Source organism: Onychostoma macrolepis, chromosome 05 (genome assembly GCF_012432095.1).
Source record: "Onychostoma macrolepis isolate SWU-2019 chromosome 05, ASM1243209v1, whole genome shotgun sequence".
Taxonomy (NCBI): Eukaryota; Metazoa; Chordata; class Actinopteri; order Cypriniformes; family Cyprinidae; genus Onychostoma; species Onychostoma macrolepis.
This window is the reverse complement of record NC_081159.1, coordinates 10,343,749-10,415,837: the sequence shown is the minus strand read 5'-3', so window position 1 is coordinate 10,415,837 and position 72,089 is coordinate 10,343,749. Positions and strand designations below refer to the sequence as shown.

Genomic DNA, 72,089 nt, shown 5'->3' with positions numbered 1-72,089 from the left:
GAGTGATGTTGCCTCCTCTCAATTTCCTCTTAACCTCTGTTGGCTGCCACTATGCCAGTCATCATAAGTATCCTTAGTATCATCAGTCGCCCTGCTCTCTCTTCTTCTATCTTAAAGCAGGTGAGCTCTGGCCCCAATTTTTACTCTTCTGTCCCCAGCCTCCTTCATGCACTTCTGTACTCGAGAGGTTGTGTTAACAGATTGACAATAAGCTGTGTGTCAAGCTCCTGCGACACATGTCCCCTGGCCAGAGTAATGGTTACCCCCATGGGAGAGGAGCTCTTACTCATCACAGAGACCTCCCTGTTTCATTGTCGGCTCCCTCTTAGCCCATTCAGAGTGATGAGATGTCACAAGTTAAGTGGCCCATCATGGGATGGAGATCTTGAAGTAGGAAGGTTTTGACTAGTTAAGTGCAGTTAATAGTACCAAAAAACAGGAAAAATTGCTATTGGTGAGTAAATAAAACAGTTACTTGCCACTGGCGGATAACTTTATTTGGAACTGCAATACACTACAATATGGCATCACAGTTAGTTTTATATTTATAAACATATTTATCTTAAAGTCGTGCCACTTAATATTGTTTATACTTTTTAAAATGATTTTTATTTGTATCCAGTGGAAAACCTCAAAAATGTATCTAAAAAACTATACCGTATTTACTTACAGACATGCACTGAAATTAAGTGCACTATACTGCATTTACAATGTGGAACACTTATGCTCACACACACACCCCACCCATAGTTATTTAAGTTTTCACATGAAATTAACTACAGTGCAGAATACACACAAAAATGAAGGGGTGACATCATGATGGAGTAAACAGATAGACATATTACCCATGACCCCCACCACATGTATGCAAATTTGTAAAAATTACGGCAAATCAATTTTCAAAATATCTAAATCCCCCAAAACTGCACAACTGTAGAGTTCAAATATTCATAAAATGCACCACATAATATGGGTTTAAAAAAAAAAAAAAAAAATCATGATCATGTTACAAAATCAAATTTGAATGTCTAAGGTCCAAAATGACCCCAAACATCCCCAGTGTACATCCTAAATGAACATTGCAAAAGGTACTATCCCTTCTCCAAAATAAAAACATGAAGAACAAAATCATGGGTCCACAGCCAAAACTTCACTTACGGGGTCAAATGTATTCGTGGGGTGAATAACACATCCATATGTTTGCATAAAATAATGTCACGCTCTGCATTTTTACATCAAACCCAGCAGTTCTGATGCAATTTAAAGGCAGAGGTCAGAGCATGCAATCTGCTTCATAAGTAAATACCACAAGATCGCAATCTCTTCAGTTGAATTTTAAGCCTCTGTCTGTTTTGCTGGGTACATGGTGCTCTTTGAGTGACAGTTTCATGTTTGAGATTAATCTGTTTCCTGTTACGGTCTAGCTCATTCCAAAACCGCAACATAAAGAGGGAGACAGACCACAAAATAGAGTTTAAATAATTTATAATTTATTGAAAAAGAAAATAAATGGGAAGAAAAAAAACAATGTTTCTTGTCTAGGGGAAAAGAATGACAAAAGAAATATGTTAAATACAATAAAGAAGATCAAAATTAATGGGGGGGAAACCCCAAGGTGTGAGAGAGACTACAGCGTGTGACCTCCCCAAACCAACAACCCAGACCTCTATATAAGAGAAACCACTAGTATAAAAACACTCATAATTCAGGTGTTCCCAGTTATGTAATTGTCTCTCAGGCCAATCCCTGCCCGTGCACTGACAAAGAACAACCTAAGAAAGGTATAGGGGGTCGTAACATTCCTCATATTGCTTCATGTGGCTGTATTCTTTACCTCCTTTTCCTTTTCCTCCTTTTCTTCTTTCTCTGAAGAAATGGCTGAAGCCCCTCTCATCATTCTCATAGAAATTGATTTTCCTCTGACAAGCTCATAACACTCAGTTTCATCTGATGTAAGGACATTTAACAGGTAAACTCCACTCCACTCTATTCTGCAGTCCTGAGGCTAGAATGCCAATTCAATTTAAAAAAAAAAAAAAGTCATTTTTTCTTGTAGTATTGTAGTATTATATGTTTATCTCTTATAAAGGTGATAGAGAAAAAAAAAATAAAAACAAGTATCAGCAGCCATTGCTGAGAATAAAAGCTATTATTCGACAGATGAAATTGATGGCCTCGTGCTGCTGTCAGATCCAAACCAAATAAACATCCACAGCGTGTTTCACTCTATTGCATCAATGTTACAGCTTTGTGTTCCAAGTGGTTACAGCATAATCAAAGTCGAGCTGAGAGTGGGCATCATGGGGCACTGCGTACCGTTCTTCTTGAAACAGCAGAATTGGGGGACAACAGGAACTATTGAGTTGCACTTTGAGGTGCACAAAGGAAATAAAGCCAGCTGAGTAAAGCGCATATTGTCAAACAAAGTAAACCGTTGTCTTGACAGGCAAGGCACAGGGACCATCACTACCGACTGTTATTCAAACCGTCACACAACTTCCTGTCCTCCCACTTCTTCTGCTCCATGTAATTAGCTGAGTGCAGCGATGTACTAGATGTCAGTTCTTTTAGTTAGAACGTGGTACTTTTCCCCCCAGGTGCAGTTCTGTTGCTCTGCGGGGCTGGTGCGGATCCAGAGTCTCAGCGTCTTGTAGGATGTCAGAACAAGTTTAGAACAAGTACCTCAAACAGCCTTTCAAATGTAATACTTTAGACAAAGCAAAGGGCCACACTGAATAGAGTACTCTACTGTATGTTTTACATATGTTTGAGGTTAGTAAGATGCCCTTTCAGTCCTATCAAGGTGCCCTTCTGGATGGTCCATTACAAGCTAAGCAATTGTCATTGAGATGAATGGAAATAGACCTGTGTGTTTGATATAAATGTATTTAGAATACATTGCAATGTAGGGCAACCACAGACATGGAATGCAGCACTACATCTTTGTGATATATCAAATGACTGTGGCATACTTGGTATGTGCATGTATTACTTCTAGTACACTAAGAAATGTGCATACTTCACCAGAATTGCTGCCAAAATTGTGTCTCTATAGATAATTGCTTTTGCTGTTGGCTGTGTCATAAGGTTGCATCATAGTTTGTTTTGTTTTGTTTTTTGTTTTTTTTTAAATATTTTTTATATTGTGTTTCACATTAGTCAAACAATGATTTACATTCCTGTAATTATCACTGGCCAAGCTCCCAGGCTTACATTTGGTTGGCCCTTCACTTTGGCCCTGCATTCTGGGTGACAAATCTCTGTGCTGCTGGGGACGGGCATCTCAAGGTGAAGTTAACAGTGGGAAGGGAGAGCAAGACAGACGTTCAAGTGCACCCCAAAGCCCCAGTGAAGGTGAGAGTGCAAGATCAGCCAAGCTTAGGGACCTTGCTCTGTGCTTTAACACCAGCTTTATTCATGGTTCACACATATGGGGTGCCATATTGGGAGGTGCCATATTCCACACCCCGGGAAAATCCCAGAAATAACAGCAGAGATATTTCATATGGCTACAGAGTAACAGAATGTCTTTAAAATGGTGCTCTGTGGAAAATACTCCCATGGGACAAACTTACAATTCTAGAACTATTAGCATGTTTAAGGTTCTTTATTTATTTATTTTATCAAGTTTTCACATTTTCTGTCAACAGCATGCAAATTATTCAGTGACTCATGGGGGTCAATTTATTTTTATTTATTTATTTTTTTTAAATGTCTTGCCAGTAGTTTTCGGGGCAAAATCTGTTTGAAGTTTCTCTCATGCAGTGCAAATCATCGTCTCCATCCTGCCTATCACATCAGATAAAAACAGTGATTTACAGGTGCACATATATGTAAGGATACAAATGTGTTCATTGAGCCTCAGTTGGTTTAAATTGAATAAGGTGAAGATCACACTCTGCACCATATGGTGTATTTTAATTGGATATTTCCCTAAGCAACAACATAGAGAACTTTACCCACTTATACAAAACAATGTAGGTAAGCTTGTTGAAACAATTCTGTAAGAGCTCATCTACCAGATTTGTGGTGATTTAGTAGCATGCAGATTAGAGAAGAAAAAATAAAATAAAATTAAAAAAAACTACATATAATTATCACATTTTGGTGGCATGAATATTGTTACACGTTTTCTGAAAATCCTCAAATATTTCTGCATTATGTATTCTACATATATGAAAAAAACTGTCAATCCTTCTTGCTCTCACTGGCTGATCCTGTAGTTCTCCTGTCATATAAAGGCAGAGTTCTGCTGGTCTTTCATGGTGAGGCAGTGTGTTTGACATTCATTGTGGAGGTAAAGTACATGATGGAAATGCTGACATGAGTACTTGTATATATCATATCTGTCAGTCAGGCAAGACTTCAAGGATCATATCCATCTTCAAAAATCATAGCTGCAAATGCAAATCCAATGCTTTATTCATCCATGAATATGGATGTGACATATGCATTTTTTTTTTCTTTGGTGCATTTATTGTACATGAAATTGGAGGGAAAGGGATAGGAGCATGACAAAGGCCAGAACTGAACATGTGTGTGTATAATTTTATATATAAGGAAGGTCATCATTTTGCCACAAATTTAGCAAATAAAATCTGCATTCTATACTTCACATAAACTTGAGATTTAATTTTAAAGTGCTTGTTTTCTTGCTATAGTTTTGTCTGTTCCCTAGTCCTGTCCTGATGCTTCCCAGGCGTGTCTTTTTCAGTTATTAACCACAGTGTGAATTTAAACCCTCATGTTTGCTTTAAGTTATGATAGATTACTTTGGCTTTTGTTACGAAAGTGGAAAGCAATGGTTTTGCAATGTTTTGCTTTAAAGCTTCTCTCTTTAATAATTAGATAGTTCACAATGTTAAAATGTGTTAGTTTCTTTAATGCAAACCATGGAGCTTTGAAATTTAAAGTGTTGGTTTGTACAGAAGATTGGTGGTTTATGTCAGCAAATGGCATTTTGCATAAAGTCAGTGACACACTTGGAGGCTCAGGGAAACCATTTAAGTGGGCTTTGTGCTGAAGATAAGATGTTAATTTGCATAATGCCCTTTTTCTTAAAATGTTAATGAGCCTAAACATCAACATTATGATATACGTCTCAAAAACATTGAAGACTGTGAGGCAAATATGAGCTCATAGATTCAGCCAATTTGACATTTTATTCCAATGTTTATTCCTGGTCAGAGGCTTCCGTAAAGAGTTTATTTGTAGATGGGGTTATGTTTAAACAAAAATATAAATAAAGAAAAAAGATAGTTGTACTGTAACTTAGTGCTCGATTTCTATCTTCCTTTCTTGGTACACGGTTATGATTTCGCTATGGTATAGTATATAAGAATATGAATATGTGTTTATGAAATTTTTCATAAAATAAATCTTGTAGCTATGGAAGCCTGTTTCTGCTTTGGGGAAAAAAATAGATGTAATTGAATTTGATTTGCTTTCTTTTAAATGACTTTTCCTTTCAATTCTGCGTTTAATTCTCATAATTCAGAGCTTTTTGTTTTGTTTTGTTTTGTTTCTCGGAATTGTGTGATAAAAAGTCTCAATTATCTTTATTATTTGTTATTCTGTTGTGGAAACGGTCTTCCATAGGTAAATATATATAGTAATGAAGATGAAGGTATATATAAAATTGTCATTTAAGATGCCACAGGTTTCAGGAATCTCTCTGGATCAGTGCTATGTCTATGCTATGATTTTGTACTTGTAGTCCATGAAAAATGCATACAAAGTGAGGTTCTTCTCAGAGTTATTCTCTTTTTCTGTTCTTTTCTGGCGGCGTGTGATGTGGAGAGACACTAGTAAGAGATTTGAAGAACAATGTGTATGTTTTGTAAAAGATCTCAGTGTGATTTGAATATTCTGGCTTCTTTTTCTCAGAAGACACTTACATCGGCCAAAATATCCTCAACAGCTCAGATGGTCAGTGTAAGTGTTGTGATTTGTGTCCAAAGCTCTGGATTTATTGTGGAATTAAAGAATAATCACATCAGTTGCAGAACAGAGCGTCCTGCCAATTGAAAATAGATTTCTAATTAGTGAACTGCATTTGAAAAATATTTCTTTTATGTTTTGCAAGTGTTCTTTGACAGACCACAATAAGCAGTCCTGATGAATACAGTAAAAAAGTGTCTGCATATTAGTGTAATTGCTTGTTCCATATCATATGCACCTTATTTAATTATTTACTTTGAAGGTCAGATTTCTATTTGGGTTTAATGGTTAGAATGCTGCTGTGAAGAATAGCTAGACTGCTGGTGAAATAGCTCTCAGAAGGACGTGGTCGTACATTTAAATATAATTAATTTCTTCTTGTGAAAACAAACAAACAGCTGCACACTTTTCAATGCACTCAAGCTGATTAGATGAAGTAGTGGTTTGACTGAATGGTTCTTCATCAAGTGCTGATCATTTTCATTAACACTTCAATAGGACTAATCCCAATAGTAGCACTACTGAATTACCTAAAATGCTTTTATTTTTTGGCAATTTGTTATTTCTCCTTTGTGTTGGCATTGAAATTTGATACCTAGAATTCCAGATCCAGTCTACTGAGGAAACTATCTTATAGTTCATTCTATCTAATCTGTGCTGGCCTAGAAAACATGCAAGTACAACAGTGAACTGTTGATGTGGGTGATGGGATTCTCTCTCTTTTGGGCACCTGGGAGTCTGGGGGCTCCGGAGCATTTGCCCAACACGTAATGCTCATTTACCAACTACACTGGTGTTTGTTTGTCATGAGCTTCACTTCATTGTGTGTATAATGTGTATTCGTTATCACATTCACATTCGGTTACAGGAAGAACAAGACCTGGGGGAGCAGATGCAATTGCTCTCCTGATACGCATGAAAACAAGCTGCTGCCATTTGGATTTTCCCACCACAAAACACTTTTGTGTTTTCCTGACATATTTGTATAAATAGAAATATATTGAACTCAATGGAGGCTTCTGAGCATCCTAAAACATAATTTAAGCATATACAAATGAACTTCTTTACAGTAAAAAATCCAAGTAATTGCTATGCTTTGAAGTTAGTTCCACGCCATATCATGCAATTAGATTTACTGAACTGTTAGTTCAGCCAGCAAGTTTGCTCATCTATTTGTTTATTATAGCATCAACAAAATTAGCCTTTGTGTGTTGAGACCATTTGAAATCAATTGACAAAAAGATGGCCCAACTACCCTCACAGAAAGTTGAAAGCTGGACAAAGCTTGAATACATTATATGGCTATTGTTATAGGATAATTGTGTTGTTGCTGGATTTATTTTATGCTGTTGTTGTTATCATTAGTTTCTCGTTATGCGGTGATGCTCGTCTTTACGTGTTTGTTTAGGGCTGGACAATAATTCAATATCAATATGTATCGCGATATAATTTTTTTCAATAACGGTGATATGATTGTTAAACACATTTCCGATATTTCGATATACATTACCAGTGTTTCCCATACACTGATTTATTTGTGGCGTTTGACTTTGTTGAATAAACATGAGCACTGCACGTTTCAAAAAGCGGGTGATTTATGTGAATGTATCTCTGAAGGGAACATACTGTCTTCAGAATAGTTTTGATGTTATTTTCATTTTATCTGATAAAGTAGAGTTCACGAGCGGAGCTGCTTAGATTACAGCCGTTACCGGGGAAACCGCTGGTTCTACCGCTCTCACAGCGCCTCCTACTGGCAGAGAATCAGATTCTACTCCGCTGTTTTCAACATAATAATAAATGTTTTCTGAGCAGCAAATCAGAATATTAGAATGATTTCTGAAGGATCATGTGACTGGAGAAATGATGCTAAAAATTCAGTTTTGAAATCACAGGAATAACTTGCATTTTAAAATATTTTCAAATAGAAAACAGTTATTTTAAATGGTAAATATTTCAAAATGTTACTGTTTTTGCTGTATTTTGGATCAAATAAATGCAGGCTTGGTGAGCAGAAGAGAATTCTTTAAAAAACTAAAAGCGTACTGTTCAAAAGCCTTTGACTGGTAGTGTATGTTAGCCTATAGTTTGAAGTTAAAGATATTAATAAGGTGAGTCTGAGATGTTTATTTGACAGTGATTTCACAATTCATGTTTGTATGAAGGCTAAATATAAATAAAAGGTGAACATTAATTTATTTGTGCAGTCCCCCCTCTCCCCTAAAATATTATATAGTTTTATAGGAGGAGTTCATAGACTTGGCAAATTAATTTTTCATTAGTTCGTTGGTACAGACATCTGTTGTGGGCATTCTTGGCAGTTTTAATGAGGCTTTTTTTAATAGTGTTCATATTGATATCGGAATTATATCGTATCGACCGAAATTAAAAATATATCGTGATATCAATTTTGGCCATATCGTCCAGCCCTATGTTTGTTGAATGTATGAGGAGGAATCTGTTTGTTTTAAATGTTTTCTGGGTCTTGTAAGAATCATTCTTAAGAGGCAATCGGTCACTTAAAACGGCAAGATAAAGAAAGTTTCCTTTGTTGGTAACTGAAAATGTATTGAGCAAGAGATCTGTAGCTGCAGTGACAAGTTTATTGACTGAAAGATACAGAATTTAATCAACAAACAAATTCAAGTTGGCTGAATTACTGAGGACAATTACACAAAACTCTTGCTGCGTTGATGTTTTAAACTTTTTTTTCCTTTCTTTCTTTTACACAGTCAAAGCCGACCGTTTTAGCCGTATGAGGTACTTTGGTGAAAAGTTGAGAAAAAAAAAAATTGTCACATTGACATTATATTTTGAGATTTATTTATTCTTTTGTTTATTATTATTATTATTATTATTTTATTTAAAACAATTTTTACAGTGTTTTCCCGTATGTGAATGATCTCCAAGATGCTTTTCGGGTTATTTTTAAGTGCAGTGTTCTTTCTGTTTTCACTGCAGCATTTGATTTTACAATAGTGAACCTTTTTTTTTTTTTTGCTCATGGAGAATTTTGTGTCAGGGAGAACCTATTAAGTTCAACAAAGTTCCAAAAAAAAAATCCCCCCCTTTATTTAGAGCAGTGGTCTCCAACTTGAATCAGGCATGTTTGATTAAGGGGACATCCAAAATGTCACCAGGCCTGGGATTGCTTTAAAGAACCCCCAAAAAAGTACAATGATCTTGAAAAACTATAATGTGATTTGTTGAGTCCTATTTATCAACAATTCATTATCAATATGTCTAGAGTCTTTTAATGGCCGAAAGTAATGGCAAATCAAATGTACAGTCATCTTACCCTAGAGTGAACTGCTCACCGTACTCAAAGGTTACAAAGGCAACCACAGTTTAAAATCACAAAATAAACAAAATATATATTACTGCATGGTCTTGTGACATAATAAAATAATATGTATTACATTTAATTTCAAATTATAGGCATCAGTTCCTCCCTTTGCTGCTATAACATATACTGGTGATGAGGCCCACAGTCTGTGTTCCAGTTCATCCCAAAGGTGTTCAGTGGAGTTCATGTCTGGGCTTTGGCAAGATCTTCTACACAAGACCCAGTAAACCATTTATATATGGATCTCACTTTGTTCATTGTCAAGTTGCCTAGCGCGTAATAGGACTCTATTCTACTGGTTAAAGGAACACTCCACTTTTTTTGGAAATAGGCTCATTCTCCAACTCCCCCAGAGTTAATAAGTTGAGTTTTACCGTTTTGGAATCTATTCAGCCGATCTCCGGGTCTGGCGATAGCACTTTTAGCATAGCTTAGCATAGATCATTGAATCCGATTAGACCAGTAGCATCGCGTTCAAAAATGACCAAAGAGTTTCGATATTTGTCCTATTTAAAACTTGACTCTTCTGTAGTTATATCGTGTACTAAGACTGGAAAATGAAAAGTTGCGATTTTCTAGGCCGATTTGGCTAGGAACTATACTCTCATTCCGGCGTAATAATCAAGGAACTTTGCTGCCGTACCATGGCGCAGTGATATTACGTAGCGCCTGAAAGTAGTCCCCAGCTATATTATAGGTACCTAGCTGGGGACTACTTTCAGGCGCTGTGTAATATCACTGCACCTGCTGCACCATGGTACGGCAGCAAAGTTCCTTGATTATTACGCCGGAATGAGAGTATAGTTCTTAATCATATCAACCTAGCTGAAACAGTCAAGCCCATTTATTAAAAGGGTTATCCCATACTTGTGATCAATATGTGTGGTACTGTTGTTGCTTATTAAACCTCAGATGTCTTGTAATTAAATTATTCCATAAGGTTTTCTAAATATGTATTCATTTGGTTATATCTGTGCTTGATCATTAATATATTTAATGTAGAATGTAGACCTGGCTGATCCTATTTGCCAAAGGGTGTCTGTAATATCATACTATTTTGGTCTCATCAATGGGATCTTCCATTGGATATGATAAAAAATTGTCTGACCCAATCCTTTGACCAAGTGGGTACTTCAGTCAATGTCAGTGTGACATTCAGGGCTGTAGCTCCATCTGTAAAGTGCCAAAGGGCCCCCTCAATAAAGTAGTGGCTGCTATCCAGTTCACATACTTGGACTAAAAGTGCTTCACAGATGATGAGAAGGTACATCAAACTACTCTCAGAAAAGTGCATTTGAGTGTGTTGTAACACAGTGTCTATACAACCATTTCAATACCACAGACCTTGCCATATACTGCTTTTAGAAATCGTGTATGTTCTGCACAATTAAAAACTTAACCCTTGTGTTGTGCTGGGGGGAAAAAAAAAAAATTGGTTAAAAGTTATGGACCTTTTAGAAATTGATTGCTAATCTCTAATTATGTTATATTATCACCAAATCTTGGTTTCATTTTATTTATTTTTCTTGTTTACTTTCAATTAGCAAAGGTTTTGTAATTATTTGTATTTGTATTTATTTTTGGAACTGACTGACCTGTGCAAATTGACAGAAAACAAGCTGATAAAAAGATTGAATCCAATATTTGGTGAAAATATAGCATAGAATATACAAGAAATGTATAAGCGTTTTTGTAGGCCTGTCATTTTTTGTGGGGGGAATCCAAAGAAGTACAACAACATTTGTGAGCTGAGTGAATAAAAAGCAGTAAGGTTTAGTCCAATGCGATAACGTTAACTAGCATTTTCAGGGAAAAGAAAATCCTCTCCAGGTCAAAAAGAGCAGAACACAATATGAAGGTTAAGTAAAAGTAAAAGTAAAAGTAAAATTGCTCCTCTTACTCTGCATTTATATATATATATATATATATATACAATATATACACACACACACACATTATAAACAAAAATATCCTCTTCCACTGAACAAGCAAATATTGGTATTATTATCTATTAAATTATTACTATTAAAATATAATTTTATCTAATAATATATTACATCCTACAAATTACCACCTTACTATTTCTTAGTTTTTCTACATTTCCCCCCTGTTTACTACATCAGGTTATAATGACATGTTGTCATGTTTGTTAATTACTTTGAGTTATGTGTCCTGAGGTAATAACTTACAGTGCATGTTTTCCCTTAATGATATACAGTACAATAGTGTCGCTGTGGTTTGTTTATGGAATGCTAAGTACTGTTGAAATCAAGTATTTATATGAAAGTAAAAAGCAACAAATAAAGGATAAACTGTGTAGAACAAGCAATGCAAAGCTGACCTGTTTATGGTTTATGAGAAACAGTGTTTGGCTTCCCATTGAGCTCATGACTGAATGGGCTGTGTGACTGTGAGGAAGGATTTGGCAGATTTCTAGTTTGGCATGCAGAAGTGAGAGAGTAAATAAAATAAATACTGATTCCTCTCTGGATATTGCTCATTTGCCAATGATTACCCCTACATGTGCACCCTGGTGTAAATCATTACTCTCATTTGCCTTGTTTACCATGACCCTACTTTATCTTGTTATATTTTTGTTTCTTGAATGGATATTTGAATTGGTTAGCTAGCAGAATGCAGTCACTTTTGACCTGTTCTCTTGCCTTTTGCCTTTGGATTGTTTGCTGGATTGATTGAGCAAGGAACTGGGCCAATTGCATAAACTTAGCCTCTGTATCAAAACAGTATTTTAGTCTAACTAACTAGCACTTAGCAAAGGAGTAATACGTCTTATTTTATTTTTGTGTCAAATTACATCAATCTATGTTTTGAGAAATGTCAAATGATGATGAAAAACAAGTGAATTGGAGCGAATACGAGACTTCTTTATTGTTACCTTTAGAGACCCCCGAAAATCCATTATAGGAAAATCTTGACAGTGCAGTATGCAATAATGCGCAGTGCTAGGTTGTATGCTGCGTTCGTTCAGTCAATGACACTGACACCGCATTTCGGTTAATGTACTTATTTGTATATTAAAAACACTGTAAAAATGTCTTTATTGTTAACCAGAACACTTGTCTTTTTCTTCTTTCTTTATTTATCTATATAAATTACTTTATTGTTAACTTATGTTTACCTAAAAGTTCATCAGTGAGAAAATAATTCAACATTTTGGTTTCCTAGTTTGGTGTCCTACTTTTGACTGGCTCGTCTTCCTTCACCCCAATAAATCATACTGTATGTTAAAGGAGGAAAACAAAAAAAATGTGTCTGCAAGCTGTTTCATCATTTAATTAGAAATAGTTTACACATGAGATAACCAGTTTACAATGAAACCAGTTTCCATCACATTTCTGCTTTTAAACCCTCTGGAACACTGGCCCGGTTTACTGTGAATTCTGAGTTAAAATTAATTTTATTGAATCATTTTTAGTTATCAAGAGTATCCTGTAAATGACAAATATTCTTGTATTGAGCTTGTATTGAACTCTGAATATTTCTTTGAGAGGGGTAAAACAAGGTGTGCCTATTTATTTATTTTGTTAAGCAAAGTGTCTCCTGTCAACAATTACAATTAATATGACAACAAGAATACTTTCTGTTTAATGAATGTCTCAGTTGGAGGTTGTTCCAATAGCCACGTATAACAATCACATTGTTTTTGCGTTTCAATCATTGACACAACAGGGTGATATAATAACAACAGTGAACATCTCACCCGCTGACTGAGCTGACTCGAATCCCATCTACTGCCACATGGGCTAATGGGTTAATGGCAGGACTCTTAATTGACTTAACTGTGGTATCTGTGAATTTTTTCTGTGTTTTGAGCGCAGCGTGACAACTGACAGGTCCATTAAAGAGTGCATGATGCTCGCTTTGTGAAAGAGCACTCCACTGCAGACATGCCACAGCAAACCACTACAAGCTATTAGTTCTGACCTTTAGCTCCACTGCTGTAACTAATACAGACTCCTGCAGTGCTGTGTTAGACCCTCTAATGCTGCTGATACTCAGAAAAATATGAAACCTCGTTCATTTCTGGAGATGGAGGCCGTGTGTGCAGTCTATTTTTTGCAATATTTTAAATTGGTGTTTATTTTTCATTAGCAATCAACAACAGTAATATTAGCCTTACACCAGACATTGTGATGAAATGTAGAAATCATGGTAGTGTTTTTCAAGTATTGTGAAAAGCAGTACATTGTTATTCTTATACTACATCTGAATCTCATGTAACTTGTTATTGTAGTATTATTTACATACTGTTATAGTTTTTCACTTACCATTTATATTTTATTTCAGTCTTATCTCGATTAATAATTTTAATAGTTTTAGTTTTAGTTAACAATAACAACACTGGTAATGCAACCTTTAATTCCCATTTACTTAGTCAAACTTTGTATCACCGATTGACAAATTTTAATTCAATTAGTTTTTAAAATAGCAACACTTCTACTTTGATGATCACTAAATTTTACCACAAATGTACCATTTAATTTGATTATCTACTTATTTACAGACAGTTATAGCTATTTTCTTTAACCAGTACTACATAAATGTGAAATATATGAGGATTAGTTGAATAAGAAATTGTGCTTATACTTTTTTATATATATCTATATACTTTTTTTTTCACCACCATGCTCTATCAACGCAATAACACAAATTGTCAAGAAATTTATAAAAGAAAAAAAAAAAAAGTGTAACCTTTGAATGGCGTTCCTCATTTTAAGTAGGTCCTATAGCTGGCAACATCAGAAAAAAAAAAAAACATTTGCTTCCACGGTATATTTAATGTAAAACAGTGTGTGATGTGCAAAATTACAATTACAGATCATGCTGAGTCATTTTGAGTGATAGGCGAGAAACAACACACATTTTGTGAGAAATTGGAAGAAATAGGAGGCGAAGCATACGCATTCATCCAAAATAATTATTTGATGCATTCTATTCCCAGTTTTGTCCCAGTACTAGACAATAAGTGCTGTGTCAGAAGTAATTTTGAAACATTTGTTTCCCATCTCTTACTTGAACACGTAGGAGAACAAACAGAAGTCATCAGCACTTTATGATACACATAATGTGTTGCTTTTCATTAAGTTGTTAATGATGCTGTTCATTGCAGGGTTCCGGTAATAGAGAGGTGGACAAACTAGCCACAGACTGCATGTGAGTCACTGGAGAAGTAAGCATTCGGTAGCCAATTTTGCTGTGTAGCATCAAGGGTGCTTTTGGGTACAGCAAAGCAATTACCAGTCCAGCTGTGCCAACCTTTCTGCCGTCACAGGCATTCTTTTTCTGCTAAGGTTGCTCTGCTTCTCTCGCTGAAAGGTCAGTGGCCTGCTAGGTGAGCGCAAGCAAAAGTGTTTCAAAGTTGTCTCACTGCAAGCGGACAAAACCCGCCCTTATTTTCCGATAACATATGGTTTGCTTCTATTCAGAGCTTCAGTGACATGAAAAATCGAAGCTAAGTCTAACAAAAAACAGGCACATTTTTAGATGTTCACAGACGGGCAAAAGCAGAAAAGAGTTGGTGTTTTTGAGAATATTGTATGTTGTTCCCCCTGTACGGATTGTGCTGTCTCCAAATATTCAACACTGACAAATCTAACTAGAGACAGTGTGCAACACTTTTCGTTTGTTCAGCATGGTCGTTCAAAAGCTCTGTTTTCGTGTGACATAACAACAGTCCGAACCTAATTAAGCCTAATCAAGGCTCTTTAATCACAGAAGAATTTAGATACCATCCAGGAACAATTGCTTCTAATTGCAGAAATGAGGGGGTGAGTCTTGATTAAATAGTGGGAGAGGTCATGGCTTTTGCTGCAGAATTTGGCTGATTGCAGGTTGTAATATGGGCAGGCTGATTGCACCATGTAATGGTCAATCAGTCCCCAGGCTGCCGCGTGGACAAGCTTCCGGGTGTATGCCAAAATCTGGAACAGACGGGAGGCAAAAAAAAATAATAAAAAAAATAAAATAAAATAAAATAAAATAAAATAAAATAAAATAAAATAAAATAAAATAAAATAAAAAAAAAAAATAAAATAAAATAAAATAAAATAAAATAAAATAAAATAAAATAAAATAAAATAAAATAAAATAAAATAAAAAAAAAAAAAAAAATAATAAAATAAAATAATAATAATAATAATAATTATTATTATTATTATTATTATTATAAGACCAAATACTTCCTGAGCTGATTAAACACGATATATTAAGACAATTTTTCTAAGCTTTCTGAAATGTTATGTTTAAATATGCAGATAAGACTTATCTAATTAAATAAACGCTATTTTGCATACATTTCTTTCTTTTTTTTAAGATTTATTTTTGGCGTTTTTGCCTTTAATTTTGATAGAACAGATCAAAGTTGACAGGAAGCGAAGTGGGAGAGAGAGGGGGGATGGGATTGGGAAAGGTCTGTGAGCTGGGACTCTAACTCGAGACGCCCGAAGCGTTACGGTGCTGCCCACGAGGCTACCAGCACTGACTTGCATAAATTTTTTGAACAAAAATCTGAACATTGGAAAAATCCAGCTTCAAAATTATTGTAGCAATTTGTTGACAAATTAAAGGTCAACCACCAAAAAAAATAAATAAAAATACATTCTTTTTTTAGAAGAAAATGTTATATGCCAGGTAAATCATATACAAATAAACCACTAAAAAAAAAAAAAAAAAAACATTTTGGACATGTAATGGAATCAAAAAAAGACCAAAAATTTCTAAATTGACCAGTGAATTAAAAAAAAAAAAAAAAAAAATTAAAATTAAAATGATTTAAATTAATTGTTGTTATTTAATTTTTATTTATTTATTTATTTGTAGGTTGTAACAGTCTTACTTTCAGCATCTATAACTTTTAGCAGATATATGGGGGAACTTATATTGAAGTTTGAGACACATAATGCAAAATAAGATCACAGACTTACAGACCATTAACTTAGAGTTACAGAGTGGTACATCCATCCTCGGTCTCCCCTACTAATGAGATCACACTGAAGTAGCATAAAGAATTGAGAAAGAACTGCTCGTTTCTTTTGACATTAAACTGCTTCAATGTCAGCACCTGAATCTCTCTAAGTGAGAGAAATTCTCTACTTGAATGTCTTTGGGGATAGAAAAGACAAGTTAGATGAGCCCTGTGATGAGCTACCCTTTAGTTTCTTTGTATGTGCTGTGAAATTACTATTAAGGATGACTATTAAAATGCTAATGTTCTTAGTTATTAAACCAAGTTAATGAAAGAATTTTTTTTTCATTGTTAATGGAAACTTATGCACAAAATGGAAATTCTTGTCAAAAGTAAGTGAATAGGAATGGACCCGAATGCTATAATCTGCTGCTATCAGGAATACATATTCAAATGGCTCTATCCCTTCAGCTGTGAATAAACACTCAAAGGACTTGCACTGAAGGAACTTCAGAAACAAACTGTAGAAAATGTGTCATTACAAACTTTTTAAATTGAAGTGTGCCATTTCTTCATTAATAGCGCCACTACCAGAATTAAAAAATAATGTAAACTATTTTTCTGACAACTCCATCTGATTGCCATTAGTCCACAAACAGTCAGTCTAAATCTAAACTCACCCCATCGTTTGAGCCAATAGACAATGGTGTTTACTTTTGGGAAGAATCCATTTAGAAATGGTTTACTTATAACTGTCTTCACATATGAATACACATATGAATAGAAGAAAGTACTTTAAGTACTTTAAAGCTTCAGCTCTAAAGAAAAATAAAACGTACATATTTTTATTTGTTATAGTCCCACAAGGACACATGAGAAAGCACATATGTTCTTTGATCAGATGTTTTTGCATGTTCATTGCAGATGTAAAGCTAATGACATGGAGTGTGTCATTTTTTAATTTTTTAATTTTTATTTATTTTGATATTTTAAAAAGCATTTGCAAGGCAAATGGCAAAACTAAAAGCCAAGCCAGTCATATTGAGAGAAAGACAGCAGAGGAGGCAGCTCATTAGTTCTTGCTACAGCTCAACTCCTCTGCTCTGAGAAATACTTAAAAGATCAGTTAAATGAAAGAGGAAAGGGGAAATATTAAAAAGGTATAAGAATTGGGGCAGCTGAGGGGTACAGAATCATGACATCCATATAATGAGGTGGGACTGTATACTCTGAAAGTAGAAAATAGGGACTTGCAATACTACTAAACTATGCACTTGGCACAGCTTCTGTTTTGAAAAAATCATGCTTTGTAATTGTGAGGCTTGCACATCTTTATATAAAAAAGGAATATATTAAACTCTATTTGCATTTAAGTATCATTATATTTCATTTTTAGAAGTTATTAACTACTATATATATATATATATATTCATTTAGAATGTTCATATAAAATTAAACATCGGTAACACTTTAGAATAGGAAACACTTATTCACTATTAACTATGATTTTTCCATCAGTAAATTCCTAATTAATAGTTAGTAAGGTAGTTGTTAAGTTTAGGTATTGGGTAGGATTAGGGATGTAGAGTAATGTCATGAAGAATAAGGCATTAATATATGCTTAATTAATACTAATAAATGACTAATATTCTAGTAATATCCATACTAATAAGCAACTAGTTAAGAGACCCTACAATAAAGTGTTACCAAAAAATCTATAAAAAGATATATGTACTTGAGATGCAACACTGCATAAGATAAGATTTTCAAAGAACATATCTTTTATACAAGTTTATTTCTATTTGCTGTACTGGCAGAATAATTAAATATTCTAGTGATTAATTTGTGATTAATTTTACATGTGTAACAAAAAAGTATTTTGCTGCTGCCGTGCTCTGATGAATTTCTGGTTCATGTTTGTGAAATGACAAAGTGTTTTGCTCTTGGGTGATATTTTGTACTTGTTCAGCTTTGAAGATAATTAAAGCTGCTGTAAGTGATCATTTTAGAATAGCATACATGAAATGTCAATTCTACCTGACAGACAACACTGAAATAGGTGTAGAGAGAAATCACATCTGTCTCTGTGACAGCCCTGTAGGCTCTGTTAATCATATCAAAAGAGAATCATATTAAAAAGTTAAATGCATGCATTAACATAGTTAATTTTGACAGCCCTAAAAATAATATTGTTCCATAGTTCTAGTTAATATTGAGCAGCTGTTAAGCATGTATTGTTTACCCTGTTGAAAAAAAACAGCATATGCTGGTTAGGTATGTTTTGAAGCATGGCTGCTGGTTTGAGCCATTCATGAGCTGGTTTAAACTGGCTATGAGCTGGTAAGTTCAGTTCAAACATGCTCCTTGAGATTTTTTTCTTGAGGATTTTTTTTTTTTTTTTGGCACAATTAGTTTGGCAACACTGCCCAGGCCAATTGTCTCACAGTCAAAAAACAAACAGATGGAACAACAACTACTGTGGACAGCATAATCAACAGATTAAGTGAAATGGGAGTATCCACTTTATTTTGCCAAGCTAAAGTAAACTTTTCTTTGATTGTGCGAGACTTCCCATTTATTAGATGCTCTAGGTACTAAAAGAATGACAAAGAGCGGTAAACGGTAAAACTATTTTTGACCCTGGACCACAAAACCAGTCACGGGTAGCATGGGCATATTTGTAGCAATAGCCAACAATACACTGTATGGGTCAAAATGATAAATTTTTCTTTTATGCCAAAAAATCATTAGGATATTAAGTAAAGATCATATTCCATGAAGATATTTTGTAGATATTTTGAAGGTAATTGTATTTTATATTTGTATTTAATTTCCTGCCATAAATATATAAAAACTTAATACTTTATTAGTAATATGCATTGCTAAGGACTTAATTTGGACACCTATAAAGTCCATTTTCAAACCAGTACAAAGTACAAACCAGTGTGTCCATGATTATCATAATGTATTAAAATAATATAATATAAGCAATATTAAGCAGCATAAATGAATGTTTTTGTACATCTAATATAACTGGAAGCGAATGACACCAGAAGCCGTGTACATACTTGCAGACTAACGTAAGTCCACTCTTATGTTAAAAATAAGGTGGATACATTAAAAGACTGTGCGTTTGTGTCAAAACTAAGTGTACTTTCAGAGAGACAGTCTATCTGGACAAAGACAAGCAAATTTGGAATAGTAACATCTGGCCTGTTATCAGAACTCATGGAAAGGTGCTCAATCAAATTCAAGAACCAGAAGTAACTGTTGTATAAAATGTGTTTTGCTAAAAGACTGATTAATGTAAGTTTTATAAAGTGTTGGCGAAAAAATATATAAAAATACTGATTGTAGAAGATCAATGAACCAAGAGTCTCACTTAAACTCAGTTTACTGTAAGGGAACCACGTCTGGAGTAAGTGCAAGTCTCTGAGTCATATCTAAAGCCATATCATAACGTCTGTGTCCATTTAATCATTTGAAAGACTGGTTTTGGCTTATCTGAAGGACATCATTGGACCCTTACAGAGCAAACAGGTCTGTGGATGATGCTGTCAACATGGGACTGCACTACATCCTGCAACATCTAGACAGACCACTTATGTGAGGATGCTGTTTGTAGACTTCAGCTCCGCTTTTAACACCATCATCCCATCACTCCTCCAGCCCAAATTAACTCAGCTATCCGTCCCCACCTCTGTCTGTCAGTGGATCAACAGCTTCCTGACAGACAGCAGCTGGTAAAGCTGGGGAAATTCTCATCCCGGCACCTGTATGATCAGCACTGGCACCCCCCAGGGTTGCGTCCTCTCCCCACTGCTCTTCTCCCTCTACACGAACGACTGCACATCTAAAGACCCCTCTGTCAAGCTCCTGAAGTAGCAGATGGCCTCATTCAGGACGGTGACGAGTCTGCCTACAGACAAGAGGTTAAGGATCTGGCTGTCTGGTGCAGTCTTAACAACCTGAAGTTTAACATGCTCAAAACTGTGGAGATGATCGTGAACTTCAGGAGAAACCCCCCTGCTCTCCCCCCACTCACCATCATGAACAGCACTGTGACTGCAGTGGAATCATTCAGATTCCCGGGCACCACAATTTCTCAGGACCTGAAGTGGGACAATCACATTGAGTCCATTGTTAAAACATACTTATTTTCATTTCAAATTTGCACATATCATACCTGTACATACATAATTGCCTATATTATATATTGTGTTTTTGCTATTTTGTACATTGTCTATTTTGTATATTTGTATATTATTATTTTTATTATCTGTGTCCTGTCCTGTCGCTGTGATTCTGTTGCACTATGGAGCTTCGGTCACTATAACAAATTCCTCGTATGTGTAAGCATACCTGGCAATAAAGCTCATCCTCATTCTCATTCTCTCATTCTCTCTCTCATATGCTAAATGATGAACTACTGACTACACACAAACTGGACATAATCCTAGCTTTGCTTAGCTGAAAAATGTGTGCAACCATAAAGCTGAACTCTAGCATGCATTGCTCTATAGATCACAGACATATTTGGGCATTCTTCCAATGCTCCAAGAGATATCACCTACACAGAACACTGAACTTCTCAAGCAGACAATCAGATGGATTTCTTATATATCCTCCACCTTCTGGTTGGAAATCAATTGTGGGATCGATAATCTCTGAGCTTCCTGTTAAGGAATCTCACAGTTTCCAGTCTGCATTAGTTTATGAGCCGTCTTGTGTGGTCTGCAGGCAGATGGATAGCCCTCCTACTCAGAATTCAGCATGGACAGGGAAATATGAGGAGAGCAGATCAGCTCATCAACCTGTAAGGTAATAAAAGATATAGGAAGAAGACATTAGACTGTATAAAGAGACTAAAACATCTTCAAATACATGTTAGCTTACACATCAGAAGGTTTTATTACCCTGTAGAAGTGGTGACCGTGGGAGTGTGAATGAACTCTGTGCAAAACACATTAATGGTCGAGTAACATTAATTTTACTGCTAATACTGTTGAGAGTCATTTTTGCTGTAAATCAGGAAAATTCTGAATTAACTGTTGCAAGCAGGGAGAGGCTGTGGTGGATACATTTCTGAGTTTTCATTAAAAATGCAATAAATGTCAGAGCAGATTGATTTGATAATGAAATAATGTTCGTTTCACAGTGAGCGCACTCTGAGCACAGGGCCCGAGCAAAACGCTGACATGGCCATTTTCTTGAGAAACCACACTCTTATGCATGAAAGGCCCAGTATGGTTTTTACTCTGCTAACATTTTTAGTATCCACAAAATTTATTAACCTCCCTTGCTTTGTGTGTGCCCTTTTTCATTCTGTTTTACATCTTCTGTGGGTGGCAAATCTGGAACAAGTCAGGTGAATTTCTTCTTTAAAACTGTGGTAATATTGAAAGGTTAGAACTTGATAGATTGTATCAACACACAAGCTCTTCATAACATCTAGCATGTTCGAATAATGTTTCTTGTTGATTAATTACAGTTTTCCCCTTGTCTTATACATTTTGTACCATATTTGTGGTAATTTGTGTCAGTAGTTGTTGTCGCTGAATGTTTTGGGTCAAGTGAGGAGACCACACCCTCCTTATGAAAATTAATTAAGGAGGTTATCATGTAGATTTGCTGTTTGTGAGTTGAGGATGCTTCACTACTTTGTAGTATGAGGGGACGTTTTTAGGGCAATGAACACTTTTGACATAAAACAAAAAACTCTAAGTTTAGTCACCTAAAAGCACAAGAAAACTGCATATTATGCTGTCCACGTGCAATCATTAATTTATTATAGATCTCAAGAAAATGTAATATGCATTTTATAATAAGCACATTTCACATTAAAATAGCTCATTTCTTTTAGATTTGATCTACTCTTAAATGTTTGATTGCTTGTATTTAAAGTTGTCGTGCCTACTAAACGTCAGCATAATTTAAATGGACACATTTTTAACTAGAGAAAGTCAAGTTTACTGCCCTCTGCAATGATAAAATCACAACAGCTCTCATAAAACAATGCAATAGAACCTGAAAGATTACAGCTATTCTGCTCTGCGCTTTTTATCCTGGAGAAAAACAAGAGAAAGGCACGTAAAAAATGAATTAAAAAACAACCTTGTAGCAGAATACATAACAACTTGCTTATTTGCATATTAAATACATATTTAATATCTAAGCTAAATATTTATTTAAGATAAAGTTAACATGAACAAAATATATTTAAGAATATATTTCTTGCTATCTACAGTAACACTAATTAATAAGCATTTTACATTGTAGTGGACAGCACATTCCAGGGCCCAGTTTATGGCGGGGCCCCTCTCTGACCACAATAGTGGACAAAGGTTTGCTACATTTTGATTGAATCTTGGTGGACTAACATAAGCAAACTGTCCAACGCCATCAGATAAAGATGCCAGGACAACAGCCAGACACCTCTTAGAGGGCAAGAAGAAGACCTTTGGTAAAAAGCCCGGGAAAGACAGGACTTCTCATTGGTCAAATGTCGTTTCTGCCCTTCACCCACCAACAGACTGATTCCTAAGGTTTTGGCCTGTGACTTCCATACAAATTCCTTAGGACCTCTGGATGCAGCAGCAGTGGATGAAACAAAGAGAGATCACAAAGTTCCATCCAAATCCATTCATAATTATGTTCTCAAACCTTAAACTGATGCAAACTACAATACACACATCCTACTTATTCAGAGAAATAAGTATTCTTAGTGACAGCGACGTGTAGTGCAACATCTTACACAAACTCAGCTGTTGATGGACAATGAATGCATGCATGACAGTTCAATCTTCTTCCATCATGTTTGGACTTAATGTGTTCGTTACATTGCCAAAGGTATTCTGGTTGTGGTTTGGTAAGTGAATGATGCATTGGTAAAACTTTTGTGACACTTTTCTAGCTTTGTGTTTGGACTATGCAAATAAGTTCCACAGGAGGAAAGAGGGGTGGGCCACACCGTGTCCCCCACTCTGATGGAAACAGCCAATCACAGCATGGAAATGGAGAAGCGCCAGATTGCAATCTCCTCCTCATCGAAAAGAGATAAAGGTACCTTCCCAAAAGACACACCAGTTCTGAGTCTTCAGCCTGTTACAGGGAAGGCAGCAACAGATCAACCAGATCTGAGTCTCAGGCTTGCAAGGGTGAGACACTAACAGATCAACCAAGTTCTGAGTCTCTAGCCCAAAGAGGCAGAAGACACACAGACATCTGTAACAAGGTTAAGCTCCAGCGAGCCAACCTTCACTCCAAGGTACCTTGGCTTGCGTGTTCCAGGATAAGGACCTTCTGCACCTACTCCAGGGCCACATCTGCATGTTCCAGATTCTAGGACCCTTTGGTGCTCCAAGAGATCAGCATCCTCCAGCACTTCATGTTCAAGGTTGTCGAAACGGATTCCTGCTCCTTTCCCCACTGCATTGTTACCAGCACAACCAGTGGATGAAGTCACCGCCACCGGACTGCTCACTCGACCACAGAGAACGTAACTATCACTTATCCAAACCTCTTCCAGAGACCTTGGCATTGTTCTATATTATCAGTATATGATTTTTCTAATTTACATTAGATATTATATAGCCGATTGCAGTTTATAGCAAATCTTTCATGTATTTGTTTGATGCATAATAAGGTTCTTCACCTTATTTCTTTCAGAGTAGCAACAGTTTATCTTTCCAGATAACGTAGCTCTGACATTGCAACACCCAACATAATCACTTGCATTTTATGCATCTTATGCACTTTATTCCTATTTCATTTATGGTATTCGTTTAGTAGTTGTTGATTACTCTTATCTATTTTTTTGTTAATAAATTCTATTTTATTACACTTGTGTCTTCCTTGTGTTGATGATACAGAAAGAGGTTCTACAAGTTAGAGATCCCACCTCATGATCTTTCTTATGTGATGTACTCATAACCACACCTTAAGTGACACGTGATCCAAATATCATAACGTCATTGGTGGCGCGAGTACCCATTACTACACCATTTTGCCTCCCTAGGTTGGCGAAAGCAAAAATCACTACAACATTTTCCCTGTCTTGTGTTCTCCTCTTCATTTGATTTTTTTTTATTTTTTTTTATTTTGAAATCCTTGTTTTTAGTTCATGTCCTTAACTCATCTAATGTGAGCCAATGTTAGAACTAATGGCCTTTTTAACCCTAATGTTGTGTTCCGGTCATTTTGACCTGGTGAGGATTTTATATTTACCGAAAATGCTAGTTATATTCAACCTCCCCCCCCAAAACTTATATTTTTTGTACGTTTTTTTTGGTGATTTTTTCCCCCCACCTTGCTACACTTGTGGTGTCCCCTATCAGAAATGACCGGCCTACAAAAACTGGTCATATGGATAGGCCTCATCGACTTGCTTTATGCACCTCAGTTTTTGAGTAATCATTGTTAAAATTATCCACAAATACTGCTTTGTCACTCTAAAAACGAGATGCATAAGCTCAGTTAAATGAGGCCTATGATAAATCAGTACCAAAAAGAATAATTGCAAGAAAACAAGTTTGAACCCAAGAATTGAGACAAAAAGTTTAAACCCAAGATTAGTTTATAGCATAATGAGAGATTTGCAAGCAGTTTTTAAAAGGCCAGTCATTTTTAAATTGGAACACCAAATTAGGTGTACGATTTTCAGCACAGCACAAGAGTTAAAGCACAAGCATGGATCAAAACATACAGTGGTAAAACTGTGCATTACTCAGCTGTACTAGATGCTGAATCAAATTTAGCACACAAATAATACACTATGACTGGTAAACCAATAAAAAAAAAGACTTTTCATCAGATGTGCAAAGCATATTTAAAAAGTCAGCTGATAATTGTATCTCTAAATAACTCTGATGATTAATAAAAGACTCTCACAGCTCTGACACCTTGGAACTTCTAAAACATATATATATATATATATATATATAATACAAAAAAAAAAGTTCTTGTTCCTCAGGCCTGAAGATAGCCCGATAGCTTCTTTCACAAGTCACTTCACAAAATTCACACAAAGCTGTGACACAAAGAAAGTGTTTCACGATTCCTATCTGACTGTGATGTGATTCTGCTCAATTTATAATTCAGTAATTCTCCTCTCTACAAAGACACTTTGCCTACCGTGGAGCAAAAGCCCTGTGAGGTGACATCTCAAACTCTTTGCACACACACACACACACACACACACACCTTTCGTAAACTATCTTAGATGAGTTCTGTGGTATATATAAAGGCACCAGGCACAGTAAAAAAGCAGTGATGGGTGCCAGGCATGCAACAACTGTGTGTGTGTGTGCGTGTGTGTGAGATACTTTGTTTAAGATCACACTGATCCACCCCCATCAGTGGTGTGCTCTCCTTCTGCCTTCTCAAACACACACAGGCACATCTACACACACAGGTGGGAGTTTTGAGCGAGAGGGCGTTTCTGCAGTTGCCGTCTAATCCTCCAGAGATACGCTGCACTTTGTGCTGTCGAAAAGTCTGGATCAGAGGCTCACCGGGATCAGATAAGCCCTCTATTAGACCCGCTGGAATGGGACCACCTCTGTGACAGCGGCCAGAAGCGCTGGTATGAATGCAATCTTCCTCCTGAAATGAACCCCATACAGTTCCTCCATTAACTCATTATACCGGCCTTTCACTGCTTTACAAGGTGGGATTACGGCCATTTGTAAGACTTACATAAACACTGCTTTGCAGGCAAGTCGAGCATGCACAGGATGGTACATTGGGTGCTTTCAAATGTCAAAAAAAGGTTGAGTGGGGTGTGATATATGGCTTACAGCTTGTTTAAGAGCTTGTGTGCTTTATCAGTTCACATGGCAGCATTTATAAACGTTTCATAATTGTGACTAATGATCCCCCTATTCTTTCTGCAAATTCTCTTGCCATTGTAACTTAATAGCTCTCCTCAGACATCAATGTATTCCCTCTTTGTTCTCTTCAGCTGGACATTTTTATATATGGATAGAGTATTTCTTCACGTTTCTTCCTAGCTTCTTAGCTTAATGCCATGCACTTTTAGTAGAGTGTTAGATCAGAATCGGATTGTTTTGAATTAATAAAACATTTGTTGAGGTATTGTTATTTATTAAGCCTACAAATAAATGCACATTCCAGTATTTGTACTGACATAAATCAATTAAAGAAATTGAAAAACCTGTCAAAGTATTCATCAAGGCCTAAGGTTTTTTTTTTTTTTTTTTGCAATAATAATAAAGAATACAGTATAAAAAATAACAAACAGAAAAGAACAGTATGTACAAAACGAACAACATACCTTTCAATGAAAAAAAAATAAATAAAATACTCAAGGATTAATAAATAAAGAAATAAATGTAAAATATAAGTTCTTTAAAATTGACAGAAAGAGAGAAAAAGAGGGCGTACAAATAGAGATACAAATATATATTAAGGAAAAATCTTAAATATGGCACAAATTCTAGAAGTTTTTAAAGCTTTCTTATTAACAGACATTGATATTGTATTTAAATACAACTTCAGTTCTTGTTTGAAGATGTTAAAGTGGGGTTTACATTTCATCAAGGCCTAAGGTTTCTAAAGATGTGCTGATGTTTCATTTGAATTTTAAACAGTTCAGAATATTTATTGTTGAGTTCTCAGCTTCACATTTCTAAATTTAAGAGATGCATTTATTACTATTAAGTTTGTCAGTCAGTTTTTTTTTTTGTTTTTTTTTTTTGCTTCCAAATAAATAAATGAAGCGTTAGCATTAGTTCTGGCAGGTCACGTGAGTCAAGCTTGCATCAGCTGATTCTCAGCTGATCGTAACCAGTGTTGCCAATTTAGCAATTTTGTTGCTAAATTTAGCAACTTTTCAGACTACCCTAGCAACTTTTTCTTCCAAAAGCACCTAGCAACAAATTTAGCAATTTTAAAAAATTTATTTGGCAACTTTTAGCAACTTTTGACTCAGACAATTAAAAGACACATTTTCCATCCAAATTACACAAAAAGAAAACCAAAGATGCCTAGCAGTACACCCATCATGTGAATTGAGTTAGCTGCTATTTGCAATTCTTCAATTTAATAATAATAATAACTGAATAATTGAATAATTGTTCATTTATGATACACTTTGTTAGTAGCTTGTACTTGCGATTGTTGATCAGTTAGTACGCTGTAAGAAAAATGGAAAAATAGGCTACTAGTAATTTTCCAGGATGTTATCCATTGTAACCCTGTAACCCGAAAACACAATGCGTAATTTAAAATGCAGGTAAAAAACCAATACGGAAAATTCTTTCATATTAACATAAGTTTATTGTGCCCTATTTTTACAGCCTTTTCTTGGAGTGTAGCATACTAACTACTAATACACTGCTTAAAGCATTATTGTTGAGAATGTGTTATATTACTAGTTTACTAGCTATATAAAAAATATAATAATAATAAAACAAATATATTGTAATCATTCAAAAATGTGTAAGTGTTCAATAATTCAGTGTATTTTAAAATACAGTTATTTATATTTTAATATGATATTTTGCATATTATTTTACAAACAAATCTAGCAGTGAGGGGAGGAGTGAAATAAGCGCAGTCAAGACGGACAGTTCTGCCCTCTCGAAGTGGAACGAGATCAAAGGCAGATATCGCGTTATTCTCACTCATATGCTGGAGAGCAACTGCGCGCGACAGCTCAATCCGACACAGCCGCCTCGCCGTCGCGAGAGTTTTTTGGCATACGTCAGCATGACATCAGAGCAAGGCGGACGTAACTCGGACACTTTTCTAACCGGCATGCGTCTCGCGATGATCACCGGTGATCGGTTCTGCGCAGATTTTGCTCATCTCAAACAAGCCTAATTTTGCGCCGTGATTACGCAATGACGTCATCGCGCAATGACATCACAACGTCATTTAGCAACTTTTAGCAACAAATTGGCCTTCCTTTAGCAACTTTCTCTGAAAATTAGTTGGCAACACTGGCTATTAACTGTGAGCAGACAGAGTGTCAATCAATGCATTGGATAATACAGGCGAACATAAATAAAGAAAACGAAGTTGCTTGTCAGATTTCCCTAACAAGCGACCATATTTTTTAAAATAAGCCCAAAAAACCGCAACCCGCGACCAGGGATTTTTTCCCGCAACTTTACAAAAAAAGAAGCCCAAAGTCGCGTATAATACGCGGACTTGGCAACTGTGTTAATAGCCAACAATAATATAAGTGCTGTAGCGTAATTTGCCATATGTTCCGTCCCTCATTGGAGAAAAATCACATTCAAAAAGAAGGCGCGTGCCGCTGTGATGTAGACTTAGAGGAGTGGGATGACTTTCTTTTAGCCTAATTTTTTACAATGTTTTGTAATGTATTAATTATCACGGGCTGTAATAAAAAAACAAGTAGTCATATCCTAATTCTGAGTAAATACATTTGGTTCGAATAGCCTGGTATAGCAAGATGTCTTAAAATGTATTTCTTTTTTTTTAACATTTAAACCACATTATTAGATTACCTTTTGACTTCACGAATACACATAAATGACAGCTTAATGATTTTTTTATCTTTTTTATAATATTTTTAAATATTATTATATAATATTTTCTTTTTAATATAATATTTTATATTTTTCTATAATATTTATTATTCTATTTGTTCTATTCTATTCTATCTATTTATGTGGCATTTTGTTTTTTTATGTCATTTATTTGATAGTTATGTATACATTATTTTATTTTAAATGGAAGAAAAACCTGTTTTTGATCTCAAAATACAGCACTTTCCCTCTGTATATGGCTCTGGCTCTCCAGTTTTGTGGTGCTTGGAATTCTTTATAATTAATTAAAAACAAATATTGCCACATTGATGCCTCAAGTAGGTGTAATTGTTCAAATAACACATTGTTTCACTTTAAAATATATTTAAAAAAAATTGTAACCAAGTGTTTTTCAAGTGTAATATTTCTGTAAAGGCTAGGGACAGAAAAATTGACATTTCCATAGAATGACCACTATATATATTTTATGCTATAAATATGTGGCTATGTTACAGCTCCCCTTTGAAGCTCTTGTGCTTTTCTCCTTTTCCATCTCTACAATCCTATTCTGCTCACAGGTGACTGGAGACGAGTTTTGTTCCCACTTTTGTTGCAGTTTGTTAATTTTTGTAAAATAGCTTTGTTTTTGCTTTTCAGATAAAAGAGTGGTTTCAGTTTAATATGTTGCAGGCTCATTTATTGGTAATAAATAATTGATAATAAGTAATATTGATGATAATAAATCATCAAAAAAATATTGGGCTTGTTTTGGGCTTGTTTTTGAAGCTGCGGTTGCTTATTTGTCTCGCGGGAGTTGGCAACTGTGATCGCGGCTATATAAGCTCTCTTCCGTATCAATCAGCAGCTTTTTCCGCTTGCTCAGGAGCAAATCAGATGGCGAATTCCATCTCTATGGGAAAGCTTTCAGTCAGGAATTTTCCCACGGAGTTCTCACCAGACTCAACAAGTTTGTGAACTTGAACGCGAATTCGCCGCGATTGATATAGACCTTTTTCTGAACGCGGAAGTCTCCCCCGATTAGAACGGTGCTTTACATTTCCGGTTTCTAGTTACATATTTTCAGAGCCGATAATATAATGTGAAACCTATGAAAGTCATTTAAAAAAAATAACGTGGCGCCATTGTTTCATCACTTTACAGTGTCGCAATGACCGTCTTTTTGCAGTAAAGGACCAGTCATAGTTCAATGAGTGGGAAGATGACATGAAGCGACGCGAGGTTAAGCTGCATTGAAAACAGATGAGTGCACATACAGTTCCTGATTGGGGTGAAGTTCATGGGATTTTGTACACAGAATGAAAAGATCAAACATTATTTTAACATATATTATTATTTCACACTCAGTATTTTAACTTAAGCGCTGCAAGCCATACCTGACAAGATCAGATTTTCTGATACGCAAAACAAGAATTCCTTAGCTTACTGCCGTTACTGTGGCAGCCAACAACAGCAAAGCAACGCTTCGCACATTTTTATATGTAGTTATATTGAAATAGTTTCAATTCAGTCTATCTTTTTTTTTACCCTGTTTTAATGGGTTTCTATGGAGACCGGAACACGAGAGCACCCAAACGGAAGTTAGAATCCATCATGGCGCCGCTCATCGGTTATTCAGGAAAAAGGTCTATAAGCTGATAGAATTGGAAGTGACCTGAGCAAGTACTGCTTCTCATAACGATATATCATTGACATAGACTCTTTGCCTGCAATGCATCGCTGAAGTTGTGCTAATGTGACTGCATCAACAACACTTTTACACGAGATCTGCTTTCCCCGCTGGAAGAAGCAAAGATATCAAGGAGGGTTAAAGCATCCACGTAAAAACTGAACATTTAACCCTTTATTCATCTCTGAATGTCTTCACGAAGCTAAGCTAAGTACTTATTTCGTTATCATTGCCTTATTCTATGTTGGCAATTATGCTATCGTCAAATATTGCTCGTTGTTAAGGCAGTTATTCAGTAACATGTTTGTTTGTGTAATGTATGTGCTATTGGGTATCAGCGTTTTGTGATAAGCCTGCCCTCTAGTGGTGACATATAGTGATGTAATGACATACTACTCAGAGTTAACAACAATTCAGTAAAAGACAACGTGAGTTAACACAACACCATTGTCTCCTGTGTATCATTCATCTGCCAGCATACACAACAAAATTGGCGACGAGGATGGGATCAATAACCACGGATGCGTCAACAAGACCTGAATGGACATGAAAACAGGAAATCACAGGATCGCGAAAAGAGCTTGTAAGTTCCATGAAAGAGTGAAAGCCAATTAATGTGTAAAGCTACTGAAAACGAGCAAAAATGGCAATGATTGGAACGATCGCCGCATTTGATAGTACTGTTGAGGATTGGGGAACTTATGTGGAAAGAGTGGAGTTATACTGTGAGGCTAATGCCATTGTTGACGATAAGAAAGTGGCTGTTTTGCTGAGCCTGATGGGAGCAAAGACGTATGGACTGCTTCGTAGTTTGTTAACCCCTGAAAAGCCAGCGGCTTCAAACAGAAAACAAGATTATTTTTCTTACCCCATTGGCAAGTTATTTAGCTTGTTTTAAGCAAAAACTCACTTAATTTTTAGTTATTTTTACTGAAAACAAGACAATAATTTTTACTTGTCTAGAAAATGCTTCTTGATTTAAGAATTTCTAGATATTTTGGCTGAAAACAAGACAAAAAATCTAAGAAAAGCATTTTTTGCAGTGTATTTGCGGGGATTTTAAAGTGACCATTAATCCAGCGCTTCATGCAGTACAGTATCCCCTGCCACGTATTGAAGACATTTTTGCTTCCTTGTCCGGTGGAGAACACTTCTCAAAAATTGACCTGGCCCAAGCTTACCTCCAAATGGAGATGGATGAGCAATCCAAGAAATTCTTGACCATCAACACACATAAAAGGCTCTATCAGTACAACCATCTTGTTTTTGGAATTGCTTCAGCCCCTGCTTTGTGGCAGAGAGCGATGAACCAGGTGTTGCAGGGTATCCCGGGGACGTAGTGTTACCTGGACGATATCATTGTTATGGGGAAGGATGATACAGATCACCTCCAAAACTTGCAACAGGTGCTAATGAGATTGTGTGAGTATGGACTAAGAGCCAACAAAGAAAAATGTGAGTTCTTTAAGTCTCGGATTTCTTACTGTGGTCATGTGATAGACAAAGATGGTCTGCACAAGTCACAGGACAAAATTGAAGCTGTGTTAAATGCACCACACCCACAGAACGTGTCTCAACTCCGATCATATCTCGGACTTGTGAACTATTACCACAAATTTCTTCCAAACCTCTCCACTGTACTACATCCTTTGAATGCACTGTTGCAAGCAAGGACACAGTGGAAATGGTCAGACAGCTGTGAGCAAGCTTTCCAGAAGACTAAAAGGCTCATAACATCTGATGTAGTGCTGACACACTTCAACCCATCTATGCCCATCAGGCTGGCGTGTGATGCGTCGCCGTATGGAATTGGCGCAGTGCTGTCACACAAGTTCCCAGATGGCACTGAAAGACCTTCGCATCTAGATCACTAACGACAGCAGAACATAACTATGCCCAAATAGACCGTGAAGCACTTAGTCTTGTATGGGGTGTAAAAAAATTCCACCATTATCTGTATGGTCAACGGTTTACCCTGATCACAGATCATCAGCCCTTGGTCTCGATCTTCAATGTTCGGAAGGGTGTCTCAGTGATGGCCTCGGCACGGCTGCAGCGTTGGTCACTCTTCTTGGGTGCTCACCAATATGATATTGAGTACAAAGGCACCAAACTACACGGTAACGCAGACGGCTTGTCGCGTCTTCCACTGAAGTTGACTGTAGAGTCAAAGGCAATGGATCCAGCTGACATGTTTCACACCTCAATCGTGAGTCAGTTTCCAGTGACGAATGCCACTATTCAGAGAGAAACCCGTAATGACCCAACATTGTCTAAGGTCTATGATATCACAGTACATGGATGGCCAACACAGGAACCAGCATTCTCAGCGAGGAGAGAACAGCTTTCTGTGTGTCAAGGAACTCTAATTTGTGGATTACGAGTTGTCATTCCCTCCAAATTGCGCTTTAAGATGTTGGACACACTGCATGACGGATATTTGGGCACGGTAAAAATGAAGAACCTGGCCCGCAGTTATTTGTGGTGGCCTGGAATCGACAAGCAGATTGAGGATCTGGCAAAGGCTTGTCCATGATGCCAAAGGACCCAGAACTCTCCACCATTAGCTCCCTTGCACCCCTGGGAATGGCCGTCAACACCGTGGCAAAGAGTGCACGTCGACTTTGCTGGACCATTCAAGGACTCCATGTTCTTGATCGCCGTGGATACGCATTCAAAGTTGCCTGAAGTTGTTCCAATGAAGACGACCACATCCGAAAAGATTGTTTCTGTGCTAAGAACAATATTCTTCAGGAACGGGCTGCCAGAACAGATATGCACGGATAATGGACGACAGTTTGTCTCAGACGAGTTTCAGAAATTCATGAAGCTGAACGGAGTCAAGCACATTACTTCCGCACCATACCATCCTGCCACTAATGGCTTGGCAGAAATGTTTGTACAAACCTTCAAGAAAGCAATAAAAGCAATGGACAATGACAACATCTCGCTCCAACACAAAATAGACAATTTCCTTTTCATGTACAGAAATGTCACACACTCCACGACTGCTCAAACACCAGCGACGATGTTCCTCAAGAGAAATTTAAGATCTCGCTTGGATCTCATCAAACCTGATGTTCGACGTGATGTGGAAAACAAACAATTCGTGCACATGAAGGACAGACCAACCAGAAATTTTCAAGTAGGACAAGAGGTCTTAGCTCGCGACTACAGACTGGAAAAGTGGCAGCCAGGTACCATCACCACCAGAACTGGACCCTTGACATACACAGTAAAGGTTGGAGATAACACATGGAGACGCCATGCAGATCAGCTGGTGGATCGTCAGACGAAATCCTGACCGTTATCTGTTCCTTATTCACCTGACAATGTCTTGGATTCAGATGTCAAGGACAATGATGCTGTTGAGACTGCCCTTCCTACCTCAGTTAACGTGAACGATTCTGAACCAGATGTGACGATTGCAGTTACACCTGAACCTCACCCAGGTTCACAGAGACGTTATCCTGAGAGATGTAGAAAACCTCCCCAAAGGCTTGATTTGTAGTTTTGTTGTAGTTAGCAACATTGTTCAGGTTAACTGTAAATGGTATGGAGTAAGTTATAGTTATGCATTTCTTATTTCCTAGTATGATTAATCTTGGGGGGGAAGGAAAGTTTAATGTATGTGCTATTGGGTATCAGCGTTTTGTGATAAGCCTGCCCTCTAGTGGTGACATATATAGTGATGTAATGACATACTAATCAGAGTTAACAACAGTTAAAAAGATAACGTGAGTTAACACGATACCATTGTCTGCTGTGTATCATTCATCTGCCAGCATACACAACAGTTTGCTAGGAATGCTGTTGCTTTAGGCTCATTGGTTGTATTTTGTCACGCTGGTAATATTACCCAGTAAACCTACCACAGCGAGGCTTGTTTTTAATATGTTGTTTAAGGCTGTCTGATATGAAACAGGTTGCTGCTTAAGACTCATCTAGTATTGGGAATTCTGTTTCATTAAACTTATCCTATTTTTATTTCTATTTGATATGCTGTTGCTTTAATCAGTGTACCTGTAACGTGCTTGATACTTAACGGGAAGTATGTAGATTTTGCTACCAAAGTTTATTAATGCTAACGATTATCTGGATAAGGGCAACATGCTGTTGCCTAAACGTCGGGTATTGACCATATGCTGTACTGCATTAAAGGGGCATGCTGCTCTTCTCAGCTGCTGATTAAAGAAGAGCACCCCTTCGCTGCCGCAGTCTACGCTATTTCAGAAGGTCTTTGCTTTAAAGCTGTTAGGGTATTGGGATTTTGCTTGCTATTAGGGCTTATCTAGTGCTCAGTATCATGTTTTTTGCTAGACCTGCTTGTTTCTTTAAGCTATTGGTTGTACTGCAAGTACTGGTACTTGGTAAATTTGCAACAGCAAGAAGCTAATGTTTAACCTGTTGTTAGGCCATCTGATTGTTCTCGAAATATGCTTGCTGCTTATGGCTCATCTTGTTACTGGGACTGCTATTTCCTTAAGTTTCTCTGACTACTGCAACATGCTTGTTGCAAAGCTATCGAGTGCATTGGTAAGGATTTCTGTCTTCACTCACGTGGGTTGTCAGATTGAAGACACGTAACATAACGAGCACAATGTCAATGGGAGACGACAACCTGTAAACTGATGAGTTGATTTGAGATATTATATGCTGTTTCTATAGAGTTTTTAAATGGATGCTGAAGCTTTTAGGCCAGGTAGAATATGCGATCTCTCTAAACCGTTCATTGCTCGCTTCTATGGCTGCAAGTACGTGTGTTTGCTGCAAATTAGGCTGTCATTTTTAGTGAGTCAATTAGCTGTCAATTAGCTGTCAATTTTTCTGCATCTTTTTTAGGTATTGCATAAAAGAGCAGCAAAAAAGCTGCTCTTCTTAGCTGCTTATTAAGAAGAGCATCCCTTCGCTGCTACTCTCTTCCGGTAAGGGGCTTGCTGCTCTTCTTGGCTGCTTATAAAGAAGGCCACCCCTTCACTGCCTTCTCCGTAAGGGGCTGCTGCCCCAGTCTCTGCTATTTCAGAAGGATATGCTTCTTTCAGAATACCATCAGTTGTGGTTTGGGCGGTTCTGGCCTATCGTTGTGTCGGGGGGGTTATTATTGTTGCTCTCCCTGCTCATTCATGACAGGCTGCATGGATGGGCACGGAGTTTTTGCACAGAACAGAACCATACCACCAAACCAAAACTTTATGCTAAGTATCTATCTTTTGACAATAGTGGTCCTGACAGAAATGAAGCGTTAGCGTTAGTTCTGGCAGGTCACGTGAGTCAAGCTTGCATCAGCTGATTCTCAGCTGATCGTATCTACCTATAGGAATACAACACCTATCGCGGCATTCCTATATAAGGTCTCTTCCGTTTCAATCAGCAGCTTTTTCCGCTTGCTCAGGAGCAAATCACCCTCCTCCATCCCCAACTCCTCCTTTCGCAGTCAGGACTTGTCTTTCTGATATTCCTTGCTGAATCAGACTTAAATACACTAAATACACTTAAATATCATTAAGTACATTAATGATATCTGCTTTGTTCTGTTCTGTTTACCCTAGGGGGGTTATTATTGTTGCTCTCCCTGCTCATTCATGACAGGCTGCATGGATGGGCAGGGAGTTTTTGCACAGAACAGAACCATACCGCCAAACCAAAACTGTATGCTAAGTATCTATCTTTTGACGATAGTGGTCCTGACAGAAACACTTTTATTCAACAAGGATGTATTAAATTGATCAATGGGGCCAGTAATGGAATTTATAATGTTACAAAAGATTTATATTTAAAATAAATTCTGTTCTTTTAAAGTTTCTATTCATTAAAGAATCCTGTAAAATTAAAAGTTAAATGTAAAAAAAAAAGCAGTACAATAAATTTTAACATTGATAATAGTAAGTAATGTTTCTTATGTATCAAATTAGCATATTAGAATGGTTTCTGAAGGACTATGTGACACTAGAGTAATGATGCTGAAAATTCAGCTTTGCTATCAGAATAAATTACTTTATAAAATATATTCACAGTTATTTTAACAGTAACTCTAAGTTAGATTTCACAGTATGTATAATGTTTTTTTCTGGATTTTTCTGTGGGGTTGGGGGTTTTGGACATCAATGACATTACCTTCTTGTCGTCAGTTTCATTCACATAATGTTGATTTTTGTTTCTATCCCCTATGGCAACAGTGATCCTGCGCTTAAAAAATGAATGGTCTGAAATCCGTCATACATGTCAGTCTGTCTAAAAGAAATCCCCCGGGCCAGGAGCTAAGCACAGTTGAAGGAATCACTCCGGTACGTACAGCATTAAAACAAACCATTATCAGCCTTGGGCTATGAGGTTGGTTTCAGAGTCGTGTTTAATGGTTTGCTAATCCTCTGGGACCATGCTAAATCAACCCTGCAATGCAAAAGAGCAATGAAAAGTAAGCAATAGATTCAAAAAAAGATTTCTGACCACTCTCTCTCTCCATCTCAGTTTGAAATAAATGAAATGTGGCATAACTGAGAAAATACACACCACTGTGACATTATTACCAATATGAAAGCCTCTCCATTCACGTTTCATTAGGTCAGGGTTATTAGTGTGCTTTAAAGTGTGTTTTAGCCATGGTTGCACTTTCCTGACTATACATAAAAATGAACTACACGACAGTACATATGATGTTAGATACCATCTTACCTTTAAAATCAACTGACCCTTAAAATCAATTGAGGAAAAAAAGAGAAGAAAAGGAAAGGTTACTGTCTCACCTGGCTGGAGAAACATGATGTTCTGAGGATGCCCTGAACAGCTCAGACATTGTATAAAGTAGATGACATTTCAGTTTGATATGTGTATATATATATATATATATATATATATATATATATATATATATATATATATATATATATATATATATATATACATATATATACATATATATATATATATATATATATATATATATATATATATATATACATATACATATATATACATAGTTATATATATGTGTATGTATATATATATGTGTGTACTGTATATGTGTGTATATATATGTGTATGTGTGTGTGTGTATATATATATATATGTATATATGTGTGTACTCTATATGTGTATATATATGTGTGTGTGTGTGTGTGTGTGTATATATATATATATATATTATTAGTGCTGTCGGATTAATCACATCCAAAATAAAAGTTGTAGTTTTACATAATATATGTGTGTACTGTGTATATATAAATACACTTTTTTTTCCTACTATTTTTTCCAATACATTTCCAATTTGAATTCATGTATATATATAAATACACTCATACATTATATATTTTGAATTTTTTGGGGTCTCTCCTCAACCACCACCAGTGTGCAGCATCCACTTGGATGGTGCGACGGCAGCCACAGGACAACGGCGCCAGTGCGCTCACCACACACCAGCTACAGGTGGAGAGAAGAGAGAGATAGAGCCAATCAAGTGGATGGGGATTATTGGGAAGCCATGATTGACAAGGGCCAGTGGAGGGAATTTGGCCAGGACACCGCGGTTACACCCCTACTCTTTACGATGTGTATCATGGGATTTTTAATGACCACAGAGAGTCAGGACCTCGGTTTAACGTCTCATCCGAAAGACGGTGCTTTTTTACAGTGTAGTGTCCCCGTCAATATACTGGGGCGTTAGGACCCACACAGACTGCAGGGTGAGCACCCCCTGCTGGCCTCACAAACACCTCTTCCAACAGCAACCTAGTTTTCCCAGGAGGTCTCCCATCCAGGTACTGACCAGGCTCAGCCCTGCTTAGCTTCCATGGGCAATTATAAATGTTGTTACTGTGGCCGCACCCGTGTTACGGCCGTCGGGCCTGGATGCCGGGCCGACCAAGACCCATCGTGATGCCATGGGCCAAGAGGTAGACGACATCGCTGGAGAAGCCACCGTCCCTCGCGCCCTGGACCTTAGAGGGGAGCGCGTGCGGCCGCCGGACTCCGCCCCTTACCTGGACCCTCCCTTCCAGAACACTGCCCCTCCTTCACAAACCTCGCAGCACGACGAGGACACCAGATCCCCTGTTTGTTTTGGACACTATCCCCTTTGGACACTTTCTTTTATTTCTGTTTAACAAAAGCCTCTCCGAGGCCTGACACCACACCCACTGTGTCTTTCGTTTGCTCCTCCCGTCACTATATATATATATATATGAATTGCCAATGCAGATTGGATGCAGATCTCAACTCAGATTCCAGAGAAACTGAGGGTCAAAATATATATATTGAGAGACACAAATTACAGTAATTTGTGTGTAGAACAGCAAATTGAAAATAAATGTGACTTTTCAGATTTGAAATGCCTGAAACTTGTAGCTTTAGTAGAACATCTGAGAAGACATTAAAAAAATAGGAAAGAAATCAAACTCTCAGCGTGTGTCTCTGTCATAGTCATATACACGTCGGTAGTTTTGCTAAAAGCTATAGTTTCCTCAGAAATGGCTCTCAAGCTGTGGAAGGTAATGGGCTCTGGGAAAGGCCAGATACCAAGGTGTACACAGGGGTCAGTGCATACGACAACACTTCAAAGCGAACCATACCAGGAGAATAGCCATGAAAAAATTGTGCATTAAAAAAAAAATGGAAAGTTTTCTTTCAAAACAACATTGTGCCACTGAGATCGCCTGAATTGAGTTTTCTGAAGGAGGTCCAACCTTCTGTGACCAGTGATAACAGGGATATGGTGGTGTGGGACACATGTGTTTCTGGTTCAATGGGTTGATTGGCAGCGGATGTGGAGCTGTCCTTGGTGCTGATTTGTTTGGCTGAACTGGTGGTGGTTCTGAATGGACAGTTCCAGCCTCTCACAGCCTGTAGTTTTCTGTTTAACTGCCTTTTAACCTGTATTTATAAGAAGTAACACAAGCAACATGCATTTCTAATGAAAATCTACTGATGTGTTCCATGCTAAATGAATTACAGGAGACATTTTTACTAGATTTTGCTGTTATCTAAGTTGCCAAACACTGAACGGATGAGCTGAGAGATGTGGAATACTCTAAAAACTCTGATTAAATTATCATTATCTCTCAACACAGATTCCAGAGAGACTGAGGGTCAAAAGTTATAGCTTCCTTTGAGATAGTGACCTCAATACGTCAAGCCGCTTTTTGATCACTTAACGTATCCTTGAAAGACAGCTCAAACAGGTTTCTCCCAGAGTATCATCACACTGTTTGGCTTGCTTGTTTGTTGGGGCCTGATATTGATTTCCACTCTCATTTAGCAACAATTCAGCATGTAATGAAAGCTTCAAGCCCAGGGAGTATGTAATGAGTGTATGATGATACCTAAGCCCTCATTGTTTGCTTGGGAGAGAAAGCATAGAAATTATCAGGTGAAAAGAACAAGACAAGAGACAACTTTGAGCAAGTTCAAGAAAGCAGGTGCAACTTAAAATAACAGAACAGCTCACAGGCCTTCAAATATTTTGAAACACTTTTTGTCATTCCATATCAAAAGTAATGTTTTTTTTTTTGTTGTTGTTGTTTGTTTGTTTGTTTTTTTACAAAGTTTAAATAGTTAAAATATCAGAAGCAATGCATTAAATAAACATTAAATAGTGCTTTTATTGTTATCTAAAACTTAAACTATCAAAAACTGAAATAGACTGAAATTGTACCTGAAAATAAAACAGGTTTAAAAGAAAGTACTAAGATAAAAGTACAAAAAAATAAAAGTACTAAAAATAAATAAATGTAAATACAAATATTTTAAATAAACCAATACAAATTACAAAATCACATAAAATCACTTAAACCTAAACTACAATTACAATAGAAACTAAAAAATATAAAAATAGAAGCTATGTTATTATATTAAAATATTACTAAATACTGTAATAGTATATAAATAATACTAATATAAAACTGATTCACATAGATGAACATTTGAACGCATAAATGAAAATTTGTTTTTAAATTCTAATATTTCATAATTTTCAAATATTTCATATATTTTCATATTTTAACACTGTTGAAAAAGCATAATTTTCTCTATACGTGTGTGGGGTTTTTTTCCCCATACTTCTGTTTATAAAAGTTAAAAATACATATAAAGGAAGTTAATTTATGTAATTGTTAATAGACATATTTACGATTATACTTTGAAATGATTTCACTAATGAAGACTTCACTAATGCACATCGTATTGTGAAAACATTATGATGTAATTTGCTCTCAAGTCCACATAAATGCAAAAGGCTCCAGTGCAATTTGCGGTAAGCAGTCTGTCAAATGAAACTAAATTCTGGACTGTCATCAGGTAATTACTCCCTGCTGCAATTTACTTTTTTTTTTTTATTCCACTGGCTTGAGACATTTTTCATTTTTGCTTTTTATTAAGTGGTATCAAATCATGCAAATCATGTCATAAAGAGCTCATAGATATTGCAAAGATTCATTACTTGCAGGAAGTGGTCATCATCACCAATGAAGCTGATGGCCTCATACATACATAAAGGACTCATGTCCTTTGCAAATGCATTTTAACAGCAAGCAGCATTCAGAACAGACTGTTACATTTTTAAGGTTATTTATTAGTATCAACAATTATGTAGATGTTACTGCTAATTCCATTAAAATCAGCAACAATGGCAAAAATGAAAATGATTTTGAATTGTAACTAAAATGGTAGACATTAGATGTGTGGCACTGATTTTTTTGGTTTCAAATTAATATTAACAGCCTTTGTTTATTTGTTTTTTAAAGAGCTGATTACCCTCAATCATACATGCTGGAAGAAATTGAATGCTCATTTGTAGTCAGATTTTTTTCTGAACCCACCCAATAATTAACCAAATTCCCATAAATAATGTGCAGAAGAGATCTTTAAATGAGAGCTCTTTGGTGGAAATCATGAGGGTTCCCCACAGAGGGAGCGCTCTGTTCTCTGAGCAGGAAGCAGGGGGTGGGCAGCAGGGGGTCCCGGGTAAGGCTGGCAGGTCACATATGGGGCTGATAGGTTGACAAGAAGAGCCTCAAGCTGTTGGGGAATGAAGAGGGTGGTATTAAAAGGTGCCTTTAACCTCCCACATGAGGTGACATTGGTATTCTCATTGTCTGGCTCACCATATTGCTTTGGAGAATAAAGGCAGACACAGTTGGATAGGTAGTGAAGTACCTCTGTTTTGTATTAAATATTTCATTTCAAATATAAATGGCAAGGGTGATGTTTGAGCGGAAAGAGCAATGGATAGACAGGCTGCCTGTGTGTTAGTGGTGGGGATTTTATTTTTTTTTCGTTTGTTTGTTTTAACTGGCTATTTCTGCAGGTTACAGTGTTACCTCAGTGACTGTCTTTGTAAGTGAGTCAGTTTCTTCAGCCAATTCTTTCAAAATGCTGATTCACTGAGAACGAAACAAGTAATTATGAACAAGCTATTGAATTATTCACTCAACCAATTTGTTCAAAACCACAGATCATTCACTAACAAAACACCACTACTGTGTGTTGCAGCAGATCTGTTGCTTAATTTTTTGTAATGGTATTCACTGATGGAGCAAATTAACAGGCAACATTGTGTCTAAAAAGCCTTTTTTTTTTTTTAAAGCAGTATCACACATTTGTGCTGCTAGTCATTGGAGAAATAAAGCTTTTTGAACTCTGAATCAGTTGAGCCAAATGGTTTGGCACACCTTTTTATAAACCAATTGCAAATGTTTTCATGAAAGTGCAAAATATTTAATGCAATTTACAAATAATTAAATACCATTGAATATCAAGGTTCAGTAAAATTTGCAATGTTTTATTCTTGTGTAATGCATGTTTGTGTGTTATTAGGCAGTGTTTGGCATGCTGGGTTAATTAGAAGCAATTAAATATAATTATCCTTTTTTGTATTATACAAGCATAAATATTACAATTATTGACAAACCTTGAAATGTTTTGAAACCAGGGTTTGAAACAATGTGATGAAAGGAAGCCTTGTTTGTTTGGTGAGTTTGAAACACACTCAGAACCACTGATTCTAAACAAAAGATTCATAAATGTTTTTGAAGCTTCATGAAGCAGTGTTTTGAAAGCTCCCATCACTATGTGCTGCCCTCATTGTTGCTCCAAAAACTCAGGCCCAGGATGTTGTTGCTAGTTCTAACATGACATATATAATTAGTAGCAGGGACTTGTGTGTATCTTTTCAACTAGCAACGTGCTGAATCCATAGTGTAAGAAAATAATTGCACACAAATAAGGCCTTGGTAACACTTTAGAATGTTTCTTACTTACTGCATAACTAATAAGGAATTATTGAAGAAATAACAGGTAATTATTCATTAACACTTAACTCACTACTGTTAACTACTAAGGAAGATGTTTTAACTAATTAGTATGTAATACAATTTTATGATTGTGTTAAGTAACAGTTAGCTAATCAATAACTAATGTATTCTGCCATACCTCCTGAAGAATTACTATTAATTATCTACTAGTTAAGGTTCAAGAAAAATAACTATGAAGTAACTACTAATGAACAGTCATACACAATTACATTGAGTTGTGACCCTTTCATATAAATGTTATTAGCAGTAGTAGTAGTAGTAGTAGTAGTATGAAAATGCAATATTAATAAATGCAATGAATTTTATAGAGGTTTTGCAGAAATCAGCTTCCAATAGGAACCCCATCACCACTCCAGTGACATGCGATAACTTACCTTAGTTTTTATATTTTATATACAGTACTGCATATGTGCCTCCTCAGCATATACCATATTACCATTAATTCAATTCCTGTATGTAAGGCAAGGACTGAGGGAAAGTGAAAATACAGGTAACCCATTAGTAAGTAATAAAGAATTATCAAATAATTCTGCAGCACTTATTTCGAACCTGAAACAGTAGGCCTATTCTAAAGTGAAAATATTGGGAACCCATTAGTAATCAATAAAGAATTATTAGATAATTCCACAAGAATTACTTAGAACCTGAAACAGTATTCTAAAGTGAAAATATAGGGAACCCATTAGTAATTAATAAATAATTATCAAATAATTCTACAGGACCTATTTTGAACCTGAAACAGTAGGCCTATTCTAAAGTGAAAATATAGTGAACCCTTTAGTAATTAATAAAGGGTAGCACTTTATTTTACAGTACGTGTACTTCCCTGGTACATACATGGTAAATATCTTGTACCTACAGGCAAGTGAGTGGTAACACAAGGTAACACTTACCTGAAGTGTATGCACATGGTAACAAATAAGAAACACGGCTGTACTTAACAGTTGTACATGCATGGTAATTAGTTCGTACATATAGACAAGTGTGGGTAAGAACGGTCACTTACAGGTAGTGCCCGTACATGGTAACTAATTAGGTACTTACTAATGTATATACATGGAGAACAATTTAGCATTAACAGTCCTACACAAGCAACTGAAAAACAGTCCTCTTTTTATTAGGTAAGGTTAGAACTTACCAAGCGTACCGTATATACTAAGTGCAGTATGTGTCTTGCTTGTTACCACATAATACCACATTTTTACCATGTATAGACCATTAGCATGTACAGTGTCTCATTAGTAACCATATACGGATACTGTAAGGACGTGCCTGTTTGTACCCACTTGTCCGTAAGTACTACATATTTACCATGTGTATATACACTCTACCGTCAGTGGGGCGGTACCTTTTCAAAAGGTACATGTTTGTACCTAAAGGGTCCATTTTGGTACCTTAAAGGTACATATTAGTACTTAAAGTGTACATATTTGAACCTAATAGGTACAAAAGTGTACCTTTTGAAAACAGTGACAGCTTTTGTACCTTTATTTCTGAGAGTGTACATTAGTAAGTACAGTAAAGTATCTAATTAGTTACCATGTATGGGCACTACCTGTAAGTGACCGTTCTTACCCACACTTGTCTGTATGTACAAACTAATTACCATGCATTTACGACTGTTTCTTATTTGTTACCATGTACATACACTTCAGGTAAGTACCTTGTGTTACCACTCACTTGCCTGTAGGTACAAGATATTTACCATGTATGTACCAGGGAAGTACACGTACACGTGGTTAGGCATTAACTCAACACAAAAACTACCCAAGACTACAAAACAAAACAAAAAAACAAATATGACCCAACAGCTTCACCTCAGTGTTTCGGTAAATAAATAAACAAACCACCATTTTACAGAGTGTATCTGTGGTAAGTTGGATAGTTATGGCAAGACAGTGGAGTTGGAGTTCCTTTCCGAAGCAGATTTCCTACAGAACATGTGCACAAAGCAATTATTTACCATACAGGCAAAAAACTTATGTACAATTATAGTAATGAGTCATTTTGGGTGTGCATCAAACAAAATGCATATTTCATTTCCATTATAGGCTAATAATAGTAGTAGTGGACTGTAACAAAGTTGTTACTGTAGTAGTACTTTGTACTTGTCCTTTTACTCAAGTAATTTTGAAAATGAATAGGCCTACTTATAATTTTACTGGAGTAATATTTCATTGGGGTATCTGTACTTTTACTCAAGTACTTGATTTGTGGGCCACAACCTGATTATTATAGTGATTGTGTGTGTATAGCTGCTCAGTAGTAGTTATTTCATAGTTATTTTTCTTGAACTTTAACTAGTAGCTAATTAATAGTAGTTCTTCAGGAGGTATGACAGAATACATTAGTTATTATAACTTTTACTTAACACAATCATACATTTTTATTACATCATTATTACACATCTTCCTTAGTAGTTAACAGTAGTGAGTTAATTGTTAATAAATAATTACCTGTTAGTTCTTCAATAATTCCTTATTAGTCCAGGTGATATGTGCAAAATTTGAGGTGATTTGTCACTTTTTCATAAAAGCATGAAACTTGGTACAATTGTACAGGTTAGTGCCCTGAACATTTTCAGAAATGGAGCCATCGCAAAAACACCTTGTGGTTGCCATAACCAAATGATGTATTTTGTGTCATATGTCCTGGACCAAACATGATAACACAGAAAAGGTGATGTCTAGCCCTATGTTTTGATGGTCAAGGATTACAAGGATACCATATACAGCAACATAAACTGTTCAGGTGAAGAGTTAATGGTGAAATCAACAATGTGAAAAGGAAATCTGAACATCACAGTATCACAGCATTTACAAAAGTCCACATTATGGCTATCCGTTTTTTTCTTTCTTTGATAATTAACTAATATTTTATTCAATAGTACAATAATAGACTGTTTTAATTAATTAATTATTAATTTGTTACATGTATATAGCACTTTACATGGAAGTGGGAATCTCCTCAACCACCACCAACGTGCAGCATCCACCTGGATGATACAACAGCAGCCATATTGCGCCAGAACGCCGACCACACACCAGCTTAACTAATATTTTATTTAATAGTGCAAAAAAATATTGTTTTCAAGAATACAATCATTTATTTCAGATATATAAAATCATCTCATATAAGTGTATTTTTACTTACCTCTCAGGCAGAGTAGGGTAGGCGGTAGTATGTTTCCAATACATTCTTGTTCTCTCTCAACAATGCTCTAACATCACATGCAGACGGCAACGCAATTTTGCTAAACTGCGTCCTATCTGCACCTCTTCTGCTGCACCTCTGTCATTTTCTGTGGGTCTCTGGAATTGTCAGTCAGCTTTCAACAAACTTCATTCTGGCCATTGCTTCTCAGTCTACTCTTAGTATCTTGGGCATGATCTCACTCATGACTCATCAACCATTGCTGTTCTCACAGCAACTTCTCATTCTCTCACATGCCCCATCAGGTTGGAAGGGTACTGGTCTTCTCGTTTCTAATAATTGGAAATACTCAACCCACTCTTCCCTATGCATCCATATTGTAATGATTTATCGCCTTCCTGGTCAACTGGGCACCTTTATATAAGAGCTGGATGAGCCGCTGTCCTCATTCTCTGTGGATGGCAGTCCACTTGTAGTCTGTGGTGACTTCAAAATCCATCTGGAGAAGCCTTACACTGCAGACTTCAACTTCCATTCCTAGCTTCATTCGATCTCAAAAGGCTTACCACCTACAAGCACTAACAAATCAGGCAACCAGCATGACTTAATTTACACATGCAATTTTATCACAGACAACATTTGGTAAAACCTCTAGACATGTCTGCTCATTTCTTTATTATATTTAACCTACATATTACCTGTGTGCCACCAATTCCTCTACCAGTTACCTTTAGGCAAAACCTACGCTCCCTTTCACCCCTCCGTCTTTCCTATAGTGGCATCCCCTCACCCACCTATATCTCATCTCTGGATGTAAATACAGCAACTGACACTTTATGATCCACTTTTACTTCTTGTTAAGACAATATCTGTCTAGACTGGCCAGTGCATACTATTCCTTTTAACCTAAAAAGTTGCCCCATGCCCCATCTTTACTGTATTTTTGCTGAGCAGTCTTTTGGGTGGCTCTCCAATGTACTAGATTTCTCTAATACTAAAAGTTAAGTAGGCTTGACCAAAGTTTTTGTGGGGAGAAGAATTTATTGAAGATGGTAGTATAGCAGTTCTTCAATAGCGATGTTAGCATGTCTTCCTTCAAACAATCTTAACCCTTGTATGAATCCTATCTTTTACCATAGTTCTGTCTCAGCATGGATGAAAGAACATCACCTGCAGCTCAACCTGGCAAAGACTGAGCTTCTTGTCTTCCCTGCCACTCCGACTCTACAGCATGATTTCATCATCCTGCTAGGTTCATCAAAAATTATTCTTTGGTGGCCGACTGACCTTCAAGAACCATAATGTAAAGACAGCTCGATCATGCAAGTTTGCATTGCACTTCATCAGGAGGATCAGACCCTTCCAAACAGAGCATGCTGCACAACTTCTTGCCCAGGCCCTTGTCATTTCTAGGCTGGATTATTGCAGTGCTCTTCTAGCTGGACTTCCATCATGCACAATCAAACCTCGACAAATGTTTCAGAACGCAGAGGCACGACTGGTCTTCCAGAAGCCCAAAAGGGCCCACTTCACACATCTCTTTATCTCCCTGCACTGGCTTCCGATTGCGGCTTGCATCAAGTTCAAGACATTGATGTTTGCGTATAGAACAGCCACAGGCTCAGCACCCTCCTACTTCCTCCTCACTCTTACAAATCTACATTCCCTCTAGAAGTCTGAGATCTGTAAGTAAGAGAGGCATTTTCATTCACCTTTTCTGGCTGGTGAAATGATCTTCCCACAATCGCAGTAATTAACAGAACATCTGATACGTTTTCTGACAGCAACACTAATTTAATCCCATACCCGACCCGTTTGACATAAAAACTGGGACCCGAACCTGCACCTGCATTAAATCTCCTACATGAGGAAGACAAAACTCATTTATTAAAAAGAGTGCTCCCTTAAATATAATCACTACAGCTGTCAATCAGTGGCAGCGTGATTGGCTACATTGCTCAGTGTGTACTGGACCGAGTCAAAATAGTCTTGGTTACTGGACCCGCAACCCGCCCGTGCTTGTCACCATCTGGCCCGCACTCGCACCGCACCCTACACATGAATTTTATTCCACCCGTTACATCATATATTAGCGGTTCACCCGCGTGTACCTGCCAGCGTTCAGGACTCTGGCTTCCCCCTTGTGGACAACATAATAGACAACTCTGGCCCCAGAGAGTGATTGTAAATTAAGTTTACATGAAATGTGTTTGAAGTTTCATTCTGCATCTTCTTCATTGTAATCCTTCTCATAAAGTAACTAAATTAACCATTAACTGTTCACCTGATTGCATTGACGTCTGCGTGTGATGTTAGAGCATTGTATTGAATATTATATTGGAAACACACTTCCGCCTACCTGACTCTGAGAGGTAAGGAAAAATACACTTACCCGAGATTATTATTTTTTTAATCTCTAAAATATATGATAGTATTCTTGAAAACAATCTTTTAATGTATTATTGAATAAAATATTAGTTAATTATCAAAGAAAGAAAAAAAAAATAGCCATAATATGGATTTTTCTAAATGCTGTGATACTGTGATGCTCAGATACTGTGATTTTCTTCTCACATTGCTAATTTCACCATTAACTCTTTACCTGAACAGGTAATGAACAGGTATATGGTATCATATTCCTTGACCATCAAAACATACGGGTAGACATCACATTTGATGTATTATCGTGTTTGGTTCAGGAGATATGACACAAAATACATAATTTGGTTATGGCGGAAAGTAAAATGGTCGCCATGGCAACCACAAGGTGTTTTTGCGATGGCTCCATTTCTGAAAATGTTTTGGGCTGCAAACTATACAAGTGTACCAAGTTTCATGCTTTTATGAAAAAGTGAACATTATTTTCACATATCATCTGGACTATATTAGTTATGCAGTAACTTGTACTTCAACTGTTGTATACTCATTTGAGCGTGAGATTTAATATTAGGCCAATATATTCAGAATTTATTGTCACGTTTCAATTGTGCATTGCAGTAGAACTGCTGCTGAAATGGTGCATTTGCCGACATAAAACATTTAGATATTCATCAGAATAATTTTATTGAAAAACCTATGTACATATTGACAAAGATCACATAAATCCTTATTTAATGCTAAACAGGTAGTAAACTAAACTTTGCGATCAATTTTCATTGATTGCTCTCATAATGATGAGAGCTTCTCAACTGTGATCTGGTAATGTGGTGCAGCTTCTCTTGAACAGTGAGCAAGTAAACGCAGGTTTAAATGCTGCTATAATTGAGCCATAACTCAGGGTCTCTATGCAGCCACTGATAAAAGCTGTTAAACCTCATCACATCCCACAGATAATAAGAATTAAAGCTGGACTAAAGTTATTAAATGTCACTCAGCTCCCTCATAACTTAAAAACTGTTCATTTACCACAAAGACAAATTGGATGGAACATCATTTGGTTTGACTCATATAAAAAAAAATATTTGGCATATCATTTAAAATTTAGTCAGCTAGATTTAATATATGAAGTCTGTGTTATCAAGGGCACAACATGAGGTAAAACAGAACAGATTACAAGAGTTTGGCATCATTAACAATTAATCACACTTTAAATAATTGCTTTTCTCTGGGCTCAACTTAGTGTTTAGTTACATGTGCCAGAAAGGTCAGGATTAGTTATTCTATTAAAGGCTTAGCAGACCTAAAAATTACAATTCTGTCATCATTTACCCACCCGTATGATTTGCTTTCTTCTGTAGACTATAACACAAATGAGGCAGGATTTTGACGCTGCTCTTCCTTACATTGCTTACATTACATTACAAAACCATCATATTGGATAAACAAGTGGACTACTATTATGCTGATTCCTGTCCTTTTTGGAGCTTGACCTCCCCTTGGAGCAGCGTGAAGATTATTCTTAACTTTTCCTTTTGTGTTCCACAGAACAATCAAAGTCATACTATGGAAACCTGTTTCCATGATGGAATAAAAAAGTTAATTGCGAGTTTTTATCTCTCAGTTCAGACCAGTGTTGCCAATTTAGCAATTTTGTAGCTAGATTTAGCGACTTCCCCACCCCTTTTGAGACTTTTTTCAAAATTTTAGAGACAAATATAGCAACTTCTTGGACAAACCTTATCTAAGTTCTCATCTTGCCCATACTGATCTATATTCATCTTTATATTGATCAGTGAATTTGCCATTATGATGTCATGTAGTCACATTTAGCTACCAGTTTTAGCTACTTTCAATTGAAAGCAGTTGGAAACACTGGTTCAGACTTTGTTTTTCACAATTCAAGTAAAAAAAAAAAAGTAAGAATTATGAGATATAAACAGAATTACAAGATGTAAACTCTTAATTCTAATAAAAAAGACAGAGATATATAAACTAAGAATTTTCTAATTTTTTCCTCAAAATTCTGAGTTTACATCTCACAGTTCTGAGTGTATAATATACAATTTCCACAATTTCCCCTCAAAATTGACAAAAATACATATTGTAGTTCTGACATTTTTTCTCTGAATTAAAGGGGGCATAACACACACAGTTTCACCCAATCTCATGTTAATCTTGAGTACCTATAGAGTAGTACTGCATCCTTAATTTCTCCCAAAAGTCTTTAGTTTTATCATATTTATAAAAGAAAAACACAGCTTTACGATTCTTTCCGAAAATAGCCGAGCTCCTGGAAGTGCGCTGTGGGCGGAGCTAGAGTGACGAGCACTTGAGCACCTATTGAAACGATTGAAAAAAAAACACAGACATTTGATTCCGTTTCACTTACTGTCAGTTCCGAATCATGACTGGGATCTTGGATCGCTCCATCTTGTATCACACTTCTTTGGAGTCATTCTTCCCAAGCGAGTCCCGTGCAGTGCTGCCTAATGAAGCACGTTGATGGGTGTGCTCTTGCTCTAGCTCCGGTCGATGTGTGCGCGGGCGCGCTCTTCCAGGAGAAATGCCCATACAAGGAGTTTCACCCTTCATTACGTCGTGAAGAGCCATGATCGGAAAAAAAACTTTAGAAACTTTTAAGAAACTTTGGCCATGTTTAGCATGAGAATCCAAGTCTTTAACAGTGTAAATAACTTTAAGTCTAATCTCACACTTTTTAAAAAAAACTTTTTTTCTCATAATTGCTAGTCCATATGTTACAATTCTGACTTTTCTTCTCCGAATTGCGAGTTTATGTCTCAAATTTTTGAGTAATAAACTCGCAATTCTGAGTTTCTATCTTGCAATTCTGAAATATTCATAGAGTTCTGGCACGAAACTTTAGATGGTGCAGTCCGATAGGTCTAACTCTATCTGACCTAATGACATCATCACATGGCACAGCTGATTGGTTCTCTCCCATATGGGTAGCCAATGAGCTTGCTGCTCAGCATTCAAATATATGACTAGTGCTTGCTGTAGCAGTTTGCAGTGTGCTTCAGAAACCCTCCACCTTCCCCAGCTCCACCTGTATAGATCTGCTACGAGGTGATTCATGTATAGTATATGGGGGTTATTTCATGTATGTTATATTTGCAGCAGCAGTATTTCTTACATGCTCACAGCAGCATGTTGTGGATGTATTGGCAGTAGCAAGTCTCGGTACTTGCTCTGCCGCAACAGCAGCAGCGTAGCAAATCTATTCCACCAAGACCAAATACATTAACATTGTCATGTACATTACCATGCCAATCCCTCTGAGAGTTGCCATGACAGAACTATGAGGAACTGTGCTTCCATATCATACAAGTTTGGAATGATATGAGAGTGAATAAATGATGATAGAATGTTTCTTTTGGGTGAACTATCCCTTTAAGTTCAGATGATGATAGTTTTTGTATTTTAACTGTAACTGCTGAAGTAACTGCTTTCCTGTAGCTCAAATAGTAGAGCATGGCGCTACACCAAGGCCATGGGTTCGATTCCCAGGGAAAGCAAGAGCTGATAAAATGTGAAAACTGTGACTTGAATGCAATGTAAGTTGCTTTTAAGTGTCTGCTAAATGCGTAAATGTAATTATTTTAGATTTGTTTGAAAAAAGCATTATTATTTTAAATAAGATCAAAGTATGAAGCATTAAAAGCATGGCTTAAGTAAAGTGTTCGAGTCTGTTTTGTCTCAGCCTTAGAGAATGAGAAAGTAACATACAAAATGTAGTATAACAAGGCTCAGAGCTTCCAGATGAGGGTGACTCAACGAATGTCGTCAATGTTCCCACTGAGGTGGAAAGCTGGGACAAAACATCCAGTGCACCAGACAAACAGATTATTAATGAAGGGTTTGATTCTACTGTAAGTCTCAGTGAAGCTCACTCAGGCTCTCCATATGACAAATGAGTTAGTTTAGAGTATAAGACCTTACTTCATCTGAGTTCCTTTGGGCAATGTGCGGCTACATGCACAAACACGCCTGGGTGTTTTGATTCTTGCACGTGACTTTTCTCCCTTGAGATATTAACAGGAAATTGCTTCTCTGCTCAGAAAGCACTTAGCTGCATTAGATGGCATAATAGACTTTGCCAGGGAGAAGGCAGGCAAGCTCTTATTGATTGTGCCTACTGGACACAGTTGAGACCAATTCACACCCTGAATAATTCATGTCTCCATTACAAACATTGCCTTAATTGTAATAATGTTTTGACTGGAAATTTCCAGAGAGTTGTGGCAAACTTTTTGTATATCCCCACATTAGTAGAATGCAAAAGCAGGTGCAACAGATGGAATAATGGCCTGCATTAAAATAATGAATGTGGTCTAGCCTACGAGGCTAACAGAGGGTTATAATGATCTTCTATTTCTTGGTGTAATTAAAAATCAGAAAGTGCTTTATTGCACAGTTGTGCTTGACTGCTTCACAGTTCGCTCTTCGCTGCCCTCAGCAAATTCGTCCCTCGGTTCCTCCACCCTGTAGCCCAAGGATCCAAGAGCATGAAATATGCATTGAGAGTGAAGGTCTTTGGTCTGAAGAGGAGCTCATATAGAATAAAAGGAGATGCTTGATGTTTACTGACGCGTTCATTCGCAAGTGTCGAGAAACCTGGCCTTAAATCACATTTGTTGTAGCCTCTGAAAATGCATGTGAAGTTATGAAAGGAAAAGCTTTGATGTGATGCGGAAACACAGGAATCTTTTCTTCTAATGAAGTGAAAGATATATTTATACTCAACAGAAGGAGAAAGCAGATGTTCTCTTACAATTCCTTATTTCATTAGTCTCAGAGGGCCAGAGCCCCCTAGGGCGCAGTATGACTCAAAAAGATGTTAAATTAATAAATTACTATTAATATCTAATCTAAATAAATAAAAAATCAAGACTGAAACTAAAATCATGTTTCTTTCTCTTCCCTCATTAACTGTTGTTCTTAGTGAAGAACATACAGTTCTTGAAACTTCTGGAATCACAAAATGAATTGTGGTTAATTAGTTTAATATGTCAACATTCCCAGTTATTTTAATAAAAATTTGAAAACAAGCAGTTTTGTCATAATTACTGCAGAAATATAAGTAATATCTTATTCTAATTGGCCTTAAATTATTGTGTTGGACAATGAGGGGCCTTTGAAGCTTGTAATTATTCCTTGGTGGAGAAAAAAGAATATAAACTGGCCAAATTGGATCTGAAATGAATAATTATTCACTTTATATTTGTGGAACTGTTGTATAAAATGATTGCATGATGATTACCTGCAGCTGTGTGACCAGGTCGCATGTGCCTTTGTGATAAATGTTGAGCACTTCAAAAAAAAAAAAAAGATTATTTGTCTTGTTTTCTAGTAAATATTTTGATATCTCTAAAAAAGATAAATGAACTGATCTAAAAGGCCATGATGAGGTTAATGACTAAAACATGAATTGTATGAAAAAAAATAAAAATAAAGTTGTTTTCCATTTATTTTCCTTGTTTTACAACAAAAGGCTGTTAATTTCTCTAGATTTAATAGGCAACAAGACCTTAAGTCATTTTGCTTCTCAAGTAAATGTTTTGTTGTTGTTGTTTTCACGATGCATTTATAAGTTAGACAAAAATACTGCGTAATAATTTTTTTTTATTGCAGTCTGTGAGGATTCTCAGTGTGCTATACCATACTTTTACCATACTTTAATAATACCTTTTTAAAATTAATGACTAAAGCATGAACTTTGTGATCAAATATCAATGTAACGAATGTGATTGAAGACTCCAGGCCTTCAAAAGAGGTGCAAAGCCTGCCGCTACAAATAAAAGGCAATGTAATCATTTTTCATTGTTATTAAAATATGACTCTATCTTGGAATTATACCTCCCTAGGGGAATATTGAATTGTAAAAGCTTGAATTAATTATTTATATTTGGTAGCAGCGGGAGCATAAGCATAACAAACAGCCTGGCTCATTGCCCATAACAGGCTGATTGACCAATTGTGGTTGCAGCCAGACCCAGAGGCAATCTACACAGTTTCTTACATCATCTTAAAGCTAAAAAGTCTTTAAATTACTCATAGTTAAGATAATAATCAGCTATTAGAAATTATGCATAATAGCATGAAAAATATCTTTAACCAGATGGTATTACCTTTTTTTTTTTTCCTTTTCTTTTTTTTTTTTTATTAAAAATGTTACTTTCAAATAAAGAGCAATTTACTACAGTGCTGACATTTACATTTGATTTGTATTGTGCTGCGTTAGTATGCATTACTGTACACATAACTGAGACCAAAGGTGACTGAGTTTTTAAATTAACTTTAATATCCTTTGTCTTTAATTTACTAGAACACTGTATGATTGATCTCATGCTGTCTAGGCTTTTTTTTACAATTATTCACCTCTGACGCTTTAACAATATTTCTCCTACTTTTCCTCTTTTCTTAGTTTGTTTTTTAAGTTATATCTATTTATAAGACCAGCCTCATGTTAGTCTAATCCAAGCGTTTTGCTTATGCTGCACTATTCGCCGTTTTCTATTATTTTGGTGAAAAGTTACTGTATATGAAAGTTTTCTTCAGTGCACATAGATGAGAATATTCCAAAGTGAAATGCTCAGCCATTTATCTAGTAAGAGCAATTTAATTTCTCCAACACTGAGCGCTACAATTGTGCTTGCAAGCTTTCAGGTTCTTCCCATTAGGCCTGTTTGTTCCATTTACAACACATTACCACAAACAAGTTATTTTGAAAGAAAAAAACAAGCCGTCTGTAACCTGGATTTTTCTCTTGGTACAGCAGATTTCATAAGTACTGAAGGGTGAAGTTTTTGGTGGAAGCTTTGAATTGTCAGCCTTAGCATTAATAAAGAATGAAATCCTTTAATGTCTTGCTCCAATGATCTCATGAACGTTGTCCTGGGGCAGAATATAAATAAACTCCAGGCTAATAAATGCTGCCACTTTCCTCTTTTTTCACAGTTGCAAGGCATTCAAAACATCAAGACATGGATGTCCAGAATAAAGGGAGAAAAGATGAGACGAATTTCTCTGAACAGCTGCAGAAATGAATCAATTGTGAGTCAGTCCTTCTGTCATGCCTTTCCGGTATCCTCACCCTCTGTTAAGATTATGATTCAGTTTGGCAGCTGAACTAAACGAATGGAGAGCTGTGATGTTTGTAATGGCATGCTTTGTGATTTAGTATTTTCTATATATCTCAATCCTGATGTCCAAATCCAACCCCCACAGATCTTTCTGATTACATCAAATGATTATCCGTCATCCCAGAGCTTTGCTGAACTTGCATTTAATTTGCAAGCCAGCCGTTGCAAGTTCAAATTCAAGTTTTATTACGCTGTCAAATGGACAGGAAGCAGGAAGTTCAGATAAAGATCATGAACGGTAGGAAGTTCAGATCAAGGACACTGATGGAATTCAAGGTACTTTATCACCCACAGAAAAAAAGGCAATTTACTGAAGGACAGTTGCGGTGGAAGCTGGTTTGATTTGTATAGTTTGTTTCACATGCAGCTCAATGGACAGTAATCTTAAAGTCTGAACAATAAAACCCCATAGAAGCGAGTATTGTGATTCACAGTTAAACTTTTGACCTGACATGGGAGTAGTCCAGTATTAGTGTTACGTTATTATTGAAGCAGAAGTTTAAAGCAGTTCAGAAGATGTAGCTCTATCTGCATTAAAGTGAACAGATTGCGAAGCAAAACTAATGTTGCTTTGATAAATTATTCAAAGCTTTTGCTTACTTTTCTAAAATTACTTTTACGGAATGTCCTGTTTTCACTTTAAAGTGATAGTTCACCCCAAAACAAAATGCTAATTTCCTCATCCTCATGTTGATCCAAACCTGTTTGACTTTTCACAAAAGAAGATCTATTGAGGAACTGAAGCAACTACTTCACTGACAATGAAAAATGGGCTGGACTAAAATAACACTGAGACATTTTTCAGAATATCTTCTTTTGAAGAAAGTCATACAGATTTGGAACAGCATCACAGTGAGAATTTACATTTTGGGGAGAACTTTCCTTTTAAACTAGTGACTAAAAGACTCTCTTCTCTCTTTGACTGCAAGATGTAATGTGATTGACAGGGAAAAACAGAAGTTTTGATGCAAACTTCTCAAAGTGGCTGATTCAGCTTCAGCTCTGCTGCATTAAATACTGCATCAGCTGGCAATGGCCCTATCTAATTTGAGTTCTCCCATAGGACCAGGCTTCTGCCCTGCCTCGCTGCACCACTGTTCACTCCTTCCCAAAGGTTGAACGTGATGAAAGACCCCTCAGCCAGGGCCAGGTCCAGAAATCAACTTTAATCAATCCTTTTTTCTGTACTGCATCATTGTTATTCTATTGATGCAGGGTTGGATTTTCACAGGCTGTTGCAGTGGATTTTAACTGTGCAAAAAAAAAAAACACACACACAATGACCCTGTAATCTCCAGACTTTGATTATATTCATAAATTCATAGTTCCAGTAATTCCATTTAACTTGTGTTGGGGTTCACTCAGCATAGAGGAATATACCGTAATTTGAACAGCACAGCAGTATCATATAGAACAAAACTTTGTGAATTTTACACACTGGTGGTTTTCCACGGCCATGAACACTTTATGACCCTGCCTGCTGAACTCATGCGTGTCATGCGTGGCTTTGATATCTTCATGAAGTTGCAGATAGTTTCACAGAAGGGTGAATTTAAGATTGTTGGGCTGCAAGAAAGCAGAAAGTGCACAGTGTAAACAGAGAAAATGTTCACTTATGCATAAAACAGAAATAACTCTTGCCGATTGCTTTGATACATGACAGAAAGAAAGTGGCTTCTCAAAACTTTACTCCACAACGTTCTTTAAATTTAAATTAGTTTCCATACAGTACTGATGTGTCAAGATACAAGGTGATGTAAATATATGGATAAAGATACAGTGCATTTGAGACCTCTTTATAGAGTTTGACAGGTTTTTAAACATCTCTGGTAGCTTTGCACTCTGAAAGACATTGTTAGTAAGGTAAATTTGTGTGTGAAAATCAGAGATGCAAAGCTGGAGTCAAGAAAATTGTCATCACAGTCTAGCAGATTAATGTCAAACCAGGTCAAACCTTTCAAAATGAATTAGAACTCTGAAACTCATTTATATTGCACTGTTACTTCACATATAATTTCTTTGTCTGTGTCCACTCGGTGTCATTTGCAGGGCCGTCCTTTGGGTGGTGCAACTGGTGCAACTGGTGCAGTCGCACCGGGCCCCGCGCTGTGAGGGGGCCCCGCGGCGAACGGACTGAGAGAATATTCATTGTATGTGAACTACCCCTTTAAGAAAGCTAACACGGTCGTCTTTTGCTTACCACAGACTTAGAGAAGTCTCAAACTGTTGAGATTAAGTCATGGCCACAATGCTGCATCATTGATGTGAAGTTAGAGGAGGACTCATGAAATATTCCTGACCATAATGCTCAGGTGGCTCTAAGTTTAGTGACAGCCACAGACAGGTCTAAGAAGTGCTCGGCTACCCTGTGGGCCTGGGAACGCAAGACACAGAAAAGAAGTGACAGCCTATGCGAAGGACTACACTGGGCGTCCTCTCTGCTGAAGACGGCAAGTTCCGTCACGCTATGTAGCCAGATGCTTAAAGGACAACAGCATAGGAGTTTTGTCAACACTGAGTTCTCTTGGGGTGACATGCAGTTGTCTGCTTGTATGTTTCTTCCTTGGTGAAGTATCCAAACAGTCTTAGTTGTCAAACGGCAAGGAAGTCTGGATTTACACAGCATTAAGCCTGTTGATCCTCAAATCAAGTCCCCATTTTAATTTTTATCCTTTCAAATAGATTGAGCTTTCAGAAGGATCTCTCTAGCTGTAAATCTCTCTGTTCAAAGAAATGTGGTACTTTCATCCAAGATCTAAGTCCAGTACTTGCCTTGGTCACAAATTAAAATTCTAATTTTTTTTTTTTCTCCCCCATCAAGGAGGCATGCAAGTCTGTATATATTTATTGCACTGCCAACAAATTAAAACTTGAAATATGACTTGAAGTCATAAACACTGCACAAACTTTCATATCTAAATGCATGTACTTTGAATCCATTAATAAAGCAATTTTTACTTTTTTAAAAATCAAACAATTTATAACTAGCCAAAAGTCTTTAGCATACTTTTTCCATACATTATCATATTTGAAGTCCTCTAAAAAGGATCCAGTGTCCTTATGATTAATTCCAGACATTAATTTTGTTTCTATTTCAGCCAGTGTTTTAAATATTAATTTAACTGCATTAAGGTCCTGCCATATCTATCTATAAAGAGAATGTGACGGGCATCTTAAGTTCCCGCAGCTCCAAAGTAACTTCCTCTGGGTCCTGCGAGTTCAGAGTGTGAGCGTATGTGCACGCATTTGCCTTTGCCCTATTTACTTAAGAGAGCAGCTGTATGTGCAGGCCGGTGACTGCGGCTGAAGATGAATCTGTGTTTAAGCAGTCTATGAGGGGAGAGGGCAAAGAGTTGGCTAGTCACTTTAATGTTTAGTAGGGAGCCAGTGCTGTCATGGAGGTCATGCGGGTCTATTTTAATTTATTATTTTGGGGAGGTGAGCAAAAATTCAATTCTCAGTACACATTCACCTATGCATCTCTAAGGAGGTCTTTGGGTAATGCTGAATTCAGCTCGTGAATGGAATTCTCTTCCAGAATTGATTCCATGCTGTGACTTCATAAGAACATGATACAGTTTTACATTTATAGTAACAAAGTAACTATAGTAGTAACAAAATAAAGAGAAACAAAATTTAGGTAATAATAATAATTTTAAACTAAATGTTTTGAAAGAAGTCTCTTTCACTCACAAAGGGTGCATTTATTTTATTAAAGATATAGTAAAAACAGTAATATTGTGAAATATTAGTACAATTTAAAATAACTGTTTCTGTTTTACTCGAAACATTGATGCTTTTTTCCAGATTCTTTAAAGAATAGACAGTTCAAAAGAACAGCATTTATTTAAAATAGAAATCATTTGTAAAATGACTTTACTGTCATTTTGTCTTTACTGCCATAAAATGTCTTTAGTGATCAATTAAATTCATCCTTAATTCATTAAATTATTAAAAAAAATAAAAAAATAAAATAAATACTTACCCCAAACCTTTGAATGCTTACAAAAAAAGGTACAAAAGCTGTCACTGGGGCATTACCCTGTGTTTCAATGTCTAATATTCACCATTTAGGTATTAATATGTATCTTTAAGGTGCTTATATGCATCCTTTAGGGGTAAATGAGGTACAAAGGTTTATTTTTCGCAAGGGTGCTGCCCCAATGTACCTACTTTTCTACTTTACTTGTACCTACTTTTCTGAGAGCCTATCGTGGTTTCCACAAAACTTCTAAGCAGGTAAAAAAAGAAAATTCAACATTGTCAACATAAGAAATGTTTCTTAAGCAGCATATATACACATACACACACACACTATCTATCTATATCTATATACAGTAACATGGCTTGGAAATCTCGAGTATTGACTGGCATGCACAGCCCACACACTCAAAGCAGCTTCGCTTTGCTGCAAAAACATATCATATAACAAGCGAATATCAGCTCTCCGCTATGGCCACTTTTGGTTTATCATGGTCTAAACTTGCAGTGTATAAAATCATGGATGGCTCTTCTTGGCTTAAATCAATTTTGGGCAATGCATAAAAGAGATTTGGATGATAGATCCCATCACACAGGCTGCACTTTCACAGCAAAAAATGCGTGTGCATGTGATAAGACATCAAATGCACAGATGAAAGATCACGGAAAACACTTTCCGCTTTCATGATGCCTGAGTGTAGATTGCACATATCATCGACTCTGAGTGTCTGAAGCTCTGTCAGAGTAATCTTTGGCTTTATTTATTTTAAGACTAAAATATCAGCACACACCATCAAAATCTCATCAATCCTTCTTTGTTATTTATAATATTAATTTAAAAATATATACTTTAGTTTGGCTAACTGTCCAGTCTTAAACTGTCTGTTTGTTTTAAAGTGGTAGATAAATGTGTATGTTAATTTATGTATTAAATTTGAAGAACGCAGACATTAAATTGAAAAATTACAATTATCTGTCACCAAAATTATTTTTGCAAAAGTGCATTGACATCCCTGCCTATCAAGTGAGACCAGGCTAGTTTTTCAGTTCAGGGTTTAATTAATGGCCTGTAGACCTTGTCTTAAACGTCTAGCTTGACTGACTCTGCTGATGCTTCCAGGAGGTCTGGAGGGGCAAACTGTCTTCGAAAATAACAGACATTATCTGCTTCTACATTTAAATGCTGAAAGTCTCTTCTCTAGAGAGGAATTTCCATGCAGGTTGGTGAGACACTCAAGAGATGTGAAATAGACTCAGCCTGTCATGAATGGTTAAGAATTGCGGTTTAAAAAACTGAGGTTTTTTTTGTTGTTGTTGTTTTTTTGGCTTTTACTTTATGTACAGAATACAGTATTTGCTTTGATGCCACACTTATGCTATACTACCAAAACCCCTTTAAAATGTAATTTAAAATGTACGCCTCTTCTCTTCTTGGGAAAATGGTCCAAAAATATTGATGACTATCCATGCTTGCTTGATTGGACGGAATATGTTGCAGGATTTCCTACTTTAATTTTTAGAGTGCCTCGGGAGACATAGATAATAGGAGTTATTCCTTTTGGCAGAATAGGGCTATAGGGGACTTTTAGGCACATTCTGATTTGGGAAGTTTGATCCCTGGCAGAGAGGCAGAGTCTGCACAACACTGCTCCCTGCAGGCCTTCAGATCAACAGCCAGAAGATTAGATGAAAGCCACCTCATGTTGAGCTGAAGTCTGTCTTGTCCTGAGGTCAACAGAGGAAAGATTGACTGATTCACAATCTGCTTGCATATTTAAGGCATCAGTTCCTGCCAATAAATACCTTAAAAATTGGTTTAGCATTAAGCTTTTGCATCATGAGACATTATATCTTTCAGTAAAGGTGTATTAGTGAGTTCCAGTGATGCTCACTTATTGCTAGTGAAGATCACAGGTCGGTCCAAACACTCCATGTGTTATTCATAGCACACTGTAAACAAATTCTGATATCTAGTAATCATAGATGCTCTTGGAAAAACACTGTAAACAGAGCAGTTCTATAAATCGATCCTGATCTCACAGGAATGTAACACTTTCTTTTATCCTGCAGTCTCTGCTCGGTTGTGGGCGAAGAGAAACCTAAGAAGTCCTTGCTTTTCCAGTTCATTCAGTCAGAGCCAAGGTCTATTTTCCTGCTGGGATCTGGTGAGCAGTAAACACAGGCTATTCTACCTTATTCCATGTTAAAGATTAATATTTATCCACATGTGGTCTTGTTGCCCTGGGTTTACACCTGCGTCATTAATACATTCACGTTCACTTTGTGTTTTTGTGTGGTGCATGGTAGAGAGAGAAACATTAATGAGAGGAATGTGCAACAGAGCTGCTTTTAAAAAAGTGTTACTAAATTGAATATGTCCTTTAAAAACCATAAATTATAAAACAGTTCAATCTATTTTACGTTTTACGCACCATTTACACGTGGTAGGGAGAAGGTGTACATTTCTTTCGTACCAACTAACATTTTGAAAATACGAACACTTTCATGAATCCGAAGATTTGCGTCAGAACAGCTTTACTGACGATTTACATGCACAAAAAAAAAAATTTCTGCTCGTGTTTCATGAATGAGGCCCATTGTTTCCATTTAAATAAGCCTAAATTAGAGTAAGGTAAAGGGGGTTTGCTGTAATTTATCCAGCCTGTTCAAATTTCTGTTTTTAGAATTGAAACTCAGCCTGAGAAATTTGTATCTGGACTCATAGCTCTCTAAGCCCAGGCCTTGAGGTAGAAAAGAAACCTTTCATCACTCGTCTCTAACCTTGGGAAACAACAGATAAAGATGTCACTTTAAGCTTCCACCAAAAGGAAAAGTCACCTGATAAAGTATGCAATCTGTCTGCCTCTGGAGAAAAACAGAGGACGTTAAAACCAATCTCAGCCCACTGCATTCTTCCCACTATGAACATAATCTTTTCAGCACAGAAATGTCAGCTGCAACGATGCACGACATGTTAGCTGGTGGCACAGCTGCCAAAGCAAACTGATAAATTGATTAACATCTTTTGCCTAAAGTTACAGCTCATTTTGAATAGGGAACACGTCTGCTCTGACAGGTGAGGTCGCCCCAGTAGTTTACAGTGTTGAGTGCATTTATTAAAGACAGGCAAATGCACATTAAGGTTATTTGTACCAGATTGCATCATACTGTTTGTCTCTTGTCTCTTTTCACATGAGCAAATTTACATAGTCAATGAGCTCTGAATTATTTATTCAAGAAAATGTCTTTACTTTAGCAACACAGAATCCATCAACACAAGGTGCCGCAGATGGGTAAAATATAAAGTACTAACAAACAGAAAGAAAAATAATGCAATAGAAAATTACATACATTCCAAACACATCGTTATAGAGTGCAACAGTCTGGAAATAAAAATCCCATTCATTTCTCTATAGGGGAATTGATTTTTAATGATAAGATAGACTAAGATAGAGCTACTGTGAGCTACGAGGTTGTTATTCGTTGATATACAATTTTGTTGAAACCATCAGCCTGAATAAATTCAAAATGCGTTTTAAATAATCATGTTTAACAGCAGAATTATAGTCAATAAATAAATAAATACATTGCCAATCATCCTGCAATAAATATCCATCAATCAGAGAATCGCAAAAGATAATTGTCCCACAAACCATGATCCATGGCTATCTAATCCCATGAAGCAAAAATAAATAAAAACTTTTTAAAAAGCTATTAAACGATTAAAAAAATATATATATATATATATATATATATATATATATATATATATATATATATATATATATATATATATATACATATATATATATATATACAGGTACTGGTCATATAATTAGAATATCATCAAAAGTTGATTTATTTCACTAATTCCATTCAAAAGGTGAAACTCGTATATTATATTCATTCATTACACACAGACTGATATATTTCAAATGTTTATTTCTTTTAATTTTGATGATTAGAGCTTACAGCTCATGAAAGTCAAAAATCAGTATCTCAAAATATTAGAATATTTACATTTGAGTTTGAATAAATGACCATCCCTACAGTATAAATTCTGGGTATCTCTTGTTCTTTGAAACCACAATAATGGGGAAGACTGCTGACTTGGCAATGATCCAGAAGACGAACATTGACACCCTCCACAAAGAGGGTAAGTCACAGAAGGTCATTACTGAAAGGTGTGGCTGTTTACAGAGTGCTGTATCAAAGCATATTAAATGCAAAGTTGACTGGAAGGAAGAATTTGGGTAGGAAAATGTGCACAAGCAACAGGGATGACCGCAAGCTTGAGAATACAGTCAAGCAAAGCCGATTCAAACACTTGTGAGAGCTTCACAAGGAGTGAACTGAAGCTGGAGTCAGTGCATCAAGAGTCACCGAGCTCAGACGTCTTCAGGAAAAGGGCTACCAAGCCACTTCTGAACCAGAGACAACGTCAGAAGCGTCTTAACTGGGCTGTGGAGAAAAAGAACTGGACTGTTGCTCAGTGGTCCAAAGTCCTCTTTTCAGATGAAAGTAAATTTTACATTTGATTTGGAAATCAAGGTCCAGAGTCTGAAGGAAGAGTGGAGAGGCACAGAATCCATGTTGCTTGAAGTCCAGTGTGAAGTTTCCACAGTCTGTGATGATTTGGGCTGCCATGTCATCTGCTGGTGTTGGTCCACTGTGTTTTCTGATGTCCACAGTCAACACAGCCATCTACCAGGAAATTTTAGAGCACTTCATGCTTCCTTCTGTTGACAAGCTTTATGAAGATGCTGATTTCATTTTCCAGCAGGACTTGGTACCTGCCCACACTGCCAAAGGAACCAAAAGCTGGTTCAATGACCATAGTGTTACTGTGCTTGATTGGCCAGCAAACTCGCCTGACCTGAACCCCATAGAGAATCTATGGGGTATTGTCAAGAGGAAGATGAGAGACACCAGACCCAACAATGCAGATGAGCTGAAGGCCACTATCAGAGCAACCTGGGCTCTCATAACACCTGAGCAGTGCCACAGACTGATTGAACACTCGTCCGAAAGTCCAGTAGGCCAATAATATAAAAAAATATGAAGATTAATAGACACAATTTTTTTATCTTAAAAGTTTACATCCTCTTGGTATGAATGAAGAATTGTCTTTGAATTGTTTTTTATAATAATTTAAGTATATGGGGTGGGACTCCAAAGAGTGTGTTTACTTATTGTATATAAAAAAAAATAATAAATTTTTTTATTATTTGTGTACTCTTTTGATATATTTATATATGGAGCATTTTGAACGTATTGGGATATGTGTGTTTGGCAGATATATATTTTTTGTATGGTAATGGGCTAAATGGTTTAATGAGCGCAGCTGTGTGTCTGGTAGCACATGGGACTGAGGAAGGGGTAATACCAGAAAACGTTTTGCACTGTTGCACCTTTGCACTTTTTATGACCTCTGAGTAATAAATGATAAGCCTTTTTGGGCTATTTAGATGAGTGCTGATCTTCTTGGTCTATTAATCTATATACATGACCAACATACTTAAAATAGTTTTACATTTATCCAGTGTTTTTATTGCAATTATGCCCTTTAGAGTGTTTCATGGGGTTGTAGTTGTAGTTGTAGTCTTTTAATGACAAGTAATCCAACACAGGAAGACATATAGACACAACAGCAGACAAACAATCAGGGGAGAACACAGGACTTATAAACAGGGAAAGTAATCAGGAAGAACTGAAACAGGTGCGGAGTAATTAATCAGAAACCATGGAAACTAATAATTAGAACAGGAACTAAACCAAGTAAGGACAAACAGGAACTAAACGGGAACACACACACGTGACACATATGGTTTCCAGAACCAAGGCCACTGAAAAAAAATCTGTGATAACTGTTATAAAACTTCAGACAGACACTTCTCTTTGTACAATGATGACCAGGCAATTATACTTGATACATTTACCTGTCAATCAGAAGATGAACAGCTTTAAAGATGTCATCTTGCTTGATTTTTGGAGCTACTGTATAACTTTTTAGTCACTTTATTTCCCCTTTTCTTCATATACCTTTTAAGGTTTGACTAAGCAGTTGTCAATAAATTTTGTTCTCAGTTTGCACTTTTCCATTAATGGACTGCCTGCAGTGAACACACAACATGATTTCGGACAGTTATTTTAGTGATGTAGCCTTTTTCAGAGAGTACCATCATTTATACATATATCTACATATATATCTTCTATGTAAAAAAAAAAAAAAAACTGTTACACTACTACAGCACCTAGTAATACATTCAAATCAATCTGAAACTTGGCCCTCATTACACAATGGTGTATTAAAACATATATATAATAACAATAAAAAATAATAATTCAATGACAGCAAGGTCTTTAAAAAAATGCTTATAAATATAAATAGTTTGTTATGGGAATAACTGATACTTATTTATTTACTGCCTTGAGGTTAATGGTAGTTCAGAGCAGATGCATTACCCTGAATCCTTCATTATTTTAACCATTTGCTGAGTGACAGCAGAGACAGGTGGTTGCTGCCCAGGTTAAGGCCTTTTGCTGATGGATGCAGCATCAGTGAGGAGGGCAGGCAACTATGTGTCATGAAAACCAAACATGCATACTCAAACACCCGGGATAACATATTCAAATACGCTGCGGCTATGGGACAAACAAGCTGTCGTGACAAGAAAATTCTTATAAGGCTGAGGGGCTGAGAAGGTGAAACAGTCAGTTGCTAATCATGTTTTTCACAGTGGAAAAAAGTTTGAGTTGCATTTCTAATATACTTGACTTGCACCTCTATTCTGTTCATTTTGACCAGTGACCTAGATTCTTCTGTCATGTTCCCCAAGACTGAAGCAAAATTAAATGTATGAAGGAAAAAAAAAATTGCTTAAAGACTCATTTAACACCATTTGGTGCAGATCTAAAAAGCTAAAACCTACATATGATATTTTGAAAAGATTATTTGGTTAGTCTATTTGTGTCAAATGGAGAAAAATCTCTGAGATGAAAGAAAATGCTAAAATCTAATTGCAAGACTTGGAGAGCTGTTCTCCTTGACATGAAAGAAATGAAAAGCATAAATTTTTTATAGTCTTCCCCATCTTAGAGTGAATGAATGTATTGAACAACAGCCGAATATAGCCCAAAATCATTTTCATTGTCGTTACTGCACATTCTTTATATCTATTGCATAAACCAAGGGCAACAGAGCACAGCAGGGAACGCGTGTTTCTCTGTGTCACTCTTCCATTGCATTGAGGACCTGTGAGTAAATATGAAAAATAACCAAGAATATTTAATGATTATATTAACTTAAATTGCCCAGAATTCACGCAGGGGCATCTAATACTGTTGTTTCACTTAAATAATCACACTGTGAGCTACCTAAAGATGAATTAGATATTCTCCAGCAAAAAGTGATTCGGTCCTAAATTATTTACTGCTGTAAACTTTTTACGCCACACAAATGTAAGTGGGTCCATAATGGCAGTTTTATCAAAGCCTGCTGCTAGGACAGCTCCTTTGAAGTGAACTATAATGAAATTCAAGTATTAGAATAAATGTTTCACATGCAGTTGTTTACACTAAAAGCTAGGTTCAAAGAACAGTTCAAGAGTTCCACTCAACCTGCCCCAAATATACTTGCCTGAACTTTTTTAGTTGGATTTGTGTTTAATTTGGGTTGGAAGTTGGAATTAAACTTTGCAGGACATCGGCCCTCCAGAAGCATGGTTGGCATCCCTTACCTAGTGCCACACATTCACAGAAAATAGCTTACTTACACATTACAATATAAGGTGGATACATGTGACTGAAACTGCAATATGTTTGATAATGAACTTACCTAAAGATCATTGAAAAATTATGTTTTATATCTGCATGCATCCATTATTAAAATAATTCTGATATATCCACCATGTTGGCATTGTCAACTGACCAATTGTGTCAGTTCACCATTCATCTCACATGGCCTTATTGGATATGAGAGTGTCCATCGGATGCCCATTCAAAAATCTAGGCGAAGCTGTAAATTTCACGTAGGCTACTGTTTCATAAATATTAAGGATTCTGACATAAGACTCCTCATGTGTACTGCTTTTCACATTCTGTAGGCTATGTGGAGCACGGATGCAAGGTATGACTCTTATTATTCCGTAGAATGCACAGGTGATTTTTTGAGTGTCCTGTCAATTATTTTCATAATAATGAAAGTGAATGACAATTGTAGTAATAATAATAGAGCAATGAAGAATCTTACTAGTAGGCTTTCACAAGGATTTCATAATATAACTGATTGCTTGTCACAGAAAAAAAAAAAAAAAATTCAATACAAGCTCTATTGAAAGCTAGATTTTTGTACACATCATTTATAATAATATGAAGGACAAATGCAATGATTGCATCAAAAGCAACATGTTGCTTCTATGGTGGGGGAAATATCTGTGGTAGGATATAGAGGCTAACTATAAGCTCAGCTACTTATACGTTACAACAGAAAAGAAAATCACCAAACTTATAGCAAAATTATATGGATATTGATTAAGTCAAGTCTTCGCTATTCTCGCGAAATTCACTATGTTTTGTCTCAGTGTACGTGACTTTTGAGACGTCTGCCTTAAAAACTACATTTCCCATAATAACTCGCGGCGTGACTGTGACTGTGACGTTACCCACAAGGCTGTTCGTCCTCTATTTCCAGGCAGGAAGGTCGTTGAGAGTCAGACCAAACAACTTTTACTGATCTTCTTTTTGGTCAAACTCAGGTCAAGCAGATCTCACACTTCAGCGGTAAACGATGCTCGGACAAGCCGTGCGACGCTTCGCCACCTCTGCGGTTCGCTCCAGTCACTATGCGGAGGGACCAGGAAAGGTGAGCAGATTTTAGGATATGAGCAAAAATAAGTCGCTTCTTGTTTAAAGCTTCAGCGTCTATATGATTGATCGGCACAGGCCTTGTGTTCGCCTGAAGCCCGACCGGATGTCGTTTTAAGTGTTTAGTAAAAAGTGATCAGTTTGATGTGTGCATAGCTGTGGTTACGCTTATATAAATGAACGTATTAAGCTGTTAAACAGGGATTGTGATGGACCTGCAAGGGAGCATTGCAGTAACGTTAGTGTCTTTATTTTAGCTTAGCTTAGCTTAGCTTAGCATAGCATAGCTGATAAGGCCACTGCGTCTCTCTACGTTAACTGTATATTTTACGTGAAGGGTAACCCTCAATGGTTTTCAATTTGAATGCATTCATATGCTTTAATTATTGAGTCAGTTAGGTTCTATTTTAATGAAATTACGGTGCAATGGTGTTTAATGCCCTTGCATTGGCAATAGTGCACCTGCTACTTGATATTTTACACGGATCCCACAGTCATGGAAATGAGTTGTATTAAATAATGGTCAATTAAAGAGATAATATATTTTTATAGTTCTGTTTAACTCCTAAATATGTCAGTTAGCTTTAAACTGGTCTTTGTCTGTCTGTCTATGTATCTGTCTTTATCTATCTATCTGTCTATCTATCTATCTATCTAGTGGCAACTGCAAGTATTCTAGAAAAGTTACGGACATTTTTTGAACTAAGGGTATGGGAACTCTTGTATGAACAGCCAGTACAAAATTTCTAATTTCAGCAGTAATTTTCTAATTAAGTCGAGTTTTATTCATTTATGAATGTAGTGTAAAAATAGATGCAGTGACGGCAAATGACTGGAAATTCATATCATGGAAATTCATTAGTCAGAAACTGTCAGATCCCTGTTTATAATCACTTGAGAATCGACTTGGACCTTGTTGAATGTAATTCATTTGATGAAAGCATGTTTTTAATTACAAAATCAATAAGGTCATAGCATAATTCTGAAATTTATTTTCATTTTTGCAGAACTTGCCATTCTCTATAGAGAACAAGTGGAGGCTTCTTGGCATGATGGTGCTGTTCTTTGGCAGTGGATTCGCCTTCCCGTTTCTTGTTGTCAGGCATCAGATCCTGAAGAAGTGAAGCTCCTACCAGTCACACATTGTAAGTAACTCCATATTACACATTCTGAGCACATGTGCTTCACGGCTTGTCTCTAAATGACCTTTAATGCTCTTTATCTTCATTAAAATTTGAACACAAAATGTGAACCATTGCAAGCAATAACCACTTAATAATTTAGGATGTCATTTTTTAAAATTCTCTGCTTACATTGCTCCTCTGTGTTTTGTTTTGTTTTTAGGTCAGTGTGATTCTTGTGCAACACAGCTCTCAGTTTCTTCTGGTGTGGATCCTGTAATGTTATTGTAAATAAAATGACCAATTACATTGCTATGTTTTTCTCATTCTTTATTTCATGCTTTCCTGAAACTTAAAAGCATAGGCTTAAATTACGTAAATGAAATTCTCCGGTTACACTTTATTTTAAGGTGTCCTGGCTGAGAATTTTATATATATATATATATATATATATATATATATATATATATATATATATATATATATATATATATATATATAATACATGCATACATATACACACTATATGGTTAGGTTTAGAATTAGGGTTTGTTTTAGGGTTACTTGCATGTAATTGTGCATAATTAATTGTTATAATAATGGTACGGACATGCAACGTGCAACAAGGACACCTTAAAATAAAGTGTTACCGATTCTCCTTATAAATGTATACTTGGATTGAATCTTTCCAGAGTCTGTTACATTTTATTTATCCATTGAACAAAACTTACTTAAATTTATTAAATTCTGTTGTACGATAAAATGTTCACTTAAACACTGATATGATGTTTACTATAAAGTGTTCTCTTAAAGCAATAGTTTACCCAAAAAAGAAAATTGTTCATGTACTCATCCTCCACTTGTTTTAAACCTGTATGAGTTTCAGCTGACGGTAGCCATTGACTTCCATAGTATTTTTTCCATGCTACGGAAGTCAAAGGCTGTCAACTGTTTGGTTATCGACATTCTTCAAAATATATTTTTTGCTCAACAATAGAAAGAATCTCATGCAGGTTTTTGGGGGAGGGGGGGGTGAACTATCCCTTTAAATGTTATAGAAATATAATAACATGAAAAAGCTGTAAAATATCAGAAGTTCACAGCTTTTGCACTCTCTCTTTTATTCACATACGGGACTCCAGGAAAGTTCTCACTTAATGAGAATGAAATACATTCTACAACAGTGTGATTACAATGTAAAGATTATTAAAATGACAGCGTCAGCCGGGATTCTAGACATGCGCTGAGAAGTCATTCACTAACAGCTGTAAAGGCATTTGGAAGGGTGTTGTTTTCCCTCTACAATTCTCAGCTTTATGCCACTGCTGCTGATTTCGTATATGAACCCATTATAGTTCAATTAACCTTCTACTGCCAAAAGCTATAAATATCTAGGAACAAAAAAAAAACAGGGAGGGAGACTTGCAAAGTGACAGGGTAATATTGGAAAAGAACTGGCATTAAAAAAAATTATTTCACTGGGAACTGGCTCACTCAAGTTTTGTGTTCATCATTCAAGGGAATGTGGCTTGCCAATTTTTTAGAAGACCAAAGGTCTAAGCAGTTATAAGACTGAGAAGCAAGCAGTAAAACTAGCTTGTTATAAACCATTCAGACCATACTGTTCATATATAATTTGGTTGCTTAATAAATTCAGCTATTTTTCACTGCACAGATTCACATGGAAATGTCATTATTCGACATCCACATTACAGTTGGTTTGTAATGTCCAGTATCTTTATTTAAATCTTTCCTTAAGCAATTTTAAATAAATGCAGTATCTCTCCCACTCAGAAAACTGATCTAAAACTTGTAAGATCAGCACTATTTTTCTATTTTAATGTTTGATATAGGCCACTTGAATAAGAATAAACGGTATTGATACTACTTTTACATATTCACTTTGAAGTGTATTTTTGTCATATGGCTTAGACTTTTGTTTTATGTTGTGAACATGTTATCTCTACAGTTAGTGTGACTTTGAAAGACCTTTTAGCGTTTTGGCTTAGTGTAAGCGTTTATGTCTCACTGTAACACTACGTCCTTGAACAAAGATGCTATCTTTGTCAGTGCCAGAATGCTAAGGTCAAACAGAACAGGCCGTTAAAAACCAGCCATCCCTAAATCAAAGTCTGCCAGATTGTATGATAACTCTCCCTTGGACACAGGCCCTGATTAAAACAAAGCAGCACCATTAAAAATCAATTCCATAATTGTATATTAATGTTTAATGATTTTGGACCGTCATGCAGCACTATAAAGTTAATGTACCATCAAATTTGCCATAAGCAATGAAAGCGAAGGCAACAATAAACTGCGTGCGTTAATTTTGGATGAATTTGTATTTGCTCCTGAATAGAATGTTAAATTCTAGTCTGTTTAATGGAAAGCTACCATTGTACCTCTGCGCTCTGTATATCTCATTTAAGCTAAGATGTCTGAATGGGTCTAACTTTTTAGTTTAATTGCTGAACTAATGAGCTACTTTTAATTATCTCAAGTCTCACTCATTCTCTCTGTGTCCCCTGGCTGTTTAATGGCTGTTAGTTTGCATTTGGCTATACCGTGACTTTCAATGGAGAATAGACGTACATATTGGGTTTGGACTATGCACATACCGTCCAAATGTGGGAAAGATGCCTTCAAGATTTCTGTACTTACTTGAAAGGATATCCTATGGCTTAAAGTGTAGATGTAAAGAAAATGTAA

The 72,089-nt window shown here is 36.4% G+C and overlaps 1 protein-coding gene and 1 long non-coding RNA gene across 5 annotated transcripts; both read left to right on the top strand.

Moving 5' to 3' along the window:
• Positions 1–29,551: 29,551 nt before the first annotated feature.
• On the top strand, positions 29,552–61,557 carry LOC131540141 (uncharacterized). 4 transcript variants are annotated; one of them, XR_009271191.1, is made up of 5 exons: positions 29,552–29,775; positions 29,891–30,999; positions 36,593–36,700; positions 55,229–55,324; positions 61,465–61,557. It is a non-coding gene; the product is annotated as an uncharacterized LOC131540141 (long non-coding RNA). The 4 variants fall into 4 exon arrangements; XR_009271193.1 differs by lacking the exon at positions 61,465–61,557 and adding exons at positions 55,499–55,689; positions 56,477–56,559 and having other exon boundaries at positions 29,552–30,999; XR_009271190.1 differs by having other exon boundaries at positions 29,552–30,999.
• Positions 61,558–68,054: 6,497 nt separating this feature from the next.
• Positions 68,055–69,689, top strand: LOC131541171 (cytochrome c oxidase subunit 7C, mitochondrial). Its single transcript, XM_058776751.1, has 3 exons — positions 68,055–68,257; positions 69,267–69,404; positions 69,604–69,689. Exons 1-2 carry the CDS (start codon positions 68,183–68,185, stop codon positions 69,381–69,383), a joined length of 192 nt encoding a protein of 63 aa, XP_058632734.1. The 5' UTR covers positions 68,055–68,182; the 3' UTR covers positions 69,384–69,404; positions 69,604–69,689.
• The last annotated feature ends 2,400 nt before the right edge of the window (positions 69,690–72,089 follow it).

What these genes read in the sequence shown, in the direction of transcription:
- LOC131541171 (XM_058776751.1), top strand. Translation starts at nt 68,183, where the DNA reads ATGCTCGGACAAGCCGTGCGACGCTTCGCCACCTCTGCGGTTCGCTCC. An exon ending in ATGCGGAGGGACCAGGAAAG is followed by an intron (nt 68,258 to 69,266) that starts GTGAGCAGATTT and finishes TCATTTTTGCAG; the next exon opens with AACTTGCCATTCTCTATAGA.